Here is a 57042-nt window from a genome sequence, read left to right as displayed (position 1 = left end):
TAGGGGTTTGAACACCTGCATTGAACACCAGCGACATCACGTAATGTCCTGACACAGGCACACTGAAAATTCCGGATTTACTGCTGTATGCATTACCGACATTTGCGATGATTTCATCGAATATTATCGTCCGATGTATGCCTGAATTGACCATGTAGTTTGACAGTCCGACGCAAAAAGCGACTCGTCCTGGCAATTGACCTGAGTGATAATAAAACAAATAGCACCTTTAAATCCTTTAAATTAGTTTGTATAACATACGAGACATTGTATTATATGATAAAATACCATGTCGTTTAAGGTAGCGCACCTCTAAAGGACACATATCCAAATATAATCTAATTAATTATTTTCTTAATCAGCATCATTTCACTGAACTACATGCAAATTTGTAGGTAGGCTTTCCATGCTTTTTAAAAAAATATACCGTTTTTTTCAAAACCACCCTACGCTCAGCTTTTGTACAGTTCATTTTCACCCCTGGGGTATATAAAAGTTCCATAATTCATTCAAATTTCCAAATATGGGCATGCTGTTGGTGTGTATAGATGCAGTAAAGGTGTTTATAATTTAAACATTTTTTTTTACAAATTTTTATCTATGGAAGAGCGCCATGAAATGTAAGTGATTTCAGCCAAGTAAAAATTGGGTCGGTAAAACAAAGTGTCATAAATTTCAAAATTGTATCATTAAAGTTATATTTTAAACATAGTTTTTATAGAAACCCTATATACAGCAAAAATACCAAGAAATAGACAGATTTACCGTTTACTTTTTGAAATAAAAACAAAAATGCAACATGCATCATTCGTATTTTCAGCAGTTAATCACCCAATTTAGCCATAACGTTGTTTTAATTTTAAAAATTGAAGGATGTGCATAAAAATTTCAACATATTAAACAAAAAACATAGCATATATGCTACATTAAATCAAATTACGTTAGAAAAGAAATAAAACGTGTAGCAAAAAGTATGCGATGTCGGCAGGATTCGAACCTGCGCGGGAAGATCCCAAAAAGATTTGTGGTCCATCGCCTTAACCACTAGGCCACGACAACTTCAAATTTGTGCAAGCTTAAATTAGATATTCATAAGTAAACAGGTAAAAAGGCTCGCCAATCTTTGAAGAAATCGCGAAATCGTATTTTTTCAGATGATATTTGGATCAAAGTCAATATTTATTGTGAAAATAATGTATTCTAAAGGAATTACGTTAACATATTACAAAATTCGAACTTGAAAAAAATAAAATGCATCTCTCGGAAATAACCGATCATTTAAGATCGGCAATGATCGTAAAATAAATCGCGGGAAATCATTAGAGGTGCGCTACCTTAAGTGTTTTGAAAAGAAACAAATAAATACGCACTAAGAAATACAATGCACGTAAGGTTTTGAAATATAGCATAGTTACGTTTAACTATTTGCGGAGTTCGCATTTTGCTTGGTTCCATCGGTCTTGATAAATTGGTCGGTGCTTTCAGTTTAAAAGTAGATCGCTCGCTTTCCGTATTCGATTCCTGGAGCATATTATCATGAACAATTGAGTCACCATTTTGTTGCATCAGCGCCTTGACCAGCTTATCCAAGTTCTTAACCTTGGCCACAATATCGAAACCATCCTCTTCGCCACCGAATAGTTTTTCTATTTGTTCAAGTCTTTTATTTCTGTCTTCCAAAATTTCGATACGTTTTTCCAGAAACGCCATTTTTTGAAAGAGTTTATTAACAACAGCCATATCGATCTCTTGTCCTGACGTTATAAGAACGAGCAGAAAAAGACAAAAACTAAAGGAAGCGAAGCTCTTCATTTCAATTAAAGAAGTGTGACACAGCTAGCACACTTCACTTGAGTCAAAATGGTTCTGAAACTAAGGCATATTTTACAAGACCCACAGAGGCGGTTTTAGATAGATATGAATAGCGCACGCCCCCTCCGTAATATTGTATATATATATATATAATGTCAACAACCCATCTATTTATACTTTAGAAAATACATGAAAGTAAACTATACAGATCAAAATAAAATGATTGATGCATAGCTAAAATTATGAAGCGGTATTCAACGGTTGTGATGAATGAATTTCATAATCGCATATGCATTTCGAGGCCTAAGCAGAAACTGACAGATTCAATACTAGAATCTTTGCTACGTGAATGTGTTCGCAAGAATGTCATGTATCATGCATTTGCCTGGAACCCCGTAAGAACGTATTATTTATCTGTTGTCAAACTGTCATTTTTTAATTACTACTAAATGCGTTCGATAGTCTGTAATTGATGAAAGTGTTATGTGATTTGAAACATGCATAAGATCGTACGTTGTCGTTTGTTTTTAATTATTTTTACGCCACATATAGAATACACAATATGATAACGTTTTTTTCCAATTCTTGTTTTAATAGAGTATGAGCACAACATAGATCGGATTATTAGATACAAAAAAGCGTCAGTTGTGGACTGCAGTATTAAGAAAGTTCCAACCATTACTTCTCAAAACTCTTCAGCAGCCGCCCCTGGTTAATCGACAAATATCGCACGTTTTGTCTTCATTTCACGTCCGTTTTGATCGCACTATCGTCACGAAATCACGCATTCGACAGTCAGCAAGAATTTGGACAGTCGTGTTCACTATCTAAAGAATTAAGGACAATATACATCGGGCTTATTTTATTTGGCACACATAACATGACAACCTTTGTATGTCTGAAGATATTATTGTACGAGGGAATGGAAAATGATCAAGACGAAAACCCTTTTATGCACTTCTTAAACATTTAAATGTTTCAATAAGTGTGTCGGAAATGCATTTAGCACGAACAATGTCTTCACTTTGTGAATCATATCAAAGGTTTTACAAACCGATATTGTTCACTAATTGAAATAATTACATTAATCAGATTATTCACATGCATTTTGTTCATGTGGGTAAATTATGTGTGAAATATTTGAATCGAGATATGTTAAACAGATTTCATTTCAACTCATTTTATTCCATTATTTTCTTAAATAAAAGCATAAAACGAAACTATTGGTTTCACTGAAATAACGAAATTCATTAAAGTATGTTACGAATTTGTGTATGATTTATGATGAACCATTATTTAATAAATCATCATTCCAAAGTTGAAATGTTTTGGTAAAGCAATCCATGTATGCATTCATACATTTTTCAGATTTTCTATTTAACGTCCCACTTCGTCAAATGCAAGCGCAACTGAACTCAGTGGTTGTGTAGTGTTCATTGTAACTGGAACATTGGTATTTCCTTTAGCGACATCCTTTGAACTAAGCGGTTTTTAGATCATTAGAAGTCACATCAGCTTTGATCATTCTACGTGTGTATTCCCAGGCACCGTTTTCAGCTTAAAAAGGATTAAAAAGTCAACTGTCCCAACACGCTTACATTCAAATCTCATGTCATGTCTTACATTTAATATAACGCACAATATATTGTTACTAATTTCTTCATAGAATGAAATATTTTTTAAGAGATATCACCGTAATTTTACCATCAGTCTAGTTTCGATTTTACATTAGGGCATTAATAGTGGAGTTACATTTAATCGAATCACGTGGTCATTTTGTGAATATAGCGCTCTTTGCGTTGCGTTCTATTGTAACGAAACGTTTTATGCTCATAAATAGAATAAGTAAAAATGATAAACACGGTTGTTTAGGAAATCGATTGCAAATCATTAACGTAAACGTAAATAGTAACAGTAATATTTTATTTGAATATTCAAATGCTGTACTAGTATATATGACGCGCCAATCACGACCAGGCTGACACAATCGTGTGATGTTGATAATGAATCTTCGTATATTGATTGTATTAAATGATGCATTGAATAGGTTGCAAATATTAAACAATTGTTAAACGAATATGGATTTTCCATTTTGTTTAAAATAAATATAACAAGTAGAAATTATTTTGTGTGTGAATTAAAATGCAGACATATTGACACCCTAAAGCAGGAATGATTTGGTAATATGAATTGACGTTCTATTATATAAACGTATAGAATTTTAAAATCTGCTTTTTGATATGAATATTTCTCTTACTATTGCCCAACTGTCATCGTGTATACGTTTTAAAATTAAGGTATTCTGCAATATTCCTTGTGAAACAATTTCCATCGTGAACAACGTTATTTTCTTTGCTGTAATTAAACGGACATAGAGGATAATTCTTAATAATTTGTGTTTGTCCATGCTATCGTTCACTACGTCAGAATTACATTTAACGTATTTATAACATGAACCCATACGTTATCATGTTCTATAGTGTATTAACATCAACATTTTTATAGGAAATTATTAATGTATGTAAATATACAAAAGAAGCCGACACGAAACGAAATTTTATTATTAATGCCATTAATTTACTTATTTATTTTCTCTACATACCATGAATTAAGTCTAAATATCACTTTTCAGTCATTGATATCATGCGAATTAATTTATCTCCTAGTGTTGCATTTGTGTTGAATAAAATCATATATACAATTGTCAACTCAACGTAATAGTTTATCCGTTTTGCCATTAAAAATAGTACGTTTTTTAGTTACAAAATGGTTGTTTTTCTCTTATTTATTCTTTTTGAAATCTCATTGAATTGACACACACGAACACACACACACCACACACACACACACACACACACACACACACACACACACACACACACACACACACACACACACACACACACACACACACACACACACACACACACACACACACACACACACACACACACACACACACACACACACACACACACACACACACACACACACACACACACACACACACACACACACACACACACACACACACACACACACACACACACACACACACACACACACACACACACACACACCACACACACACACACACACACACACACACACACACACACACACACACACACACACACACACACACACACACACACACACACACACACACACACACACACACACACACACACACACACACACACACACACACACACACACACACACACACACACACACACACACACACACACACACACACACACACACACACACACACACACACACACACACACACACACACACACCTTTGTACCTCTGTATAAGTCTACATAAACTTGTCCGTACTGTCTATATTAATTTTGAAATAAACTTGGAGGTCAAAAATTGAAATGTCAGTCCCTTGTCGCTTTTTGTCAGGTGATTGTATTTTTTCGAAAACAAGTCGCGTTATTTATAATACATGGGCTAATTTTGGTATCAGAATCTTGATCAATAATGGCAATAAAGACATTATAAGCCACCAAGACCAAGATAAATAACACATTAAGATATGGTTCGTCGTAAATCACTTCGACTTCAAGTAACAGCGAGGGATTGGATGATACTGTGCAATCCTGATCAATTAACATGAGGCCTATACCTGTTTCGATATTTATGTCGATATTCAAACTGATGTATTAATTGTGATATTGCAATAACTATTTTATTTTGCCTACATTAGCGGCATTCTATACAAATAACTTAAAGTGTCTAAATTCTGAGGGAATCAAGTCGATCACAAACTTCTTTTTACAATGAACACTTGTGACGTATGTCTGTCTTCTGTCAGTAGTATTGAGTTTAGTTTTGTAAATTCTTTTGTTACAAATCATTTTTGTAATACATCTCCGAACCTGATTATGCAAACGTGATGAAATATATTTGTTCGATTACTTCTGTGCTATCATTGTGTACGTAGAGCGTGCGATTCACGAAGAAAACAAACTATGCAGTAAAACCAAATGCGTTGATAGTGACAATCATGACAAAACACATCGCGTGATTTGAATTCGCAAAACTGAACATTTTATTGCATGTATGCAGAGCCCATAACACACACGCATAAGCGTGCTTCAAAACTAAACTAAACAAGAGCACCGCCTTGCGGGTGCAGACCGCTCATCTATTTTTCTTTTTAATGGTGTAGGGACCTATCTTAATTTCAATCACAAAGGAGGGAGGGGTGAAGTGGAGAGGGATGTATAGTGTCAAAAAAATATTATTATTTTTTTTTTGGGGGGGGGGAGATTTTTGGGTGGGATGGTTGGACGGTATTTCAGAAATAAAATTATATAAATAAATATTTGTGTTTTTTTAACCAAGTTTGAAAAAAACTAAAGATGTGTTTGTCAGAAACACAATGCCCCCTATTGTTTTTTTTACCTTTGACCTTGAAGGATTACCTTGACCTTGAACTTCAACTACTCAAAGTGTGCAGCTTTATGAGAACGCCACTTTGCAATATTATTTTTTTGACCTTTGACCTTGAATGATGACCTTGACCTTGAAGGATGACATTGACCTTGAACTTCCACCACTCAAAATGTGCAGCTTCATGAAAACGCCGCTTTGAAATAATAAAAAAAATACCTTTGACCTTGAAGGATGACCTTGACCTTGAAGAATGACATTGACCTTGAACTTCGGCCACTCAAAATGTGCAGCTTAATAAGAACGCGGCTTTGATTGTTTTATTTTTTTGACCTTGAAGGATGACCTTGACCTTTAACTTCCACCACTCAAAATGTGCAGCATTATGATAACGCCGCTTTAATTTTTTTTAACTTTGACCTTGAAGTATGACCTTGACCTTGAAGGATGGCCTTGACCTTGAACTTTCACTACAAAAAATGTGTAGCTTCATGATAACGCCGCTTTGAATTATTTTTTTTGACCTTGATGGATGACCTTGACCTTGAAGAATGACGTTGACTTTGAACTTCCACCACTCAAAATGTGTAGCTTCATGAGAACGCCGCTTTTATTTTTTTTCATTTTTTTTTACATTGAAGGATGACCTTGACCTTTAACTTCCACCACTCAAAATGTGCAGCTTCATGATAACGCCGCTTTGAATTTTTTCCTTTAACCTTGAAGGATGACCTTGACCTTGAAGGATGACCTTGACCTTGAACTTTCACCACTCAAAATGTGAAGCTTCATAATAACGCCACTTTAAATATTTTTTTTACCTTTGACCTTGAAGGATGACCTTTGAACCTGAAGAATGACCTTGGCCTTGAACTTCCATCCCTCAAAATGTACAGCTTCATTAGACGTCGCTTTGAAATTTTGTATTATATTTTTACCTTTGAGATTGAAGGGTGACCTTGACCTTGAAGGATGACCTTGACCTTTAACTTCCACCATTCAAAATGTGCAGCTTCATGATAACGTCGCTTTGATTTTTTTTACCTTTGACCTTGAAGGATGACCTTGACCTTAAAGGATGACCTTGACCTTGAACATCCACCACTCAAAATGTGTAGCCAAATGATAATGCCGCTTTGATTTATTTGTTTGACCTTTGACCTTGAAGGGTGACCTTGACCTTGAAGAATGACCTTGACCTTGAACTTCCACCACTCAAAATGTGCAGCTTTATGAGAACGCCGCTTTGAATTAAAAAAAAAAATGACCTTTGACCTTAAAGGATGCCCTTGACCTTGAAGGATGACCTTGACTTTGAAGGATGACCTTGACCTAGAACTTTCACCACTCAAAATATGCAGCTTCTTTAGAACGCCGCTTTGAAACTATTGATTTATTTTTTTACCTTAAAGGATGACCTTGACCTTCACCTTCTACCACTCAAAATGTTCATCTTCATGAGATACACATGTATGCCAAATATCAAGTTGCTATCTTCAAAAGTGAAAAAGTTATGGCCAATGTTTAAGTTTTTTTCGGACGGACGGACAGACTTACTGACATACTGACGGACAGATCAACTGCTATATGCGACCCTACCGGGAGCATACAAATTATTTTTTTGGGGTGGGGGTATAGTATGAGGGTGTGGTGGTCATTTATTAGATATTCTTTAATAAAAAATAATGGGGGGATTGAGGGGAATTTGGGGTGGATTCTGGGGGAATGGGGATTGGTTTTGGTAGAGTCTGTTGTGGTATGTCAGGTAAGAGTTGTTTTGTCAAAGTATCAATCGAATTTGATCATAAATAAAGAAGTTATGGCAATTTTTGCAAAATTTAATAATTTGACCTTGAGAGTCAAGGTCATTCAAAGGTCAAGGTAAATTCAACTTGCCAGGTACAGTATCCTCATGATAGTATGAACGTATTTGAAATTTAAAAGCAATAGCCTTGATACTTTAGAAGTAAAGTCGATATAAACACAAAATGTAACCATATATTCAAAGTTGCTAAATCAAAAAAGAGTAAAGTGGACCAAAACACAAAACTAAACCACATTTTCGAGTATAAAGAGCCCATAATTTCGTCAAAATGCCAGTCAAAGTTACATTACTTTGCCTGCACAGTCCCCTTACGATAGTTAGTAAGTGATGCAAGTATGAAAGCAATAGCTTTGATATTTTAGGAAAAAAGTGGACGTAAACACAAAACTTATCCAAATTTTCAATTTTCTACGTTTAAAAAAGGCACATTATTCTGTCAAAATGCAGTCAGAGTTACATAACTTTGCCTGCACAGTCCCCTTATGATAGTAAGTGTTGCAAGTACGAAAGCAATAGCAATATTCGATAAATGTTACCATGTAACAATTAATACGTGGTACTTAACTACTACGCACGATTACATATGCCTCTCTCGGTCATCATCCGAAATGACGAGACTTTACCTTCGGATAGGCAGTTTTCGATTTAAAACGTGTTTAAACAGTGGATTAATGCAAAGTTGAAATGCAGCCGCGCAAAGTAAGAAATGAGGAATTATTTTGGAATTTACAAAAGGAACGTTGAAGGTACATAAACATGTACATTGACGTTGCCAATAAAATAAAACTGTTGTCAAGAGAGTGCAGATGGTATAACTTGAAAAGTGGATTGAAATAGTCATTATCCCTGCATGCATGAGGAAACTGGTGCTTATTCAGTTCCCCATTTATGCTTGGAAATTCGTCGAAGGCTGGAGAAGAGAGGTAACTGCGCGTGGACCAGATTATGGATATGAAAAACACATAACAGGGCTTAAACGGCACGTGAATTTCATTCTTAATACACGATTTCTCCCGTTTAAGCTCTCCTTTTGCCAAGTTTCTGCACCCCGCTAGAGGGCATTATAGACGAGTTAATTGTTATTGTTTACATTCGGGATTTTCCGCGCATGCGCACTGACTGGTACATATTAAGAACCAATTAATGTACATTCATATATATAATTTCCTCTTTATAAAAATACAAATTAGTTATAAGCATCAGAGTAAACGTGGTCGGAAGACTAAATACTGACAATAAACACAACAAAACAATAAATTAGCAGTATTCTTTTTTATAGTAAGACTTTAAAAAATTATATTTCAAAACTTATAAAACATATATTAATTTGATTATAATTACAAACGGTGTGGATATTGTTATTGTTCATCAGCGATCGAAAGTGTATTATAAGAGGCGCATTTAATCAATTATAAAAAAAAGCCATAAAAAACGGAATAAAATACCCGGATTTCAAAAACTGGTTGGAAAAGCCGTGGCCGAAAAAAAAATCCTATTCGAAGAGGGTAGAAAATCCCGCTCGTGCTTTAACCAGAGTGGAATCAAATAAATAATAAATAGCCTATAGAAACTGTGCATTGAAAAACTTGTATTTACATTTTATTCACATGGTTTACCTGCGCTAATAATGTCTGTAAAAGGTCCCTATATGTAATGGGGTCCCATGCGGCCTTTCAGCTATTATTATTTATTGTTGTCTTTTAAACGTCCAAAATAATATCAAAATATATTGCACAACACTATTTAAGTTACAGTATGTGAAAAAGATAATTAAACACTACCTCTACCTCTTTTAATCAAGTAGCATATAAAATCTAGCTACGCACATGCATTGTGTTGTTATTATAACGCAGTTACGCCCCTTGTTATAAAAATATCGCGCTTCAAAATGAGTATGTTAAATTGATGAACTTATTACAAATAATTAATGAAAGCTCTAAGGAGAGTATAATACGAAATATTGTTCTATCTTAACACAATAATAGCTATATATTGTCTTTTATTAATTCCAAGACTGTAAATATTTTATTGTGTTCTTTCTTAAATAGCCCCTTTTTTCATATATTCATGCTTTCTGTTTTTGAGAGCACTACACTTTCCCCTATGCTTTTGATATATGTGTGCTTTCAAACAGTTTATGTATACTAAAGCAGTTGTTTTTGAGTGTGACGTCTTAATGTGAATAATTATATACATATGTTTAATGATCTATTTATCTTGTCAACTTGTTCCGGTTCATATTTTATATATTACTTGTAATACAACATTACTGCAACCAATCTTTTTTCCAGATACTTATTATCTGGAAACCGTTTTCTTATTTCTTAATCTTAAGCACTTGTTTTTGTGATCATTAATATGCTCTACTTATCATCTTATTAGCTGGAATCCATACATTTTTTGCATTTTATCAGTAATTACGCTGATACCATATACTATGCATATAAATATTGCTATCCCTGCTAGCGTGACCCTTGATTTTTATTGATTTTAGAAAAAAGTCTGTATTAGTGTGTTATATATACAGTTTTTTTTTCTTTCTGTGTGCATATAGTCCAACATGTATATATTCCTCATGTATGATAGTGTTAGAATTGTATTTTGATACACCATGTTATGCATGTAACAAGAATCCAGTGAAACTATTTAATTTAGATTTAAACATATTTAATAATAATCACATTCATATGATTATGTAACTAAGCATGACTTTCTTTTTTTGATGGGTTCAGGACACGCTTCAAAATATAAATACATCTGCTATTGTCAAATTTTAACTCAATACCCAGTCATTCAGTGTTACCAATTACTAGATAACTAATGCACTTTAATACCTTCAATTCAATAATTTTCATTTAACAGGTTAATTTGAAATGCATAGTTGTTCAAGGTATTAAAAGTGGAAGACTTAAATCATCCTTTTATTTTTTTCATTTAACACTTTATAAATAGCAGTCCTTATTAATATATTAACAAAAATCTTACTTCATTTTCGCTTTCATATGAAATTTATTTTAAGTGTTGAGTGAAATTTGGATGTAAAATATAATTACACTGTCTTATTCAATATCTCTGTCTTCAAGAGTATTCTCTGTTCTTAAAAGATCAGTTATACAATTATTAGGAGAAGTAACATGCTTGTCAAATTATATACCTTTTCTACATGCTGATTAAATTATACTGATAATACAAATTAAAAAGAAATAAAAAGTTACTCAAACTAAAGTGTAGTTAACATGCTTGTCAAACCTAAGTTCTCACTTGTATTAAAATTGATTATATAGCTATATTCATTCTACAAATCAAAATTAACTTATGTGTTAACATAATCAAATATAGACAAACCAATTATTAAATATATAAATGCTCCTAATTAAAATTTCTCCAGCATAGGGTTTGATGTGATCATGCAAGTAAATAGAATTATCACTTACACATTAGAGTTATTGATTTTATAGATGTAACGATTTATTATGCTGTTTATCATACAAACTGGCATATCTAACTTGTACCTTAGCTTTGTTTATGTTATAAGTTTATGTTATAAGTTTATGTTACATAAGCAAAACTGTTTTAGAAATCACCTTTTAAAGCATGTGTACTTAAATTACATATAACAATCCTAAATAGAAGTTGCAATTATTTTTGTTAATATCAATGAAAAACCATTTAAACCATTTAATTCAATAGAGGTTTCTACAGTATAGGAGAAGTTGTTTCATTTAAAAAAAAGAAACAACGCCAGAGAAGAAACGCAACATTATATTATGATTGATCCATGTGTTTGAAACTTATGTGTACTTCAATTACATATATTAATCATAAACATATGTTTTCATTAATGTGATAATGCTTTTATCCATGGGTACGAAACGTATTTGTTTTTTCTTCTATGTTTATCTAAAAACATTTGGAAAAAAAATATTTTTATTAATTTGCCAAATTTTTTATCCATGTGTATGAAACTTTATTGTTTTTTTTCTCCATGTTAATCTGAAAATCTTTGAAAAAATAATCCTATTTGTTACCGCCTCAGAATGACATCCGTTGTTGCAAACTTCATTGTGCAAAGTTTTAACCAACAATCTCATAACCAGCGCGTAATAGATCTTTTAGTTAATTCTACTATTACATGTATAAATTTGTAAATACTCTATGCCAAGCATACGTTATTGTTATGCACTTATGATCACATGAAAATAACAATAATCTTCCATAAGAATTCTAAACGAAGTACATTTACTGTTTTCTTATATAAATAAAAAAAGTTATTCATTTCTTAATAACATTGTATAAGCTTATATCTGCATTTAAACAAGAGCACCGCCTTGCGGGTGCAGACCGCTCATCTATTTTCTTTTTAAAGGTGAAGGGACTCTCATTTTCAATCACAAAGGAGGGAGGGGTGGAGTGAAGAGGGGTGTATAGTGTGGGGGTGTGGACATATTACATTATTTTCCAAAAATGCAAAAAAAAAAATTCGGGGGGGGGTATAGTGTGAGGGTGCGGTGGTCATTTGTGAGATGATCTTAAAAAAATAAATAATAAAAATTAGGGAGGATTCGGGTGGGGGAAGGGGGGGGGGGGTTGGGGGGATTCTTGGGTGCGATAATTGGACGGTATTTCAAACATAAAATAAAAAAAAAAATATTTGGGGTTTTTAACCGTATACAAAAAAATGGGGGGGGGGGGAGGGTGGGGTGGGGGGGTATAGTGTAAGGGTGTGGTGGTCATTTGTGAGATGATCAAAAAAAAAATTAGGGGGGGATTTGAGGGGGGGGGGGAATTCGGGGGGGGGGGAGGGGGGAAGGGCACAGGGGATGGTTTGGGTTGAGTCTATTGTGGTATGTCAGGTAAGAGTAGTTTTGTCAAAGTATCAATCAAATCTAATCATAAATAAAGAAGTTATGGCAATTTTAGCAAAATTTAATAATTTGACCTCGAGAGTCAAGGTCATTCAAAGGTCAAGGTAAAATTCAACTTGCCAGGTACAGTAACCTCATGATAGCATGAAAGTATTTGAAGTTTGAAAGCAATAGCCTTGATACTTCAGAAGTAAAGTGGATCGAAACACAAAATTTAACCATATATTCAAAGTTACTAAGTAAAAAAAGGGCCATAATTCCGTAAAAATGACAACCAGAGTTATGCAACTTGTCCTTTTACTTTACCCTTATGATAGTTTGCGTGTGTTCCAAGTATGAAAGCAATATCTTTGATACTTTAGAATAAAGTGGACCAAAACACAAAACTTAACCAAATTTTCAATTTTCTAAATATAAAGGGCCCATAATTCCGTCCAAATGCCAGTCAGAGTTACATAACTTTGCCTGCACAGTCCCTTTATGATAGTTAATAAGTGTTGCAAGTATGAAAGCAATAGCTTTGATACTGTAGGAATAAAGTTGACCTAAACACAAAACTTAAACAAATTTTCAATTTTCTAAGTATAAATAGGGCACATAATTCTGTCAAAATGCCAGTCAGAGTTACATTACTTTGCCTGCACAGTCCCTTTATGATAGTCAGTAAGTGTTGCAAGTATGAAAGCAATAGCTTTGATACTTAAGGAATAAAATGGACCTAAACATAAAACTTAACCAAAATTTTCAATTTTCTAAGTATAAAAAGGGCACATAATTCTGTCAAAATGCATGCCAGAGTTATCTAACGTTGCCTGCCCAGTCCCCTCATGATAGAAAGTAAGTGTACCAAGTTTGAATGCAATAGCATTGATACTTTCTGAGAAAAGTGGACCTAAACGCAAAACTTAACCAAAATTTTCAATTTTCTAAGTATAAAAAGGGCACATAATTCTGTAAAAATGCACGCCAGAGTTATCTAACTTTGCCTGCCCAGTCCTCTCATGATAGTTAGTGAGTGTACCAAGTTTGAATGCAATAGCATTGATACTTTCTGAGAAAAGTGGACCTAAACGCAAAACTTTACCGGACGCCAACGCCAACGCCGACGCCGACGCCGACGCCAAGGTGATGACAATAGCCATAATTTTTTTTCAAAAAATAGATGAGCTAAAAAGGGGAATGAGAAAACAAAAAAATCTTAATCATATTGTTTATCAAAAATTAAATCAACTTAATAATTTTTAATAACATTATAGTGATCGATATCTGCTCTTAAAAATACTACGAAAATTACTTTATTTAAACATAACTTTTCGAAAAATAATTCTGAAATTAACTATTTAATGATTGCATATGTCTGTTTATTTTGTAATGGTGAGCCAAGCTGCCGTTACACATATTGTCTTTATTACTTTTACTTTTATGTTTTTCTTGGTTTATTGTGTGTTTTTTAGCATCCATCCACTATACGTAGATGATGCTAATGCTTTTTTTCTATGTCTCCATTGGGGACCAGTCGTTTTTTGTGGTTTCTTTACACCTTTGTGATTACTTCTTTTCACTTCTTCATTTCTATGGAATGTTTATCTTCTTGTATCCCTAATTTTTGTTTTCTATTTTTGTTTGCATGTATGGACATTTTATGTCTGATAATAGAAAGCAACTGGACATGTTTTAAAATTGAAACTAACTGGACAAGCACACACAAATCATCATTTACAACACCATTCACCATTTTAAATGATTAAATTATGTACTTTGAATGTAAAAGGGCTAAACAATAAAGATAAACGCATAAAAATCTTCAAATGGTTAGACGAAAAAAAAAGTATATGCCTATTACAAGAAAGTCACTTGACACATACTTTAGCACAAACCTTAAAAGATGAATGGGACGGAGACATCTATCTCAGTGGACAACATACTAATAAACAAGGCAATGCCTTTCTAATAAAAAATAATATAGGGATCACAGTCGATAACTTTAACGAAATGATAATTGGCAGACAAGCACGTATAGATATTAAAATACACGAAACACAATTAACATTAATCAAAGTTTACGGCCCTAACAAAGATGATTCCACTCTTTACGAAACATTACAATCCTTTATAAATAATAACCAAGATAAAAACATTATAGTCGGTGGTGATTTCAATACTGTTCTTAACCCATTATTAGATAAAAAGAAGGGAAACATTTATACTCATCCTAAAAATAGAAACATTTTATGTAACATAATTGAAAACTACAATATGATAGACATCTGGCGTACAATATATCCAAACGAAAGCAAATTCACCTGGCACGCAAACACAAAACCAACAATATTTTGTAAATTTTACTATTTTTTAATATCTGAGTCTCTTTGCAACATTATTGACACATGTAACATAAAACCAGGATTTATGACTGACCACTCTCTAGTTGAACTTAAACTGCACAATATACAACCTGAAAGAGGCCCAAGATACTTTAAAACCAACAACATCATCTTATTAGATACACAATATCAAATACAAATAAAACTGGAAATATTAAATACAGTTCATAAAAACAAAGATGCAAACCCAACCACCTTATGGGAAGTAATAAAAGGAAATATACGTAAAACAACAATTAGATACACATCATTTAAACAAAAAGAAACACACAAACTTGAAACTGAAACCATCAAAACCATTGAAACACTTGAAAAACAATTGCATCAAACAAACACAAATGATACCACCGACATTGAAAATGAAATAACATTAAAAAAACAAATATCAGATGGAATCTATCATACACATCTCAATGGAATAATACTAAGAGCGCGTGCACATCATGTTGAACACAATGAAAACAAAATACAAAATACTTCGCAAACATCGAAAAACGTAGAAGTGAGCAAAAAAACTGTACACAAATTAGTAGTCAATGGAGAAGATATAAAAAACAGAACTCAAATACTAGAAGAACAACGTTTATCTTTCGAAACCTTCTATAAACGAAAACATGTTGAAAATAACACTCTTTTTAAAAATACACATCACACTTTTAATCAAGAAGAAAAACTATTGTGTGACGGATTACTAAATGAATATGAATGTGGATTAGCACTAAAAGAAATGCAAAATAACAAAAGTCCAGGATCTGATGGCATCACCATTGAGTTTCATAAAATATTTTGGAATGATATCAACACGCATTTAATTAATTCACTAAACCATTCATATAATATTTAAAAACCTAACTACGCTTCAAAAACAAGGTATAATATAACTCATTCCAAAACCTGGACAAAACTTAGAATCCTTATCAAACTTGCGCCCAATTAGCTTACTAAACAATGATTATAAAATTGCAACTAAAAGTATAGCAAACAGAATAAAAAAATATTACCATCAATCATTTCAAAATCTCAATCTGGTTTCATAAAAGGACGTTACATTGGTGAAAACGTTCGTCTTATCCAAGAATGCATAAAGTATTTCAACAATTCAAACAATCCTGGTCTAATATTCTTTGCAGACTTTGAAAAGGCATTCGATACGCTTGATCATTCATTTATGTTCTCTTGCTTAGAAAATATCAACTTTGGTGAAAGTCTCATTCAATGGGTCAAACTATTCTATACCGATATTAACAGTATAATCATTAACAATGGCTTCTTTTCAAACAGTTTTAACATCGAACGAGGCGTTCGACAAGGATGTCCACTCTCATCATCGCTATTTATTATTTGCAACGAGTATCTATCACATTACATTCAATCAAATAAAAACATAAAAGGCATATCACTAGAACCTGATGAAGATATCAAACAGTCCCTATTTGCGGACGATGCAACTTACTTCTTAAACGACAAATACGATTCTTTCCATAACATAATAGAGTCACTAACCTTTTATGGAATGACATCGGGTCTTAAACTAAACAAAAGTAAATGTACTGTGCTACGAGTAGGTAAATTAAAACAAAGTAATGCCCTATATAAAAAAGGAATGAAATTTAATTGGACATCCGATGAAGCCACAACGTTAGGAATCACTTTCACAAATAATGAAAAGGATACAGTTCTTAAAAACATACTACCAAAATTACAGAATTTTAAAAACTGCTTAAAATCATGGCATCACCGTAAACTTACACTAATCGGAAAAAACTCAGTATTGAAAACGTTTGCACGTCCTAAATTAATTTATGTATTAACAGTTCCCCCAAATCCGCAATATGATATTAATAACGATATAAAATCAGAAATATTTAATTTCATATGGGACGGTAAGCCTGATAAAATAAAACGAACTCAGTTAAATCAATCTGTAGAACGAACATTGACTCATTCTTGAATGCAATCAAATGCAGCTGGGTTAAAAGATACCTAGATAATACCAATACGAGTAAATGGAAATTATTCTTCCAGAAAATTCTAAAAAAATATGGTGACTCCTTACTCTTTAAATGTACCATCAGAAATACTATCTAACATGAAATTGCAAACGAAAACATATTTCTATCTGATGTTCTATCAGCATGGAGTGATGCCACTCATAACCTAGAAACCAAAACAAACAGTAAAACAATTTTATGGAACAATAAAGACATAACTTCGAACAATAGGACATTTTTCTATAAAGATTTGTTTGAACGAAGCATTAAATATGTCGACCAATTATATGACTACAGAATTAGGGATTTCTACTCATTTAATGATATATGCTACATATACGGAATACCTTCAAATAACTTTTTGAAGTACTACACACTAATCAAAAGCATACCCATACATATTAAATCTGAAATCAATACAAATATTACACCATGTACTCAAACAACATTCGTAGAAAACATACTTGTAAGAAAAAACAAAACAAATAAAATATTTTACACATACAAATTAAAAACCCTACAGAAAACTCTAAAATCCAAAATAAAATGGCAAGTCCTTTTCGGAGAACATGAACTTAATTGGAACACATATTTACCATGCCATATAAAGTAACTATTGAAAGCACACTGAGAAATTTTCAATATAAATACATCCATTGAATTATAGCTACAAATAAATATATCTTTAATTAAATGCAAATTATCTAACTCAAATCTGTGTGACTTCTGCGGTAAAAACATTGAAACTATAGAACATCTTTTTTGGGAGTGCAAACACATCCAGCCTATTTGGAATCAAATAATATCCTTTCTTGAACAACAGCAACTAAACGTTAAATTATCTTTCTTAAATGTAAGTTTCGGAATAAACTCATTGAAATCAATAGAATGTAAAAATATTGTGAATTTTATTCTTATATTGATGAAATATTTTATCTTTAACATGAAGTACAAAAAACAAGTGCCAAATTTTAATTGTTTTGTCCATAGTCTTAAACTAAAAATCCATATTGAGAAAGAAATAGCCCTCAGTAATGACACATAACAAATCTCTGAACACAAATGGAATCGGATTAAATTCTGATAATGTTTTGTCCACTTATATACATTTCACTCTAATATTAGTTCATCTTTCTAAAAGATTTTTGTTTATTTTTTTATTTTCATCTTACAAGATCATTGTGAATATAGAACCAAACACACAAGTCCAGTATGCTTTCTTCCGACTTTATACAACTCATCATTTTCATAACTATTCCTCTGTTGTTCTTTTCTTTTCTCTCTAAAATAAATATATAAATTAGCATATCTAGTATTTACTTTATTGCTAATCACTATGTTGTATGATCATATACATGTATACATTGTATGTATTATATTGAATAAAAAAAAACAAAAACAAAAAAAAACGGAATACATTACAATCGTTAAATGTTGTGGTAATTTTCTTTACCATAGAATGAATTTTCGTTTCCATTGAATGACAATATTAATAAATTTTAATATACAAATGGAAATAAAACCTGCATCTTGTTTAAATTGAACGGTCTTTGCATGTATATTGAAATCTCTTAACAAGTAATAAGGAGTGATACGTGTAACAATCTAGCATTTTATGATAAATAAATATATTGATTTAATTTATTTTACGCAAATATTATTTATCCATTGAGATTGCATGGTTTCATCATGGTGTTACGTGCACGTACAATCTTTACACTAAATTGCCGAGTTAACATTTGCCGGTACCCGCGTTAAATACATCAATTGTGTAGCAGTAATATTGCACAACATTTTAAATTTAAAGTTATAAAGCACTGTATTATTATACACTGCTAACATATAAATACACATGTTCCTGTTAATCCGTTTCGGACAAATATCTTCTTTTTTTAATATGTTAAATTATTTATTAAAGCAAATGTTACGTATTTTGGCTTTAATATTTGGCTTGCTCAATATGACTGCTCAATATGCCAAGAGATGAAATGGAGGTATCATAAAGTCTGCCACATGTGGTCTATGCAGGGACCCAATTAAAGTATAGGTCCCACTGTTTATGACACCGGCATGCTTTTTCTGTTATTGTCAGTCTCCGATCATAACGAGATAATATGCTTGTGACGAACAACGGTGCAATTAAACACCAGGTTAGAAATGCTGAAACAAAAGTGTCGAAATGGGTGTGCACAATTTAATAAAACAATTAGATTTATGAATTTATTTGTTGTGTAACAAGGTAAGTTTGTACAGATATATTAAGGTTAAAATCAGTTACTATATGTTGCGAACAAAAAGCGATCTATCTGTTGTTTGTTTTCATCATTATTTGTGTTCTTTCATTTAATTTAATTTATTCTAAAATAATTTCAATTTCTTAAATTTTGTATCTAAAATGGACGTGAAGATGCGTTTAGTAGAGATTTTTGTGGTAACCGTAACCACGTACCGAGCTCGTAGATAGTGTTCCACTCCAGAGCTCGTTCTTAGTAAAAACAAATAATAACAACAATATAATCGTTCCAAAAATGAATTTCCACGCATGCTTATGTTTTGTTCAGACATAAATAGTAAAATTATATTTAACACAGTTCATGATTATCAATAAAAACGACGATTATGTCAACCTTCTCTATATGCGCTTATATGAATTCCACCTCTTTTTGCCAACCAGTGGGCGGAGTCTAAACTTTGCAGGTATGTGTGACGTCACGCGTTAACTCGTTTATAGATAGAGTTTATGCAATAATACAATAACAGGACTATACTTTAAGATAGAATAAGAAGTTTATCGAATTAGCTACTCATGTATTCGCACTATTGTACTTTCATTTGCAGTTGATACTTAAAATACCTGAGCCACTAGCTGTGAAACAAATTAATGAAAACGACCACACAGTCTAAATTATTCATTTTTTTGTGAGAGTGTGAAAATGATGAATATTCGTAATAAAATTTGAATTGTCAAAATGAGCTTACGACCGACCGACCGACCGACCGACCGACCAACCGACAGACAGAGAGACAGACAGAGAGACAGACAGAGAGACAGACAGACAGACAGACAGACAGACAGACAGACAGACAGACAGACAGACAGACAGACAGACAGACAGACAGACAGACAGACAGACAGACAGACAGACAGACAGACAGACAGACAGACAGACAGACAGACGGACGGACGGACGGACGGACGGACGGACGGACGGACAGACGAAGCGGCGTCTATATGCTCCCCCCCCCAAAAAAAAAAAAAAAATTGGGGGGAGCATAATGATATTTTTTTCCAAAGATTAGCTGAAAGCGGACATTTTGATTGACCGCTGCGGAATTGACCATTCGCCAAATTATCGATCGCTCCGCCCACATAGTCACGTGGTCTAGTGATTAGAAAACTCCGACAAGCAGATCGCAATTATAGAGGATTACGTGAGGGAAATTCTATATTTGTAATGATGTATTATGCTCTTTTCTATAATATAAATTATTAAAGCCGCTCACTAAACTTAACTGCTTTGTAAAACATTAACACAATCATAAATACTTTAGAGAGAAATGGCGTAATCAAAATAAATGAGTTAACGGCAGACTGACTATCAGAAACGTTTCTTATACATATTATATAGGGAGTTGATGAAAAATCCGTTGTAAAAATGAGCATTTATTTCATATTGATTTTGAACTTGTATTCAACCGTCTGACAGTGAACCCGGTGGCTATTCATATATAATTTTGAAAATATTTTTTATTAAATGCAAATGACATATCCATATCATGATGAGTTTTTTGTTTATTAAAAATGTTTAGATATTTGTTTTATTGTGTTATTTTTAAAAAGACACCGATTTTTTTTTTTTAGATATAAATTAAATTTTGATTGTAACCATAATTTAACACAGGCCTTATTTCGTGGTTTCAATAACAGATAGTCTAATATGCATTTTATTTCATTTATGTTTAATGCGAACCTGTTACATTTCACTATCAAAAAATGAAATGTTGGTATTACGGTGCTATTCACGAACATTCGAATTGAATACATTTAGCATATTATGCATTTGCTTATTTATAACAAGATGGCCCTTATATGTTAATTGCAATTTTCACATTTCTCCCCGTATCAATGTATGTTGTATTAGAAATGTTGTTGTTGTATTATAAGCCGTACATTTTACACTTGAAGTCGCTTTAAGCTGGCTAAGCCGCGTTGAAATCACCTTTTTGTTGTTTTTACTTTAGTTAAAACAATATTTAAGTTAACAATTTATAATGATTTCCCTTGTTTATGATCTACAGAAAATAAATAAATAATTGGAAATCATTTAAGTAATTAAATAGGTTTTTTTTCTTGTGTACAGTACCTAACAATGCCTTAATGTTCCTTTATTCTGAGATCCACGCAACATACTGTTATTTATTAATCATCGACAATTACGCTGAGATTAATAAGCACGTGTGGCAATTATTATGTTGCCCAAACTGCTTAATAATATTGTGCATCAAACGGTATAACACGTTTTATAGAACACACACCTGGTGTGGTTAAACTATTTATTGTGTTTGTTTTCTCATTACTCGTTCATATGTTCCAGAAATAAAGATAAAATAATAAACTTTTATAAAGTATGTATAGCACCTACAATTTTGAATAATGATCATGCAATTGATATAAAATCTGTGTAAACTCTTAAACATTACGTCCATTCCATATGTACAACACGCTTTGTTTGTCGGACAATATGGCGGCCAGATAAGCGTTGCTGAAGGGTGTGTGAAAATCGATATCTGATTGGCTGATCGAAAAATGTGAGCGGAGCGATCGATACTTTGGCGACTGGTCAATTCCCCCATACGCTTGGTGCTATTGATGGCAAACAAATTGCCTGCAAATGTCCTCCATGATCCGGGTCTACGTATTTTAACTACAAGAAGTACATGTACTTCTCCGCTGTCCTGCTAGCTATGGTAGATTCTGACAAGTTCGTCTGGGCTGACATTGGAGGCCGTGGTGCTGCATCCGATGCACATTTGTGGAACGAGTTAGACCTGAAGGCAGCAGCAGATAACGGAGACCTTGACCTGCCATAACCTGAAGCTTTGCCACATGATACTGAGGATGTACCCTACTTTTTCATCGGAAAGAAAATATATAATTTTTCGACCGGCCAAGATTTATTTATTTTTTTATTTTATTTTTGGCGTAAGTGTACATTCATGATAAAGAAACAAACAAGCATATGCATTAAAACTAGGGATGCAAGAGGTTAACCGGTTGACCTAATGAAACGACCAGTTAACCGGTTACATTTTCGGCAGAAGGTTAACCTGGAATTTTTTTTATTATGTTTTTTTTTCATGGAATAACTTGTACGTTTTTACTTTTTTCGCGTTACATACTGCCGATTTGCGCTGGCGACTAGTTAAAACAACATGCCGCACCATCGACGGTAATAAATAACGTGTCAATAAACACAGCAATAAAGCAATAAGTCAATACCTTTATGATAACAAATAGGTGGTACGTTTTGATATATGGCACCATTGTTTTGTTTGACTCGCAAAAATTTAACTTGCGAACAGCGGAGAGTGGGGGCTATTAGCGAAAGCGTATTTGACACGTTTATCGAACTCGCGATAATAAACAGTTGAGACAATGCACGGCTTTATTTGATGTTTTGTTAACCAATACCCAACACTGATTGCTCGCGAAAATACCGTGTTTATAAGTCACAATTTTATCACACTTTGCATTCGTAGTAAAAATCTTGGCAAGTTAACGTCGTATTTGTTTATCCGAAATTATTATTATTATTGTAATTTACGTCACCAACGATGCCACCATTACCGTTCGAGGTATGGAAATACTTCAGAAAATCGACAGACAAGATCAGTGCATCTTGTCTGTTATGCAGTTGCACAATTTAACTGCATGTCGGCACCTCGTATCTGCGAAATTATATAAGATTTAAGCATCCGTCCATTGACAACAACAAGGCCAGTCCGGATGTGGCAAGGCAACAGACGTTGCACCAGGTTTTTGGCCCCGACCTTCGTCGAGCGAGGCGATCAACCAGGCCCTTGCGAATTTCGTGGTCCAGGCAAACGTGCCCATGAAAATCGTGGAACACGAGAGTTTTCGTCATCTGATGCAACTGCTGAATCCACAGTACGAGGTGCCTTCTCGAACAACCGTCAGGGCGCGCATTGACCAGTAGTATGATGACGTAAATAAGTCTCTACTGTCCAGTCTTCAGGGAAGCACGTCAGTCGCCCTCATAACTGACACCTGGACATCCAATGCCACAGAGGCATACCTCACAGTAACCGAACACTACATCAAAGAAGACTGGTCAATGGAGTCGCGCATTCTAATGACCGCCACCTGTTTTAATTTTAAACAAAGCAAATAAAATTATGATACTTTAAAATATAAATAAAACATGACATAAAATGACCGTTTTTGTACGTTTGTGTACGGTACTTTTCCGTTTCTCTCTCGTTGGGAGAACGTCTTGTCCGGTACTAATGCGCTACACTGCCGTTTTATCCGGTAGAAATCCGTTAGTCGCACGGTAATATCCGTAAGCCGACCGTTAATCATCCGGTACATATCCATTAAACGTACGTTTTGTTTTCCGTTACATCACCGGTACTCGTGCGGTCATTGTGTGTTTCCTACGCTTCACACACCGATTGCGAGCGTCTTGAGCGGCAGAGGAGGTAAATTGTATCACCGGATAACCAAAATCTGCATATTTTGTCCGTTTTCTCTCCGTTACATATTCGTTAGTCGGTCTGACCGGGCCTTTAAATAACGCAATGAGGACGGGCAGAAGTATACAGACTTCCTACACATACTCAAAGATGCATATATCACACCGTGCAATCGACTAACGCATCGTCTGCGGTTTATCCATCGGCTGCGGAAGTGTTTACATGTCGGGTAAAAGCGGAGTGTAAGCATTTCCCTATTCTTTATATTTTACGTATTGAATTGAGCAGATTTGCGTGTGTTCTTCGAGAGCCTCAGTAAGAACGACTTTGTGAACGTAATTCTTACCTTCCTAGCTGCTTACTTTTAAAGAAATCCTTAAGAATGTAGTAAAACATCAAAAAAATCACCACTCTTTCTGCCAAACTCTTATTACACAGGATTTAGATCAAAGATAAATATGAACAACATTTTATTGAAATATTTAATAATTTCTCTTCGGTTATTCCAAATTACAGCATCCCACATGAACACTTAACATTTTTATCAACGTTTAAATTCGAGTGGGGTTGGAAAAACGGCTCAAGACAACGGCCGCGGCTACTTATTAGATGGTCATGACATCGGCTGCGAAAATAAAATTATGCTCAAGCCATCGGCTGAGGCAATGAAAATTGGCATGATAAGATGTTGACGTTACTCATTGACCATATTCGATAGAACTATCATATATTTTGATCACAAAAACATTTTTAAGATTTTCATTCGTATTTTGAAATAAAATGGGATGGGTGAGTGAATTTCGTTTTTAAATAATTCATACTTTGACATTACTGAAACAATTCATTTACACGCAATATGTGAGTCGCTTCATGTGTCGCGCAAAATATCGTGTATTGAAACGAATATGTAACGGAGAGAAAACGGACAAAATATGCACATTTTGGTTATCCGGTGATACAATTTACCTCCTTTGCCGCTCAAGACGCTCGCAATCGGTGTGTAAATCGAAAGTACATCGCGAAGATAGGTGACATAACGATATACACACTATAAATAATGCAAGTAGATTGATCATTTTATATATAAAATATATACAATTCACTACACATGCACATTTTGCATTCCTTTGTTAACCACGTGACTACGATGATTAATCTACTTGCGTTATTTATAGTTAAATGGTAGTTACCTGGTACACATACCCAGTAAAATTTTATTACCGAATATACAGAAAATATGAAAAATTAACAATTTTTTCAAGAAATGTAATATACCAGTCGTGATATTTTAATAAATATGAACTAATTATTGTAAAAAAAAAATACGGTATTTTATAACTTTTCTTTTTTTTGTCAATCTGGTTGACGGTCCCTTTAGATAAACCTTTTTTATTTGCATCTATTAAGTTTTACAAATGTATCAGCTCAGTCATCGTAAAGAAGCCAGCCTGTCAGCATGGTATGCGAGTGTCCATGGACATCGTTGGGGCTTATTCCAAATGTTGTAGTTCTTACCCAAACATCGGTGCCTCTTTGGAGATGAAAGACCCATACCTTTGTAGCCGACGCTAATGGCGAAGAGCTCGAATCAACTATCACGTCACCCAGTTTCACTCCGTTTGATACCACCTCCAAATACCGATCGGTTATACCTCCTGTCTTAACTCCTGCATTATACACCAGCGACATTACGTAATACCCGGAAACGGGAACCCGAAATACTCCTGAATTAGGATTGTATGCATTGCCGACATTGGAAAAGACCTCGTCGAACAGGATCGTTTGGTGTACGCCTAAATTGTCCACATGATGTGCAGATTGCCCGGCACAAAAAGCAATTCGTTCTGGTATTTGACCTTAAGGGTTTGGTCATGAATGAAATATTAACAGCATTAAAGATGTGTCACAAAACATACAATTTAAAAATAATGACAGAAATATATTAATGCCATACAAACACATTTAGAATTCAAAGTCGTCTTCAACAAAAATATTGTCTTTAAAGAAACTTGAGCAAGGAAAATATAAAAATGCAACTCAGGAATCGACAAGCAAACGATAACTTACGTTTCAGTGGCTTTGGAGGAGGCATTTCGATTGCAGCAGTTATAGCAGATGTATTCGGCCATACTTTTGATGTAAAATCTGAATGTTCTTCGTGTGTGTTAGATTCATGATGAAGGTTCTCATGGACGATTTTGCCATTATTTTGTTGCACCAGCGCTCTGACCAGCTTGGCCAAGTTCGTAACCTTGGTCACAATATCGACACCATCCTCTTCGCCATCTTCTAGACGTTTTTCTATCCGTTCAAGCTTTCTGTTTCTGTCTTCCAAATGTTCGATACGGTTTTCAAGGGAAACTATTTTTTCAATTAGTGTATTTAAGATGCGTGCCTCAATCTCTTGGCCTGATGTTAAATTCGGTTGTATGAGCAAAAACAGACCGACGAAAACTAAAACGACGTACTTCATTATAAGCATAAACGTGTGACCAGTCTAGAAGGCAGAGGCATTGAGACGATAGTATTTTATAGATCGTACATACGCGGATGTGAGACGGATGGAAGCGATGAGTGCCACCTCCGTCATTTTGTCAAAAACTGTTGTATTAATTGAGATTTTGTCCGGGTATTCACTATTTCATGAAGTACACGAGCGAGTATATTTGCAGTTTGCACTTAAGGCAAACAGCACAAGTTTAAGTGGGAGATATGCAATTTTTATGTTCTAACACAAACACTCAAACAATAATCAAGATTCAAAAGTTTGAACAATTAAAAAATAAATATAATATCAAACCCAAAGTCAAGTCCTTCTGTAAATGAACTTTATAACGTCGCATTTAAAGTTCTACGTAAAAAGTGACCGACAAGTGAACTCAGGAAACCCACAATTGTGTTTATTGGTAGTATGAGCACATTTTGCACAAAACATTGTAGATTCTAAGGTTAACCGTTATGAATGTCGCATGTACATGAGTGAAATGTTTACTTGTTTTCTTGAGTGCTATCTTGCTTTTAATCTTTAACAGGAAACTTATTTGTAATGTAAAACAGCTTTTTTCTGTACTTTTCTGGCTGCAGTTATTATAAACTATATTCAGTATTATTATACGTTGTTATCCTTTTTTTTGAAAGATAAATAAGGTTGTGTACAGTCTTAATTATATTAACTGCATTTCACACAACTGGTTTACCAACAAGTGCACAACGTGGTGTTAATTGTAAACCTCTGCAGATTACTTAAGTTCCACCACATAATCGGTTGGATTATGGATACAAATAAGCGGAAATTATGTGTTTCTAAAACTGACATGTTCCTCCTCTGGAGCGCAATAACGAACCACTTACTTCGTTTTGTTCGAGTTATTGAACACTCTTGTTCGAGTTTTACTCTAGGTTGACTAGAGATTTATATGTGTTATTTCATATGCATTAATTTTTTAAGCACCGTTATATTTTGAGAAATCAGCTTAAACTTTGGTAGTAGTTTTCCCAAATGCCGAAACCTCTTCTCCCATAAAGCCACACTTGACGTCATGGTTGTTACTCAAGGTCAAGTGCTGTGGTAAAACATGTGTGACCTGGTAAAGCCCATTACGAATAAAATCAACGAATATTTCGTACAATATTTTCGAAAAATCAAGTTTACACCTGAAAAGTAAATTTCCTTAAAATAATAGCCGAATTTCGACGCTAGATGTGGCCAGGTAGCATATTTTTAACGCGATACAAAATGCTCGTTTTTTCATGTGAATTTCCGGGGACGATATACGAACATTGGCTTCGGGTACCTTCGGAAGCACGACGTAGAGCTCGTGAATACGTCGTTCTTCCGAAGCTGCCCGAAGCCAGTCGCATTTTGTGTCGCATTTAATCTATGTTGCCAAACCACATCTGGCGTTACAAGTTTGGCAAATGCTACAACGAGCACTCACTGATTTTGTATTAGCCAACTTTATTTTACTAAATATTGTAAGAAATGTTCGTTGATTGAAAGTATTTATGTTTCTTTAAAACAAAGTACTTAAGTGATATTTATTATGACTCTTGATTTCTTTTTTCATATGTTAGTTAAATGATGCGTCGAACCTCACAATGTGGTCAGAATTAATCACTAGCATACACGTGTAACTAAAAATTAACCCCATAGAATTGTTATTCAAATAAAGAAGAACTCAAAAGAGAATTTAAATTTGATTAAATTGCAATCTCTATACTCAGTTGTTTAGTATGCACGCTACCAATAGAATAACAACTTTCCGTGGCACGATGAATTAAAGTTAGTACAAATATCAACAACATTCCTTCTTGTTCTTGCGATTTAAAAATGAGCATCATTTAGTATTAACCACATATAATTGTACTGCAAAAATACGCACATTATTTTACCTTTATCATAAATAGCAACATTAAGACTAAATTAAACACTTTTTTTGCACTAGTTCCATTATTTGTGTAATGTACATCATATCACTTCATAATGTCTAGAAGGTAAACAGCTTAGAATGAATACCACAGTTTATGTTAAGAGAGCATTGTGTAGGAATTGCCTTATGGTCGTCCATTCATTATTTTGAAAGCTAGGATAATAGGTTTACATAATGACGTGTGTGAAGTTAGCCTATTTAGCCTATTTAGCCTATTTAGTACATAGGTTGAAACCAACATCCTATTTAGCCTATTTAGCCAATTTAACAGCCTCTTCAGCCTGTTTAGCCTATTTTAGCCTATTTAGACTTTTTAGTAAATAGGTTGAAACAGACACCCTATTTTGCCTATTAGCCAATTTGACAGCCTCTTCAGCCTTTTTAGCCTATTTAAGCCTATTTAGCCTATTTAGTAAATAGGTTGAAACATACATCCTATTAAGCCCTTTTAGCCAATTTTAACAGCCTCTACAGCCTTTTTAGCCTATAAAGTAAAAAGGTATACGTCCTATTAAGCCTATTTAGCCTATTTAACAGCATTGTCATTCTATTTAGCCTATTTAGTACATACGTTGAAACATACATCCTATTTAGCCTATTTAGCATATTAAACAACCTATTTAGATAGTTTAGTACATAGGTTGAAACATACATTGTATTTAGCTTATTTAGCCTATTTAACAGCCTTTTCAGCATATTTAGCACATGCCTATTTAGCCTATTTAACATTCTTTTCAGCCTATTTAGCATATTTAGAACATAGGTTGAAACAAACATCCTATTTAGCCTATTTAGCCAATTTTACAGCCTCTTCAGCCTTTTTAGTCTATTTTAGACTATTGAGCCTATTTAGTAAAAAGGTTCAAACAAACACCCTATTTAGCCTATTTAGCCTATTTAGCCTATTTAACAGCATGTTTAGCCTATTTAGTGCATTACTTGAAACATACATCCTATTTAGCATAATTAGCCAATTTAACATCCTATTCAGCCCTTTTTATCCTATTTAGTAAAAAGGTTGAAACATACATCCTATTTAGCCTAGTTAGCCTATTCAAAAGCATTTTCAGCCTATTTAGCCTATTTAGTACATTAGTTGAAACAAACATCCTATTTGGCCTACTTAGCATATTTAACAGCCTATTTAGAAAGTTTAGTACAAAGGTTGAAGCATACATTGTATTAAGCCTATTTAGACTATTTAACAGCCTTTTCAGCCTATTAAGCACATGCCTATTTAGCCTATGTAACATCCTTTTCAGCCTATTTAGCCTTTTAAGCCAATTTAGCAGCCTCTTCAGCCTTTTTAGCCTATTTAGTAAAAAGGTTGAAATATACGTTCTATTAAGCCTATTAAGCCTATTTAACAGCATTCTCATTCTATTTAGCGTATTTAGTACATACGTTGAAACATACATCCTATTTAGCCGATTTAGCATATTAAACAGCCTATTTAGAAAGTTTAGTACAAAGGTTGAAACATACATTGTACAGGCCTCGACACTAACGGTGGTCCGGGGACCCGAGGCCCCCAGATTTTGGCGAGGACCACCAGTTCTTTTAAGCTGGGTGGTCCTCCGGGAACCCTAAATTTACAGAACCACTTTGTCTTGATTGACCATTTGAAGTGCCTCCAATTTTTAAAGAGCGGCGCATAAAAAAAATCGGTAAAATCTTATCCGAAAATGTACTGCGAATCGAAAGCACGCGACTGAGCATTAGCGGCCAGCGTCTGTCAGTTGTAAATATTGATTTTCGACGATGTAAGCGACCTACAGTGCAGAGAGTATATTGAAATCACTGAAGCGTGTAAGTGTTACAAACGGTGTTTTTACTTCTATAATCAAGTTGTATGGGGGTTTTATCGGATTATTAATGGCTCCTTTATGATATTAAGCCCCCCAAAAAGTAACACTGGGACAAACTGTCACGACGATCAGTAATTATAATAATTATTAGGGCCGCTATTTCTTTAATCAAAACCATGGCATAGGGCATGATAGGCGATCGGGCTGGCAAAAGCATTAATTTCTCCACTAAAACACATGCCGGTATACACTTTTTTCTACAGGTATTTGTGAGAATTTCTGTTTAATAGTTCCATTATTATAATGACCTTTGAAGGATATAATTTGATTAAGATACCAATAATTTCTGAAATAAAAAGTATATCGTTCACTTGGTGTACTATATTTCGGATATGTTAAAATTCGGACATTTAAAGAAAGTGACATGTATGTGTTTTTTTGTTGTTGATAGTTTGTAAAAAAATATGCTTTATGTTATTTCAGGCAACTATATAGATGGTGGTAATTATCTGGGCCTTTCTGTCAGGAAAATAGGCGTGAACAACTATAATTTAATTGATCCTGGAAATCATCCACCACTAACAGAAAACGTTTTAACAACAGAAGCTGATGTGTGACATGTCCAAATGACCATATATAACTGTTTAACAAATTAAGTGAGATGATTTATTTTCTGATGTTTTGTATTTCTTTTTCCCTTTCAAAGGATGTTAATTGGTGTGATTCTATGTTTAAGTAATTAATTTTGAAACATTTAGGCAGCATACTGTTTAATACATTGAAGTTAACATTGTTATATTATTTTGGTTATCTGTGTTGTTTATCAAGTTGAAAAAAATGGTATTTATAAACAAATAAAGCGTATTAAGACTTATGAAGGTATGACTTATGAAGGTACTTATTTTTTTTTATGTAATAATATACTTTTTAAAGTGATAATATAGGCAATGACATTAATGTAGTAAGGTTTCTTTAAATGATTGTTCTTATTAATAAGGTTGGAATAATTGACAGTTTTCACGGCGCGAAAAAGTTGCAACAAGTTTTGTTGAGCCAGTGAAACCCCTGAATGCGCGTTATTACTTTTTATTTCTTAAAAGTTGTTAATAAGAACTTCCGAAACGCTAAGTTCTGGCGGCAAAATGCTGAAGATGATAATGCTGAAGATGATTATGAAAAGGATGACGATGCTGATGATTTTGATGAATTACATGATATCAAAAGTTTACAAGACAAGGTTATGAGCTTTTAATGGGTCTGCTTTAAATGGCAACAGAATTGAATATAGGAAATAAAAATGTGTACTAGTATGCTTCTTGTACTTATTTGCCCTTACGCCGAGAGTAGCTGTGTGTTGGAACAAGAGGACTCCCTAGTTTGGGTGAGGGCCACCCAAAGTTGAAAGTAGGGTTCCCTCCGGGTACCCTGTCAAAAAAGTTAGTGTCAAGGCCTGATTGTATTTATCCTACTTAGCCTATTTAACAGCCTTTTCAGCCTATTAAGCATATTTAAAACATAGGTTGAAACAAACATATTCAGCATATTTTGCCAATTTCACAGCCTCTTCAACCTTTTTAGTCAATTTTAGACTATTTAGCCTATTTAGTAAATAGGTTGAAACATACATTCTATGTAGCCTATTTAGCCTATTTAATAGTATTTTAAGCCTTTTTAGTGCATTACTTGAAACATACATCCTATTTAGCATAATTAGCAAATTTAACAGCCTCAGCAGCAGGGTTGGCATATTGACCGGTCAATTGAGTATTGGCCGGGCCGGCGGTCAATACCCGGTTAAAACCGGTCAATACTGGTCATTACTGGTCTTTACTGGTCAATACTGGTCGATTGAAAATTGTAGCATTTAAACATTACAAAGGAGCCATTTTATATTAAATCAATAATTATTCTGTAATTGATAAACTTTTTTCTGAGTTATTTATTGTAAAAAACTTTTTTAAAGCTGTAAAAAGTTACTTCTTTATTATTTATGGAAACAGTCTCAAATACATAAGGACTAAGGCAATATCTTTATCTCAGTGTATCACATCTGTTACTAAAGTATTATTACTATTGTAGGTGCCATAGCATTTCACTTATCTATTGATATATCTATTTGATAAGCAGATGGACAAACAGAACTCTTGTGTATTCTAGGGTTATAAATCTGGCCTCTTAGTTGGTAATAAAATGCATGCAGTGTTATGTCTCTGATATTGACAATTAAGCAAATCTGCCCTTAGGCTATTTCATATCACTCACACAAAAGAAGATTACATTGTACTTGCTATTAATTTAATAGTTACTTCTAACTTGTTTCCTTTCTGTATTAAGAGGTTTCTTTCCCTTTCATATTAAAAAGTTCAATTGGTGTTCAAATGGATAAACAATCAAAGTTCTTGATTTTGTCAACAAATAATATTTTCCAATTGTGGGTCTACTCTTCTTTTCAATTATTTTTTTTCTTTTAATAATTATTTCATATATGTTTTTATATTCTTATATCAATAAAAATTAAAGTTTTTTTCACTATTTTGTTGGAAAAGTATTTAAAGAAATCAATGCAAGAATACATGACAAGTAAGGATTGTGTAAAAAAGGTGCCATTTAAGGCCCTATTATCAGTTTTGGGTGCCCCAACCTGTATATGTGAGAAGACTGTTAGAAGACTGTTGGGACAGTGGGGTACGAGGAACAACTCATACACAGTAATTGACAGGTTCTTGTTGAATCAAGCACAGAATTATCTGAGCATCATAATTCATTAGAATTGAAAAAAAGTTCAATCGACCAGAAAAATCCAATAAACCAACTTTGACTTATTTGCAAAATTTTGAGAGATTTGCCTACAAATTGCATAAACAGGTATAAAATAGTGGGTATTAATAGCTTAAAGCGGGTATATACGATTTTTTAAATGTGTTTAATTGTAATAAATTGATAAAATATGTTACAATAACACAAAATAGGCAAGAAAAATTATACATTAAAGCCGAATTTCATAAAATGCAGCAAAGACAAAATAGCGCCCCGAGCCGATAGTGACGTACATATTTTCCTACAATAACCGAAGCATTCGTCTTTGTATTAGGATTGGGGATAGTGTTCGTGTGTCGTATGAATAGATATCGTTGCAGGAATTCAAATAAACCGTTAAACTAAGTTTCGATGCACATCGTACATGTATGGTATACATGCTGGCGAATTCGGCTGTACACACCGGGGATGAACAACTTTTGTCACGTGACCACAAAAGTCAACGCAGGTTGTTGAATTACATCAGGAATCCCGCTCCGTCAGGTAATTTTCATCTTTTTATAGAGAATATGTTAAAATTTCTGGACAATACAAAGCTTATGACATGCTTCATACCTTTTCGCATATTAAGACGCATTGCACTTGTTTCGAAGCTTTGCAGTTTTTAAGAACACTTCGACACAAACTTTAGATTTTCGATGCAAACGCAGTTTGATTTTATATTTTTTTACTTTCCATTCACGAATAAATCATATTTCTAGAAAAATGAGAGCACACGATGCTTAATTTTTGATGATTTATTGTATTTGCGATATAAGTTGTTGTTGTTATATTTAATTTGGGCAGTTCTTGCTATTTCAAAAATTTACAAACGCGGGTTGGTTGAGCAAACGCAGTTTGCTGAAGCTGGATTATGGCAAACGCAGGTTGGTTAAGATTACGGAATCCGGATAGTGACATCTATATTCTTGCCCTTCTTTCATCAAGGGCGACACACGACACACGAAGCGATACACGATATTTTGCGCGACAGTCGCGGCGACGCGCGATATTTTATTATTCAAATATCGCCCATATTATCCGAATTTCGTGTAACGCGGTCTAATTTCAGACCGCGACACACGACACACGAAGCGATACTCGATATGTACTGTTCAAATCAAATCATCATCAACATCTTCATCATCATCATCTCCATCTTCATCGCCATTATCATCATAAAATAAATCGCGATTCGGAGCGGAGTATTGTAAAATGAAGATCTCAAAAGAATTGAAAAATAATTTGTCGGAATGTTATTTTTCTCATGCTGTTTTGTTAGTTGTCCAAATATATTTAATATTAAATATTATCTTAATATTAAGATTTGGTAGTTAAAGAATGCAATTTGAATGAACACAATTGTATGCATATGTTTTGCTCAGCTGTGAAGATTGAGGGAACAATTTATAGAAGAACTGTGAGAATCATCTCTACAGTGTTGCTACTGTTCCGCAATTCATAATACTATATTTTCGGAACACGAGCATTTTACTAAAATGTTGAAAGTTAATAAAAACAAAATATACGGTGTTTGGGAAAACGTATTGAACACCTGAATGTTGAGACACTTTACGACAATGGGCTCGAGTTACAGGTTGTAGCACGGCGTCTCCGTTAGCAACGTACCAGTATAAATTTAATATAATAGCAAAATTGAACTGAGCCTCGCTCTGTGAAAAGGGGGTTGAAAGCATGTGCGTTAAGTGTTGTCCCATATTAGCATTTGCAGTCCGCACAGGCTAATCAGGTACGCCACTTTCCGTCTAAACTGGGCGTTCTTCTAAGAAGAGACTTCTGAAACGAAAAGAATCATACAAGCGGCACGAGTCGTCCCTGATAAGCCTGTGCGGACTACACAGGCTAATCTGAGACAACACTTTACACACATGCATTAAACCCATTTTTCGCAGAGCGACGCCCAATTTTCCGAGTCTAAAAAGTTTGAGAATATTAAAACCCATTCTTAATATTAATTAGCACATTCATATATTGTCAGCCTGATTAAAATTACTGAGAGCAACACCACTCATTCGAATAAAAAATCTGTACCCGCTTCGTCCAGATAAACTTACTTGCTTGTTTGTTTTAACCTAACCATGATAAAAAGAGACATACCTACTTATTACAATATATGAACATAATTTAATTCCATCCGCATCATCAGATGAGGATAAATATAACAACCAATGTTATCTTATTTCTCTTAATGAATAAATTGAAAACACAAATAATGTTGCCCATTTGTAAAACCAAAAATAAAATCAGAATAATAACACGCCAAATCAATGTTTCGAAAGCACTGTTATGCAATTAGAAAACACAAACGAGCAATAAAACCAATCGAAGCATTTGAAATTGACATTCGGATTATGAATGCAGTAAAAATAGCCCCTTTTTGTCTCCCCTGATTTTTTGAAAACGCGACAGTCGACAGGCGATATGATTATAGCGAAACTTGAACAGTACAAATATCGCGTGTCGCCGCGACTGTCGCGCAAAATATCGTGCGTCGCTTCGTGTTTCGTGCGTGGTCCTTTGAACGCGAGACACGACACACGAAGCGATACACGATATTTTGCGGGACAGTCGCGGCGACGCACGATATTTTGCGCGACAGTCGCGGCGACGCACGATATATTTAACACGATATATCGCCTTTTGGGCTACCTACACAAGGGCGATATTTCCTGGTACATTCTCGCTCGTCGCTCCGTGTATCGCGCAAAATATCGTGCGTCGCCGCGACTGTCGCGCAAAATATCGTGTATCGCTTCGTGTGTCCCCCTTGATGAAAGAAGGGCGAGATTATAGATGGCACTATCCGGATTCCGTAAAAGATAGTGGTATACGCCGGTTGATTGAATATTGAATACCATTTTGTTTCAATTTTGAATGTTGTACTTATTCCTATGATATCATTTTCCTTTTCAGAATGACACGAAAAAAGTCTCACCTCGGGCGGACCAAACGAAGGACTGGATTGCATCACACTTCTGAATTCCTACCGCCAACAACCTCGCCTTTTCGAACAGCAATGAAACGAAAATTAACACCAATGAAGTCTCCAATTCAGCAACCCTTTCGATCTCCTTTGTATAAAGCAAAACGAAAATCGCACCGAGAACTATTTAAAGACAATGATAATCGCGATACTAACTGGGTTATTGATATGAACTCTCAAATTCAAAGTGACAACGCGCCAAATCCAATGAATGATATTTTTGACAAAGAGGAGAACAACAATAAGTGCAGTGCAACACAAACACAGAATGTTACCGTTGAAAATTGCACACAAACGGAAAATGATTATGCATCAAATATACTTACCAACCCTAATATAGCAAATAACATCGCAAAAGAATTAAAGGAAATGGTGGACGTTGTTGTTGAAAAGTTATCATTACATTCAAAACTTCATTTAACACTGTTAACTTTCTTCAAACTGATTGTGATGGATTTATTTCCACTTGATAATATTGCTTTACTGTTGTGGTCCGATGTAGTGCGATGGTTTGATACATCAAATACAACACATATGCGATACAGTGAGGACACAAAACTGTTTTGGAAAATAGGGTGGCGTTTGTTTGGTTGTCGATTTGTAAATTTTATGGCTGGATTCAAAAACCAGTCTGAATATTCGCTGGGTATTTCTGAGAAAAGTAAATATAGTCCAAAAACTTCAAAGATAAACTTTGCTGTTCCAGATATCAAAGTGCTTCGTTCTTTTGATCGTTTTAAGTGTGACAGCCAACGTGACCCTGGGATTTACGATGATGTAATTTCATTGCTCGAACAGAATGCAGGTCACATGTCATTTTGTCTTACATTCGATGGCAAAAAACTCAAACAAGGTTTAACACAACAATTTGGCGACGTTGATCTAATTGGATTTGAAAACGGACCAACACTAATGGAAAAAAGATCAATTTTGCAGCAGACTACTGAAGACTTAAGTGTATTATCCTCACAAATCCGGAGTCAATTTGACAAGAAAGTTCCTTTAAAAAGGTTGCCAGATGAGCTGAAAGCACAACTCAAGCATTTTCTCTTGAATATGCTTAAAACTGTGTCAACAGGAAAACATGAGATGGAGCAAATAAAAAGGAAAAAAGAGTATGCCAAAGATAAGTTGATGGAACGAAGTGATGAAACTAACTGGAGAAATGGGAAGTTTGGTTATGCGATAAGTGCCATTATTGCATACATCTATGACATTGACACGTTTGTTGGGAAATCTGAGAAAGTTATTCGAGAAATATGCGTGTGTGTGGCTTCACTCAATGGAAAATTGTTTGTGGATGATAGGAACGTTAGCTTAGAAAACAACAGTGCATTTTATGCTATTGATGAACTTCAAAATGTGGACGAAAACTACAGTACAAGATTAATCAAGCAGAGAACTGAAAGGTGGTTTGAATTGCGTGCATCAGCCAAGATTACCGGCAGCACACTGTACAAAGGGCTTGGGTTTGATGGTCTGAAAAATCAGAAAGACTATTTTGAAGGTCAGTTCTGTGGCGTCCCCAGCAAAACACCATCTGAATACATAGCTAATGCAATGAAGCATGGTCAAGATAATGAAATCAATGCCGTAGCAACACTTGTTGGCAAGATTTTGCCTGTCGTTTTGCCTGATTTAGTTTACTGTGAAGAAGGCTGTGTCGTGGTGCATGACGAATGTCTAAACCCATTTTTAGTTGTTTCACCAGACGGAAGTCTGCGACGAGACGTATCGATGAAAAGTTCAGAATATGCAGTCGAAATAAAATGCCCAATACGTGACGTACATTATGAGTTCCCAGAAAGATACCTGCTGCAATGTTTATCTGAAATTGAGGCACTTGATGTCGGAAAACTTATATACTTGTCCTGGACCGACACATTTACCTCTGTCTTTATCGTTGACAGGAATAAATCTTTGTTTGCTAAGGCGATGCAGCTCGCAAATTCATTATTTGGTGGTTCCAAGATAGAGATGCCAACTAGGTTGCCGGATCAAATAAAACTTCTCAAAGAAGAAATGCATACATGTTGCAAGACAATACCATTGATTGGACTCTTTCCATCTGCAGTTGTTGGAAACCCTAAAACATGCTCTGACCAAGAAAGAACTGTATATGATATGACTTGCCTTTTAGAATCAGTACAAGACTTTCACGCCAGAAGATATGAACTTAAAAGAGAAAAGGCATCAGAATCGATTGTGTTTATTTGTTCTGACCTAAATAGAAGTTGGGATAAAAACACAAGGTATAATGTTCCAGTTGCGTGGTTAACAAAGGGTTACAGTCTCGACACACAGACAATGAGACAAATATCAGAGGGAGTACATATGAAGTGTCATGCAGCTGGTATACACATTCCATGTCAATCCTTTGATGGCCAGTGGCACAATATTGTTACTAGAACAATCGACAATAAGCCTCTGACAATACTTCAACTCCAGAAAGATGTATGGCGAGAAGTTGAGCAAATGCGAAAACAGACAATAATCACTAAGTTTCGAGAAATCAATACCTGTCCAACTTGGTTTGTCGCACAAAATGACAAGTTCAAACGAATAATTGTGAGCAATTACATAACGGATGTGCCAAAAATAAAACTTGAAAGAAACAAACCTTCAACAAAAGAAAATACAATAGGAGGGACACACGAAATTCGAGAAGATTCAAATGCATGTATTGATGTTAGAGATAATTCGGACATACAAACAAACTCAACGGAAGAAGACGTAGTAGAGAATGAAATGTTGACAACTCCATATAGTGTCACCGACAAAGATGCACGTTGCTTACTTGCTTTATTAAAGTCAGACAAAGCAAGCAACAACAAAGGTCAATGGGATGACAAAGAAGAAGATCACATTAAAGAAAGTATGTCTATGTCAATGAAACTTAAATGCATGCGAGATGTAGAGCTTAAAGTTCTTGTAAGGTACTTTAGAAAGACGCGAAACTTGACACTGAACGAAACGGCAACTAAAACTCGCAAATTAGAAGAACTTTCAGGAATGCTTGGACTATCAAAGCCTGAAACGGAAAAAGGATCTTCGAAAAGGTCTTCGAAAAAACAGTATCACACCAAATCATTGCGTGATTTAGCAGTCAAAGTACTAACAACTAAAGTTTCAAAGCAAGCATTAAACTGTGCTTACGCAGAGATCATTTGGAACGATCAGTATATCAAGTGGAAATCTGAAGCTCCAGTTTTGGACAAAATTAGTATTAATGAGACTGGCATTTCTAGAGAATGGTTCTACCACCCAGAGTTCAGTACAGCCAGAAATCAGCTGGAAGTGAAGTGTATCGATGCCACACATTTGCTTACACGAACAAGAAGGAAATGTTGTAAAGGTGGTCTTGATGGGTTAAGCAATAGTGCTTGGAAAAGAGTTGCAAGAACGGGGAAAACATTGCTGACTCCAATCATGGTGGATGACATTACAGATCCTATGTCATCTGCGATGGCTGCAACCCACTTCTCAGACAAAGTTGAATCAGAAATGCGTCAAATGGGGGAGATCGAATCAGCAGATTTATGCAGAGACATTCGAATGTGGTGGGAGGCAGAGGACTGTTCGGGAATCCCGGCGCTTGAAAGGTTCAGAATGAGAGAGAGTCTTCGAAAACGTCTCTTGTCTCATGTTGAGTTCTGCAAATTTCCACCACCAACAATGAACGTTGCAGGATGGCCAATACAGCTCTGGGAGGCACTACTGTCACATATCGATGCCAAAACCATGCTGTACGAACTTTGCCATGGAGGCTGTTACAACGTTAGAGCGTTTAGTAGTCTAATTGGAGAAACATTTTTCTCTGAACTTGTTCTCCATGACAAGACCGGATGCGGCACTGTTTCTGCTGCCGAGTTTGGACGTTTCATTGGAACAGCAACAGAGCAGCTGCATATGCGTCAAGACCCAGACAGGTAAGTTTATATTTGAAAACATTTAATGACTAGATAAGTATGTGTATGTGGTTTCTTACCAGTACATCTCTAGTTGGGTTGGAAATACTATTGCCATTTTTGAAATTTCGATTGCCCCGGCCAGGGATCGAACCGGGACCAGACCACTGAATTCGTAGACCATTGTGTTACCACTCGACTACCGTACCACCATTCTATATAATAATTTACCAAATAAGTAGGTAATTGTTACAATCAATAATCAGGTATTTGAAGAATATCGTTTACATTGCATACCAAAATATATAGGTATGATATAATTCAAACCGATTGTGTTCACATTGGCTTTCAGAAAATAATCTAAATCAAATTTTATGATTTCAGGAAGTTTTTTTACCGTACTAGTCGCTCCCATGTGTATGGCTTGACTGGATCAACTGAGAGCAGCACTGCACAGCCGACCAACAGTGACGGATGCAATACGCAACAGCAGAATGACATCATTCGAAAAATAAGATTAAAGTAAGCCAAGATCCTGTGATTTAAAATTATTTAAAAATGTTTTAGGTTTAGAGATGTCTACAACAAAAGTCTTTTTAAAATGAATCATTATTTAATTGCCAGGAGACAGTCAACATTTATTTTATTTTAAAGGTATGCTTTGTACACTGAGGCACGTGCTCAGAAAATGCATTGTAATGAAGAGGATTATATGTGTCTAATGCAGATGTTTCCTAAAATGTGAAATTCGTTATATAAACTTATCAATACGTAATATTCAACAGGATTAATTTGCATCTGTCGTCAAAAAGGTTAATTGCCAAGTTGAAGAAGATCAATTTCATGTATTCACTAAGAGTCTAGGACACGGGTTCGAACCGTCGACGAGTACAGGGGTCATAATTGCCTGAAAATGATACTCAGTACTGTTAATAATTCATGATTCGACATAAAATGTGATTACATTTTATTGTCTTTGCTTCGGATGATGTCAAGCTGAAAAACTCGCTCTCAGTAAATAAGATGGTAAATGTTGTAAAATAAATAGTTTTCGATAACAAATATCATGTTTCAGGGACCACGAATTTGACATTCCAAAACGGAAGGAACCTAAACGAAAATTTGACACCGTGTCAACAAGCAGAAACGCTCTCCAGAAGGGAACGTTGGGTGTCCGATGGGAGAGGGCAAGACGAAATGACAGCAAAATGCTTCTAACATCAAAAATGGGAATTGACATTGACCCGTAAAAGGAAATCATAATATCATACGACAGTTTGTAGTTCTTTAAAAGACAGCTGTCATTTTTGATATTCGTTAACCAACGTTACCTATATTGATTCCGTGTAATGCTACTGAATTTGATTTTGTGTTGCTCTTTCTATGTTTATGCATTGAGGAGCTACCAATATTGGGGCCGTATAATATGCTGCCTATATTGACGCTGTGGGATGCTTCATTTAACGAGGCCTACCGGTATATTCAACCTTTTTGGGGGATTTGAAACAACAACAGACATATTGGATCTAACTTTATTTTGTTTGCTGTTATTTGTTTCAAGTTTTAAAATTACAGTTTCTAAAAAATGCCATGTATCTTGTATCTTGTTAATTAAAAAAAAGGTATCTTTCTTTTAGTTGCATAATGATAAATAATGTGAACCTATAAGGAGAGAGGTATCATGAAGCAAATAAAACAATCGATTCCTCTTATTCTGCAAGACATAGTTTTCATTTTAGGTGTATACCATTATCTTTTGATCCGAAACTTTAAATATAATAATAACTATTGACCTTTACATGGGCGCCTTGCAAATCACTAGTGTCTTCATATTGGTCATACAATATAATGTCTTTATGTGTAACGTGAGAATCCTGACAATCTTACAATATGATTGTTGGAGATAATACTTAAAATAAAGCTGAAGGCATACTACATCCATGACAAAGTACACTTCACCGAGATAAGTCTAACTATACTGTGAAAAACATTGAAAAACCCAGCGGTTGAACGCAAACAAGATCAGTGTCTTTAACAACAAAACGAACCAAACATATGCAGATTAATTGTTTTATTGCTGCAAAGAATATCCCGTATCGCAATAATAGCTTATACGCAAAACATTAAACTGGCCTATGTGCAACTTGAGAAGGAATTACAGATTTACATGTAATTGTTGACAATTCGCACAATGATTCCAATGAGACAAAAAGCTAACTCACCAAAAATATATTTTAATCATATTGATTCGAAATAGATAAACAAAAATCGCAGATTACAAATGAGTCTCGCTCTGTGAAAAGGGGGTTTAATGCATGTGCGTAAGGTGTCGTCACATATTAGCCTGTGCATTCCGTACAGGCTAATTAGGGACAAACCTTTCCGATAAACTCGATTTTTGCTCAGAAGAGACTTTCTTTTAACAAAACATATCATAAAAGCGGAAAGTGCCGTCCCTGATTAGCCTATGTGGACTGCACTTTACGCACATGCATTAAACCCCCTTTTCACAGAGCGCGGCTCAAATGTATATTCCAGCGGATATGGTGAGATCAACAATAATCACAGATAATCAACATAAATTACAATGATTTTTAAAAGATCAACAATAATCACAGATAATCAACATTAATTACAATGATTTTGAAAAGATCAACAATAATCACAGATAATCAACATAAATTACAATGATTTTGAAAAGATCAACAATAATCACAGATAATCAACATAAATTACAATGATTTTTAAAAGATCAACAATAATCACAGATAATCAACATTAATTACAATGATTTTGAAAAGATCAACAATAATCACAGATAATCAACATAGATTACAATGATTTTGAAAAGATCAACAATAATCACAGATAATCAACATAAATTACAATGATTTTGAAAAGATCAACAATAATCACAGATAATCAACATAAATTACAATGATTTCGAAAAGATCAACAATAATCACAGATAATCAACATAAATTACAATGATTTTGAAAAGATCAACAATAATCACTGGTTATATAAATCACAATTAATCGGTTGAGATCAACAATAATCACAGATAATCAACATAAATCACAATGATTTTGATAAGATCAACAATAATCACAGATAATATAAATCACTATTAATAGGTTAAGATAAAAAATTCACAGATAATCAACATAAATTACAATTATTTTGATAAGATCAACAATAATCACAGATAATCAATATAAATCACAATTCATGGGCTGAGATCAACAGTAATCACATATGAGCAATAATGAACACAATAATTTGTATGAGATCAACCATTATCATAATCATTTTAAATTAGAATGATAAATATTACAACAATAATCTTATTAAAAACAGGAATATCAAACAAAACAACACAAGATAAACGATATGAAACACAATGTTTAAGACGCAAAAACACGCGTAATACTATATATTATTGTATGACAGTCTGTATTTTCAATAATTAAGAAAATAACCACGGCACATTGGTAAGAATTAAAAATAATTCTTGGTCTTATCATCGTCATGCAACAGATGACTAGGCCCGGTGCTTTGCAGATCTGTGCTTTGATAGACTACTGCGGTGCCTGTACCTCTTTTCACACATATCACAAGCAAAGTTTTTCTCTCCATTGTGGGTGGCAAGGTGGGCCTGAAGGTCAATTTTCTCCCGGAGCGTTGCATTGCAAATTGAGCAGGTAAATTGCTTTGCAGCAACCTCCCTCCGGACGTGACGATTCAGGTCATCTTTGGTTGAAAACTTTTTGCCGCATTGTTCACAGGGGAACGGCTTTTCAACACCATGAATGCTGCATCTATATAACAAAAACAAATGGAACTGTTGAATTATTATTCAATACAGAAAAATACACACAGAATATTATCCATAACAATGTGGAACTTAACAAAATGATGGTCGTCAGAAGCGCTCCAGATAAGGCGCGTTAACGCGTATTTACGCATTTCAAAATCCAAAATACGCATTAAATAATATGTTTAAGGGTCCAATTACATACGTGAAGTATCGGAACGCGTACATTCTGGATTTATACGGTGTAAATTCCAATTGTTCAGTGACAATTTGCATTGAAATTTATCTGGACAATTATGGTCGTTAAAAACTAAATACTATAATGAGCACACCAATATGCACCACACTAGTAATAATGTGTTAAGTGTTTTAAAGCCGGCTTTTTTCGAAAACACCATTCAAAACATTTTAAATAGTGCTTTGCAACTAGGTTATAAAAACATACTTTCGCTCAGAATGCAATGACCTATGTTGAATTGTATCTTGATTTTTAAACCGACAGAACCTAGCATTGTACTAAAAACAAAAAAAATACAAACCTGTGTCTGTTGAACGCCTGTTTTGTGTAAAATGTTTTTCCACAACAGGCGAATCGTCCAGTCCCTCTGTGGCGCTTATGATGAAGCTTTAACCCCCACTTCGATTTAAATGTCTTTCCACAGATTTCACACACGAGCGTCATGTTTCTGTAATGAAAGAATTACTTTTTGTTAAAATATATTTCTTAAATGTTTTTATAAAGTTTTAAAGACTACACCAAAAGAGATATGAAACGCAAGTGATTGGATGTGACACACTATCTGCTATTCTTTTCGTCACAGTTCAATAAACATGCGTGTTTACTAATGCACGGGATTTTCGTGAGTTTTGGCGCGTTTAGCGTCATTCGAGGTCCGCTTAAAGGAGGCAACGCACGTTGTGGTTCAATATACTTGTAACAGTACTTAATGTGTTGATAAGCATATTTCCGCTCTGTTTAAATGTCCTCAATTGAAGTTCCGTAGTCATATATTGTGTTGAATAGTTAATATTTTCGTATTTGTAACCATATCATATTTTAGAAGACTTTCAAAAATGTGTACAGTGTGCGTTTCATTATCCTTTGAATATTCTCGCAACCTGCGTTTGCCATTTCCTATTGCTCAAGAAATACCAACCTGCGTTTGCAAAACAAAACAAAACAAAAAAATAAGATATTTTTCAATTTGCACCGCTATTTTTGTCATGAATCTTATTAAATATATTAAAATGAAGTGTAAAATCATACTAATTCAGTCGTTAAACCAATATTGTTGAAAGAAAATCATCAACACCACATAAACAAACAGCGTTTGCAATGCATTTCAGAATTTTGTGTCGAAGTGTTCTCGGAAAGTGGAAACAGTAAAGGCAATGGAATCATTTCAAATAAAAGTTTATTTAGTATACTGTGTCATAGGCTATCACTTGTTAAAAACTGAAATTTTGATTATATGAAAAAACAACAAAACTTACCTTAATGTACAAGATTACAATCTGTTTCTGCAACCGGCGTTGACTTTTGCGGTCACGTGACAAAAGTTGTTCATCCCCGGTGTTCCACAAGTTATTACTTTCATGTGACAAATCAGTAATTTACAATGTATGTAAATATTTAAAAGAAGCGCTTGTTATAAGAAATACGATTCTGAATAATACTGTTCCATAAGTTTCATTACCGCTTTGATAGTTGATTTGTATTCCTAAATGTATATTTATGTTATGTAATGTTTATTTGTTATACCTAGTTACGTGACAGAAAATAATATGTAAACTTAGGTATGAAGACGATGTACTTGTGTATAAGTCTGAATAAACTGTCTGTCTGTCTGTCTGTCTGTCTGTCTGTCTGTCTGTCTGTCTGTCTGTCTGTCCTACTTTTTCATCTGAAAGAAAATATATAATTTTTCGACCGGCCAAGATTTATGTATTTATTTATTTTATTTTTGGCGTAAGTGTACATTCATGATAAAGAAACAAACAAGCATATGCATTAAAACTAGGGATGCAAGAGGTTAACCGGTTAACCTACCGAAACGACCAGTTTACTGGTTCGACAGAAGGTTAACCTGGAATTTTTTATTATTATATTTTTTTCATGGAATAACTTGTACGTTTTTACTTTTTTTCGCGTTACATACTGCCGATTTGCGCTGGCGACTAGTTAAAACAGAATGCCGGACAAAACCCCTCCCGGATAAAAACCCTCCCGTCAGTTTTATAGGGGCCGGACGAAAACCCTCCCATGAATATACGGAGACGGAAAAAAAAACCCTCCCATGAAAAAAACGGGGGAGGACAAAAACCCTCCCATAAAAAAACGGGACCGGACAAAAACCCTCCCGTGAAATCTGAGCCACGAATTCAACTATCAACAATTATTTATGAATTTTTAATCCGAAATCGGTCATTTCCGAATGTCATTTCTGACATTTGTATTTTGTTGTCGGTTATCCGAGATATTTATTTTTTGTAATAGTGACTTCAATTCAGTAGGTAACATTACACTATATATTGACTAATTAAAATATTTCCGAATTGAAATGTTGTTATTTTACACCCATTTGACGTTAATTATATGTGTTTGAACTAAGATTTGTATTATAACTTAGTATGTTAAGAACAACGATATTCATGATTACTTAGTATGAATAACAAGTAGGGTGTTTATATAAAGTATATAAAATATCAAATTGTGCGCCGGCCAGTGCATTAAGAACATTAAAGTCGTGTTTCTTTTTAGTCATCATCGCAAAAATAACAGAGGCGGACACAGGCTTTCCAATACATTCTTTATTTCGTTTTATAACAAGTATTATGAAGTCTAGACAGCATAATGTAACGTACATAGACAAATAAGCATAATCAATTGATAGACAAAAACCAACATTGTAGACACTTGTGTGCCTTTACACAAACAAATTGCTTTTTATATGTTGCAGATTCACAGTATGATATTATGAACAAATGTTGTCAGCATTGAGTAATTTTTTCGGATTAATGGATGCAACATTGTGTGAAGCAAATACAATTGTCGGCGTTTAATTGCTTTTAATTGATTCTGTGATTAAACTACTTAAAAACTAAAAGTAGTTGCAGATTCACAGTTTGCTATTTTGAGTAAATTTTGCGGATTAATCAATGCAACAATGTGTGCAGCAATTACATTTGTCGGTGTTTAATTGCTTTTACGGGAGGGTTTTTGTCCGCAGTTGCAGATTCACAGTTTGCTATTTTGATACTTATTATTGTATGCCATTAACTAGTTAATTACCTAGTTATTTGTTATGATTAGCTGATTAGTGGGCCTAAATAACCGAATCATTGACATATTTGACAATACAGTATGCTTTATATATTGTCTGCACAAATGCAATTGAAAACGTTACAGTCAAAGCTAAATTAAATAAGTAATTAAGACAAATTAGTCTAATTCTAACGAATTTTTGTAAGTTGTTGACAGAATTTTATTGTTTATTGTTCACATGTTTATTCATGGGAGGGTTTTCGTCCGCCCCCTATGAAAATGACGGGAGGGTTTTTATCCGGGAGGGGTTTTGTCCGTATTCCGTTAAAACAACATGCCGCACCATCGACGGTAATAAATAACGTGTCAATAAACACAGCAATAAAGCAATAAATCAATACCTTTATGATAACAAATAGGTGGTACGTTTTGATATATGGCACCATTGTTTCAAAAATCGATAAAATTGAAGAGTGCATGAACAAAATAATCAAAAGAGTTGAATTTCTCGAAGAAAAAGTTAATTCCATTGAAACAAGTCTAAATTTCTTTAACGAACAATTTGAAATGACAAAGAAAACGTTAACGGAGTCGAAAAACCAAATCAAAGATTTTCATGAAAAGGTGACGAAAATCGAAGATACACTACACACATATGACAAGAAAATCACCCAAATTGATGAAGCTACCGACAAACTTGAATTTCATAGCTTACGCGAAAATCTTCTGTTTCGTGGTATTGCGGAAACGTCAAGCCAAGAAAACTGTGACGAAATTATTAAAACGCTCATTAAAGGAGTTCTCCACATCGACAAAAATATCATCCTTGACAGAGTACACAGAATAGGTAAGAGTAAACCATCTAAAACGAGACCTATTGTAGCAAAATTCCATCTTTACGAAGATCGAGAGCTCGTGCGAAAAACAGCAATTGAGCGGAGCCAAGACCTGAAAGCACTCCATCAAGGCATCGGTATCCAACAAACGAGGGGGACCCTAGAGAAAAGACGCAACAAACAGCACTTGGTAGACCGGGAACGAGCAGCCGGTAGAACAACAAAATGGGCGGGACCGAAACTACTATCCAGAGGAGCGGACGGGAACTTCCGGGAAGTTAACATGTAGGACACTGAGAAGTTCAAAATCATCTCGTGGAATGTGAACGGACTCAATAGAAAAATAAATGACTGTGACTTTCTACAATTAATCAGCGATTACGACCTTGTGGTATTAAGTGAAACTTGGACAATCAAAACGCAATCAACAAACATCGAAATTCAAAACTATCTTAGTGAACACATTTATGGACATAAATCATATGGGATTAAAAAAGGTCGTCAAGCCGGAGGTATTTCAATTTATTATAAAACAACATTTAAAAATAAGATAACTGTTGCAGAAAAAGATAATTATGGAATAGTATGGTTGAAATTAGATCAATCACTGTTTGATTTTGATAAAATTGTATACTTATGTTGTACATACATTCAACCTATCACTTCAAAAGTATTAAAAGACAAAGATTTTGATTTTTTTGAGGAATAAGAAAAAGGCATCGAAAAATATTGTAATTTAGGCCTTACATACATTGTTGGAGATTTAAACTCAAGAACTGGGAATTTATCAGACATATTAGAATATGACAAACATTTAGTGTGTGTGTTTCAGAGTTTATTTACAGGTCCTACTGGCCTCTTCACGAGGTTACGGTAGCCCGACCTGCCCCTGTGACCTCTCAGGGGAGACAAACATTTAGATGGCGATACCACTTTAAATACAAACAACTCTTACTTTACGCCCACGAGTTTTCCTAAACGCATGAATCAAGATCACGTGATTGACATTCAAGGTCGCGCTTTGATCTCCATGTGCAAAATCACCAGTCACATTATTGCCAACGGTCGATTAGCGTAAGATAAACATGGGAATTACACTATCAGTTCATCACGTGGCCTCAGTGTAACGGATTATTTATTAATGCAAAAGGATACGCTCGATCGGAATTTTGTTAAAGAATTTGAAGTTCTAGACTGGACAGAATTTTCTGACCATGCAGCTCTATATTTTAGTTTAAATATGAAAAATCACACCAAAAAGACACCATTTAATATTAATGAATCTAATACAACAGAAACTAAAAAAATAGTGTTTGACGAATCTAAAATTAATGAATTTAATACGTTAATAAAAAATACAATTCAAAACTTAAATACATTGTTTGATGAAAATAAAACGGTAGATGAGAAAACTAGTATTTTGACTAAATATCTTCAAGAAAACAGTGCATGCATATTCGGCAAAGTAATAAAAATAAATTCGCACAACAGGCAACATAAAAAACCACAATGGTTCGATTCAACCTGTAAAAATGCAAAAGACAATTTCAAACACGCTAAAAATGCTTTCAATAAAAGTAAAACTGATGCAAACAGACACAATTTTATTCAGCACAGAACAAAATATAACGATGAAAGACGAAAAGCAAAACACCGCTATAGAGTCGTAGAAGGGGCACGGTTAACCAATATAGCTAAAACACAGCCTAAAAATTTTTGGAAAAATATTCATGTCATGAAAACATTGACAATATCCATGACAACACTAGCAACAGCGAAACAAATGATTTTCTTGACTCCCCGATAACAGAGAATGAAATTCATCAAGCATTATCAACACAACACAACGGAAAATCAAGCGGGCCGGATCAGATACCAGCTGAAATAATCAAAGCTTCATACACCATCATAAAACCACATCTGACACATATATTCAATAACATATTTGAAAGTGGAAATTATCCGAAAAATTGGGGACTAAGTTACATTACACCAATTTATAACAGTGGTGACCCAAATCAAGCAGAAAACTATCGCGGAATAACCCTAAATAATATAATATCAAAGATTTATTCACAAGTGTTATTAAACCGACTAACCAAATGGTGCGAATCGAACAAATCAATATCTGAATTCCAATACGGTTATCAAAAAGGCAAAAGTACTGTATATTGTATTTTTATACTTCACAGTCTAATAAATAAAGTACTAAATTCGGGCCAAAAATTATACTGCATTTTCATTGATTATGCTAAATGCTATGATAGCATAAACCGTGCACTATTATGGCAAAAACTGATATCGCAAAAAATTAGTACCAAATTTGTATCCGCGTTTCGAGCTATGTATACTTCTGTTAAGGCAGCCGTTAAAATGAAATCACAAATATCCGATCATATAATATCTAATACAGGAGTAAAACAAGGAGACCCATGTTCAAGCATACTTTTTTTAATGTTCGTCAATGATATGGTAGAGAACATAAACTCAAACATCGAAGGAATTATAACGATTAACGACATTAAGTTTTTCTTGTTATCATACGCAGATGATCAAGTTCTATTTTCGACATCACCAACATCATTACAATCAATGTTGAATGACATTGAAAATTACTGCATAGTATCTCAACTTAAAATGAATACACGTAAAACAAAGGTCTTGATCTTTGAAAAAAGTAATCGCCATACAAATTATAACTTTTACCTCTACGGGGAATTATTAGAAATAGTGACATCTTTCAAGTACTTAGGTATAACACTATTTAAGAATGGTAACTGGTATAAAACAGCCCAAACACTAGCAGAACGTGGAAATAGATCTCTACATAAACTTTTCACTATTATTAATCAATACGAATTCTCAACACGCGAACAATTAAACCTACTTGATAAACTAGTCACCCCAGCCATACACTATTCAGCAGAAGTATGGGGATTTACGAAAGGTAAAGAAATCGAAATAATACATACAAAACTACTTCGAAAAATCTTAAAAGTAAACAAATCTACAAATCTAGCTGGTATGTACGGAGAATTAGGACGATACCCGCTATACATAATACGCAAATTACAAATATTCCGCTATTGGTTAAAAATACTTGAATCAAGTGATAACAGTATCACAAAAACAAAATATTCTGTGATATTTAACGATGCACAACAAAATATCACATACAACCATCGAAATTGGGCGTCACACATAAAAAACACTCTTGACGAGCTTGGGTTAAGCAATATATGGGCGGATCAAACAACTATCATAAATCAAACCGATCAAACATTCATCTACAATACAATTAAACAACGTTTATTAGATAATTACAAACAAAGCTGGTATAGTAAATAAATAATTCCCCTAGACTCATGAACTATTGTAGATTTAAAAACACTTTTGAATTAGAACCATATCTTGATATTATAACAAATAAGAAATACAAACATCACTTACACGATTTCGATTATCGTCACATAGATTAGAAATCGGAAGAGGTCGTTAAAAATAACATACTACGCGAAAATAGAAAATGTAAGTTTTGCAACGGACACGCTATAGAAAACGAGTATCACTTTCTATTTGTTTGTCCTTTATATAGAGAAATTAGAAAGAAACATTTAAAATCATATTTTCAAAGGTGGCCAACGTTCAATAAATTTGACTTTCTAATGCAGTCGGCAAATAAAAGAGACATAATAAGCCTTACTAAATATATTTTCAATGCTAATGAAATGCGTAATAATATAGACAATCAGTTATAATTGTTAACTTCTACAAGACATAGCCATGTTATTTTTAATTTTATTCTTTTCATTGAATATGTTTGTATAATTAAAATAATTCTACATTTTCCTCGTATTACAGTTGATGATATAATTATAATTATTATATTGATTACTGCTGTACGTACTACTGTTTTTTGTAAACTTCTCTTATTGAATATTGAATCAATGTATGCTTAACACACACACTGCGTAACTTTCTGTTTTCTGGCAAAAAAGCATTGTGTTATGCTTATATGCTAATAAAGGTTGTTGTTGTTGTTGTTTTGTTTGACTTGCAAAAATTTAACTAGCGAACTGCGGGGAGTGGGGGCTATTAGCGAAAGCGTATTTGACACGTTTATCGAACTCGCGATAATAAACAGTTGAGACAATGCACGGCTTTATTTGATGTTTTGTTAACCAATATCCAACACTGATTACCCGAGAAAATACCGTATTTATAAGTCACAATTTTATCACGCATTTCGTCCCGCTAGCGCCGTGGTAAGGACGATCGCTTTTGTAGCGGATCCGTTTTCTAGTGGTAACACACTGGCTTCACAATCCAGAGATCGCTGGTTCGATCCCCCGCTGCACCTAACCTACTAACTCGTCTTTCGCATGAGACGTTAAACCGAGGTGCAGTGTACTAGGTGCTATACACCGGGCACTAAAAGACCCAGGGTCACCTCTGGAACGGGGTGTCTCCTGTATCTTGCACTATCCCCCGAAACCAACTAACAAGTCTTTCTAGGGGCGATGGCCATATGGGAGACAATCCCGGTGCACTCGATAAAAAACAAAAACAACAACAACGCATTGCATTCGTAGTAAAAATCTTGTCAAGTTAACGTCGTATTTGTTTATCCGAAATTATTATTATTATTGTAATTTACGTCACCAACGATGCCATCATTACCGTTCGAGGTATGGAAATACATGTACTTCAGAAAATCGACAGACAAGATCAGTGCATCTTGTCTGTTATGCAGTTGCACAATTCAACTGCATGTCGGCACCTCGTATCTTCGAAATCATATAAAATTTAAGCATCCGTCCATTGACAACAACAAGGCCAGTCCGGATGTGGCAAGGCAACAGACGTTGCACCAGGTTTTTGGCCCCCGACCTTCGTCGAGCGAGGCGATCAACCAGGCCCTTGCGAATGTCGTGGTCCAGGCAAACGTGCCCATGAAAATTGTGGAACACGAGCGTTTTCGTCATCTGATGCAACTGCTGAATCCACAGTACGAGGTGCCTTCTCGAACAACCGTCAGGGCGCGCATTGACCAGCAGTATGATGACGCAAATAAGTCTCTGCTGTCCAGTCTTCAGGGAAGCACGTCAGTCGCCCTCTTAACTGACTCCTGGACATCCAATGCCACAGAGGCATACCTCACAGTAACCGAACACTACATCAAAGAAGACTGGTCAATGGAGTCGCGCATTCTAATGACCGCCACCTGTTTTAATTTTAAACAAAGCAAATAAAATTATGATACTTTAAAATATAAACAAAACATGACATAAAATGACCGTTTTTGTACGTTTGTGTTCGGTACTTTTCCGTTTCCCTCTCGTAGGGAGAACGTCTTGTCCGGTACTAATGCGCTGCACAGCCGTTTTATCCGGTAGAAATCCGTTTCTCGCACGGTAATATCCGTAAGCCGACCGTTAATCATCCGATACATATCCGTTAAACGTACGTTTTTTTCCGTTACATCACCGGTACTTGTGCGGTCATTGTGTGTTTCCTACGCTTCACACACCGATTTGGAGCGTCTTAAGCGGCATTGGAGTAAAATTGTATCACCGGATAACCAAAATCTGCATATTTTGTCCGTTTTTTCTCCGTTACATATTCGTTAGTCGGTCTGACCGGGCCTTTAAATAACGCAATGAGGACGGGTAGAAGTATACAGACTTCCTACACATACTCAAAGATGCATATATCACACCGTGCAATCGACTAACGCATCGTCTGCGGTTCATCCATCGGCTGCGGAAGTGTATACATGTCGGGTAAAAGCGGAGTGTAAGTATTTCCCTATTCTTTATATTTTACGTATTGAATTGAGCAGATTTGCGTGTGTTCTTCGAGAGCCTCAGTAAAAATGACTTTGTGAACGTAATTCTTACCTTCCTAGCTGCTTACTTTTAAAGAAATCCTTTAGAATGTAGTAAAAAATCCAAAAAAAATCACCACTCTTTCTGCCAAACTCTTATTACACAGGATTTAGACCAAAGATAAATATGAACAACATTTTATTGAAATATTTAATCATTTCTCTTCGGTTATTCCAAATTACAGCATCCCACATGAACACTTAACATTTTTATCAACGTTTAAATTCGAGTGGGGTTGGAAAAACGGCTCAAGACAACGGCCGCGGCTAATTATTAGATGGTCATGACATCGGCTGCGAAAATAAAATTATGCTCAAGCCATCGGCTGAGGCAATGAAAATTGGCATGATAAGATGTGGACGTTACTCATTGACCATATTCGATAGAACTATCATATATTTTGATCACAAAAACATTTTTAAGATATTCATTCGTATTTTGAAATAAAATGGGATGGGTGAGTGAATTTCGTTTTTAAATAATTCATACTTTGACATTATTGAAACAATTCATTTACACGCAATATGTGAGTCGCTTCATGTGTCGCGCAAAATATCGTGTATTGAAACGAATATGTAACGGAGAGAAAACGGACAAAATATGCACATTTTGGTTATCCGGTGATACAATTTACCTCCTCTGCCGCTCAAGACGCTCGCAATCGGTGTGTAAATCGAAAGTACATCGCGAAGATAGGTGACATAACGATATACACACTATAAATAATGCAAGTAGGTTGATCATTTTATATATAAAATATATACAATTCACTACACATGCACAATTTGCACTCCTTGGTTAACCACGTGACTACGATGATTAATCTTCTTGCGTTATTTATAGTTAACTGGTAGTACCCAGTAAAATTTTATTACCGAATATACAGAAAATATGAAAAATTAACAATTTTTTCAAGAAATGTAATATTCCAGTCAGGATATTTCCATCAATATCAACTAATTATTGTAAAAAAATACGGTATTTTATAACTTTTCTTTTTTTGTCAATCTGGTTGACGGTCCCTTTAGATAAACCTTTTTTTATTTGCATCTATTAAGTTTTACAAATGTATCAGCTCAGTCATCGTAAAGAAGCCAGCCTGTCAGCATGGTATGCGAGTGTCCATGGACATCGTTGGGGCTTATTCCAAATGTTGTAGTTCTTACCCAAACATCGGTGCCTCTTTGGAGATGAAAGACCCATACCTTTGTAGCCGACGCTAATGGCGAAGAGCTCGAATCAACTATCACGTCACCCAGTTTCACTCCGTTTGATACCACCTCCAAATACCGATCGGTTATACCTCCTGTCTTAACTCCTGCATTATACACCAGCGACATTACGTAATACCCGGAAACGGAAACCCGAAATACTCCTGAATTAGGATTGTATGCATTGCCGACATTGGAAAAGACCTCGTCGAACAGGATCGTTTGGTGTACGTCTAAATTGTCCACATGATGTGCAGATTGCCCGGCACAAAAAGCAATTCGTTCTGGTATTTGACCTAAAGGGTTTGGTCATGAATGAAATATTAATAGCATTAAAGATGTGTCACAAAACATACAATTTAAAAATAATGGACAGAAATATATGAATGCCATACAAACACATTTAGAATTCAAAGTTGTCTTTAACAAAAATATTGTCTTTAAAGAAACTTGAGCAAGGAAAATATAAAAATGCAACTCAGGAATCGACAAGCAAACGATAACTTACGTTTCAGTGGCTTTGGAGGAGGCATTTTGATTGCAGCAATTATAGCGGATGTATTCGGCCATACTTTTGATGTAAAATCTGAATGTTCTTCGTGTGTGTTAGATTCATGATGAATATTTTGCCATTATTTTGTTGCACCAGCGCTCTGACCAGTCTGTCCAAGTTCGTAACCTTGGTCACAATATCGACACCATCCTCTTCGCCATCTTCTAGACGTTTTTCTATCCGTTCAAGCTTTCTGTTTCTGTCTTCCAAATGTTCGATACGGTTTTCAAGGGAAACTATTTTTTCAATTAGTGTATTTAAGATGCGTGCCTCAATCTTTTGTCCTGATGTTAAAATCGGTTGCACGAGCAAAATCAGACCGACGAAAACTAAAACGACGTACTTCATTATAATCATAAACGTGTGACCAGTTTAGAAGGCAGAGGCATTGAGACGATAGTATTTTATAGATCGTACATACGCGGATGTGAGACGGATGGAAGCGATGAGTGCCACCTCCGTCATTTTGTCAAAAACTGTTGTATTAATTGAGATTTTGTCCGGGTATTCACTATTTCATGAAGTACACGAGCGAGTATATTTGCAGTTTGCACTTAAGGCAAACAGCACAAGTTTAAGTGGGAGATATGCAATTTTAATGTTCTAACACAAACACTCAAACAATAATCAAGATTCAAAAGTTTGAACAATTAGAAAATAAATATAATGTCAAACCCAAAGTCAAGTCCTTCTGTAAATGAACGTTATAACGTCGCATTTAAAGTTCTACGTAAAAAGTGACCGACAAGTGAACTCAGGAAACACACAATTGTGTTTATTAGTAGTATGAGCACATTTTGCACAAAACATTGTAGATCCTAAGGTTATGAATGTCGCATGTACATGAGTGAAATGTTTACTTGTTTTCTTGAGTGCTATCTTGCTTTTATTCTTTAACAGGAAACTTATTTGTAATGTTAAACAGCTTTTTTCTGTACTTTTCTGGCTGCAGTTATTATGAACTATATTCAGTATTATTATACGTTGTTATCCTTTTTTTTGAAAGATAAATAAGGTTGTGTACAATCTTAATTATATTAACTGCATTTCACACAACTGGTTTACCAACAAGTGCACAACGTGGTGTCAATTGTAAACCTCTGCAGATTACTTAAGTTCCACCACATAATCGGTTGGATTATGGATACAAATAAGCGGAAATTATGTGTTTCTAAAACTGACATGTTCCTCCTCTTACGTTTCAAAACTTTGTAACCGCGCCTGCTCTTACAATTCGCATGTTTTTGTTGGTTTTCAGAACACGACAGTTTATATCACAATCACGAAATCGCCATTAGTCGACTAAATTTAAACCGTTGGCAATGTCACATACTTACTCGATGTACATGTGCTACTGGCTGGAGCGCAATAACGAACCACTTACTGCGTTTTGTTCGAGTTATTGAACACTCTTGTTCGAGTTTTACTCTAGGTTGACTAGGGATTTATATGTGTTATTTCATATGCATTAATTTTTTTTAAGCACCGTTATATTTTGAGAAATCAGCTTAAACTTTGGTAG

The 57042-nt window shown here is 34.6% G+C and overlaps 1 protein-coding gene, 2 long non-coding RNA genes and 1 other non-coding gene across 6 annotated transcripts; 1 reads left to right on the top strand and 3 right to left on the bottom strand.

Moving 5' to 3' along the window:
* Positions 1-976: 976 nt before the first annotated feature.
* Trnac-aca (transfer RNA cysteine (anticodon ACA)) lies at positions 977-1059 on the bottom strand. Its single transcript has one exon. It is a non-coding gene; the product is annotated as a tRNA-Cys (tRNA).
* A 24284-nt stretch (positions 1060-25343) lies between these two features.
* Positions 25344-55595, bottom strand: LOC127862352 (uncharacterized). 2 transcript variants are annotated; one of them, XR_008040554.1, is made up of 3 exons: positions 55476-55595; positions 54791-55263; positions 25344-25388 (listed from the first exon to the last, which is right to left on the bottom strand). It is a non-coding gene; the product is annotated as an uncharacterized LOC127862352 (long non-coding RNA). The 2 variants fall into 2 exon arrangements; XR_008040553.1 differs by lacking the exon at positions 25344-25388 and having other exon boundaries at positions 54735-55263.
* On the top strand, positions 33462-41580 carry LOC127862343 (uncharacterized). Of its 2 annotated transcripts, none has more exons than XR_008040552.1 (3): positions 33462-33542; positions 40335-40472; positions 41026-41580. XR_008040552.1 is itself a non-coding variant. In XM_052401429.1 (3 exons), the coding sequence occupies exons 1-3, from the start codon at positions 38791-38793 to the stop codon at positions 41198-41200; spliced, it is 1494 nt and encodes a 497-aa protein (XP_052257389.1). In that variant the 5' UTR covers positions 38744-38790; the 3' UTR covers positions 41201-41580. The 2 variants fall into 2 exon arrangements, 1 of the variants encoding a protein (XP_052257389.1); XM_052401429.1 differs by lacking the exon at positions 33462-33542 and adding an exon at positions 38744-39971.
* LOC127862353 (uncharacterized) lies at positions 43217-45351 on the bottom strand. The gene is made up of 3 exons (XR_008040555.1): positions 45262-45351; positions 44307-44453; positions 43217-43771 (listed from the first exon to the last, which is right to left on the bottom strand). It is a non-coding gene; the product is annotated as an uncharacterized LOC127862353 (long non-coding RNA).
* Positions 55596-57042: the final 1447 nt, after the last annotated feature.

This window comes from Dreissena polymorpha, chromosome 16, assembly GCF_020536995.1.
Source record: "Dreissena polymorpha isolate Duluth1 chromosome 16, UMN_Dpol_1.0, whole genome shotgun sequence".
In the NCBI taxonomy this organism is placed as follows: domain Eukaryota; kingdom Metazoa; phylum Mollusca; class Bivalvia; order Myida; family Dreissenidae; genus Dreissena; species Dreissena polymorpha.
This window is presented reverse-complemented; position numbering and strand designations above follow the sequence as displayed.

Coding starts and splice junctions, on each gene's coding strand:
- LOC127862343 (XM_052401429.1), top strand. CDS start 38,791: ATGTTGACAACTCCATATAGTGTCACCGACAAAGATGCACGTTGCTTA. Junction 39,972..40,334: donor ATGCGTCAAGACCCAGACAG/GTAAGTTTATAT, acceptor TTATGATTTCAG/GAAGTTTTTTTACCGTACTA. Junction 40,473..41,025: donor ATTCGAAAAATAAGATTAAA/GTAAGCCAAGAT, acceptor ATCATGTTTCAG/GGACCACGAATTTGACATTC.